Source organism: Nycticebus coucang, chromosome 8 (genome assembly GCF_027406575.1).
Source record: "Nycticebus coucang isolate mNycCou1 chromosome 8, mNycCou1.pri, whole genome shotgun sequence".
Classification (NCBI taxonomy): domain Eukaryota; kingdom Metazoa; phylum Chordata; class Mammalia; order Primates; family Lorisidae; genus Nycticebus; species Nycticebus coucang.
The window spans coordinates 106,346,748-106,416,099 of record NC_069787.1 but is presented as its reverse complement, the minus strand read 5'-3'; the positions used below and the strand labels follow the sequence as shown (position 1 = coordinate 106,416,099).

Here is a 69,352-nt window from a genome sequence, read left to right as displayed (position 1 = left end):
GAATTCCTATAAGACAATATTTGATCTTTTGGAGTGATCCCACAACTCTCTCAAGGAATGATCATTTTTTGCTCTCCATTTGTCTGCTTCTTTGAGTGTTTGGGAATGTTCAAAAGCTTTGTCTTCAGTTTCAGAGATCCTTTCTTCTGCCTAGTCAACTCTGTTAGTGAGGGATTCTACTGTATTTTGGAGCTCTTCAACTAAATTTTTCATTTCCTTGAGCTCTGCTATCTCTTTTCTCATTATGTCCATATCTTTGGTGACTTGGGCTTTGAATTAATTTCTTGAGACAACTTTAGAATTACTCTTTGGAATTTAATTTCTATCTTTTCTTCCATTCTATTTATCTTATTTGCAATCCATATTCTGAATTCTATTTCTGACATTGCTCCCATTTGTCTATGCATGGCATCTTCAATTCTATCTTCTTGTCATTTCTTGGGGGCATTGATCTACTCTGGTTATTCATGCTGCCAGAGTTCTTCTGTTGGGTCTGCACCATGTTTATTTTCCACTGTTTGGTTATTAGAACTGGTAGGGTGAGATTGAAATGGGGTTCCCAGGTAGTAGAGATAGCCCCTTACCAAAGCGCTATTTGTAATTGTGGCTTATCTCCTACAACCTTACAAAGGCCCCTTTCAGAGTTTTAACCAGAGACTCTGAGGACCTACTTGATGAGATAATGCAAGCTATCTCTATTTTGATATCAGCCAACCTCTATCCTATCCTAAGAAACCACAGGATTAGGTTTAAATCTCAGCTGTGAAGAGATACAAACAGCTGTGGCACCCAGCCTCCACCCTTCAGTTCTTTTCTGCTACAAAACTTTGAATGTCAACCTCAGAATGTCCCCAAGTGGACAGTCCCAGACACAGGTTCCAACCAAATTGTCTCAGGCAGTGCAAACCCTGCCCAACAGAGAGGGATTCAAGGGTCTCCAATAGCACAATTGGAGCCAGGGATCCACACTTCTGCCCACTAGACTCAGTCCACACTGTTGTCTGCTTCTCTGCTCACAGCCCCAGCTGAAGCAGGGGCCATACCCCCACCCACCAGTCTCAGTCCACATCCATCTAGCCTCTGCTTGCCAGACCAGTTGGAGTCAGGGGACCACGCCCCTCCCTGCCAGTCTCAGTCCACTGCCTGCCAAGCTTCTGTTTGCAGGCTGTCTTGGAGTCAGGGCACCGGGCACTGCCCTCCCATGGCAGTCCATACACAGCTAGCCTCTGCTTGCCAGGCCAGTTGGAGCCAGGGGACCACACCCTCACCTGCCAGTCTCAGTCCATTGCCTGGCAAGCCTCTGTTCACAGGCTCTGTTAGAGTCAGGGTGTTGCACTCCCTGTATTTCTATTTTTAAACTGTAGGATAATTACCAGTAACCCACCAACTTATTTCCCACCCAAAATATATTAGGCCTGGGGAGTAAATACTTGGCAGAAAATTTTGATTGGAAAGGGTTAAGTCAATTAAAAAGATTAACAATCCAGTTTAAAATCAACAAGGGACATGAAAAGGCAGCTCACAGAAAAGAAAAATAGTTCACAACTATTTAAAAATATGTTCAGTTGTATTTATAACCAAAGAAATTCACATTAAAAACAAAATACACTTTTGTAAACCCATCTGATTGGCAAATAGATTTAAATCATTTTCATAATACTCGTGGTAAACTCATGGTTCACTTAAGAATGTGAAAAAAATACGAACTCTCATACTTTGGGACAACCCACATGAAAACCACTTTGACATTTACATAATGTGCACAAAGATATATGGTCGAGATAAATCAGAGTAGCATTGTTTGTAATTACAATAGAAAAAAAACCCAAGTGACTGACAACTGGGAACTGAGTGGTTAACTGAATCACTATGGTTCTTGTAAGCAGAGTGATGTCACAAAATAGTTAAAATGAGGAAACTCCTTTGTATTGACATGGAAAGTTTTCCAAGATTTATTAAATAAATACAAAATATGGACCTAAGCTTGTTGTATTCTACTGTTTGGATAAAAAGGCAAGGGGGACAAAATATTTTCACATCTGATTTTATGTGTGTAAAGAAATTCTAGAAAGATAACATAAGAAATTAATGTAAATAGTTTCCTGTTTGGTAATAACAGTGGCGGGAACCAATTCACATAGGGGAGCCAAACTTTTCATTATATGTATATCTTTCAAATTGAATTTGAGCTTGAATTTTGAACTATGTAAATGCTACTTATTCAAAACTCCAATAAAATGCTAATAGATAAATAAATAAGAATGAAGTAGGTCATATGTACTGATTTGAAAATATTTCCATGATATGTTGAATGTAATGTCAGATGTTCCTTAGATCTAGTGGAAGTAAAGGTCAGGGAATCATAGTTTCCACTGGGTATGATTGCCAAGGGCATTCTAAGAATCCTTGGAGGAGAGGCAGGGATAGTTCCCCTAGGAAGAGGTAAATTGGATTGACCACTGCCAGCTCACTACCTACTCCTGACTGCTGCAAGAGGGTGAGGAGAGGGCAAGGAAGAAAAAGGGATTGCAAAGGACCCCCTTCTTAGGCCAGAGCAAGTTGATCCCTGTGGCTCTGGAAGAGAAGGTTTGTGACCTGCCTGCTCTCCTGCCCTGACCTTTGGGAACAAAAGTTAAAATGGGACACAATTTACATGAAAAACTAAGCTGAGGGCCAATGCTGTCTGACAGCATCAGTGTGACCTGATGAAAAAGAACCCCCAGACCCTTTCCTGCGGGGGTCTCCAGGTAAAGATAAATCTGATAGCTCAGACCCCAGCCTGACTAGCACTGAAGGGCCCCATATCTTGTCAGCCATGGGGACAGATTTGCCTGACTCCAAAGGCCTTATGGGGGTGTTGGGTTGGCAAGGGCGGGCAACCCTCCTGGTGAAGGGCAGCATGACCAGTGCTCTTTGCCAGCAGCCCAGCATTGACCCAAACACAGGGACATGCTCCCCATTGGCTTCCCTGAGGCTGCTGTGGGCATGAGGATAGCCATGGCTATGGCTATTACTAATACCTGTCCCAGAGGCTTGGGTCTCCCAGGTCCATGGAGCAGCACCTGCAGAATGTGGGGTGTGGGGGTGGGGGAGGATACAACACTGACACTTTCTCTGTCCTTGTATCTTTGCCCACCCTCTGCTGTCTTTACTCTGGAGCCCCACGGGAATTTTGTATTTGCTTGTTTGTTTTCTAGCTTCCCCATGATTTAGTGTGTGTAATGTGTAATGAACCACATTGGTGGTTCTCACACTCCAGTGTGTATCAGAATCACCTGAGGAGATGAAAAATTACACAGAGCCCCAGGATTCCTGAAGTAGCACAGGCCACGGCCTTGCGCTTTTATAAAGTTCACTGGGTGATTCAGACAGGACCAAAGGTGGAGAATCATTGTATTAAACTCCTTTCACACATTATCCAAATTAATCCTCAACACTGCCTTAAGAGATAAATATTATTTTCCTCCACGAGAAAATGAGGACTAATGAGCCTGACAGAAGTTACTGGGTTCAAGTGTACCTTTTACTAGCGGTGTGACCTTTGGGAAGGCACCTAATCTCTCTGAACTTCATCTTCATCATTCTCAAAGTGGAAATTCAGTGACATCCCCCCTTGAATGGTTACTGAGAGAGTTAAATGAACAAGCCAAAGAAGTGCTCTGTATATTCCACAAAGGTCATGATTCTTATTCTAATCATGTATCAAAACACTTATTAGAAATAAAATACTATATAATAAAAACTTTTGAATGAGCACATCTTTATTGATTTTAATGCATCAAATGGCATTTGATAAATGGTGGGAAAGTATATGGATGAATATCTAATTGATTAACTCACCAATGCTTTCATTTAATTTGAATTCATAAAAGAAGGGCTGCTGGTAGGTCATAGTCCTTCTCTCCTCTCATCCCTAGCAAATGCAGAAAATTGGGACTTTCTGTAGCTGAAAGACCCTCCCCAACTCACACTCATGAAAAGCAGTCTTTGTTCCGTAAACATTTGTATATTCCTCTTCTACAATTTTCTAGGCACTGGAGATATTATGATAAAAAAAAAAACAGAAAGTGGTCCCTAATCTCTAGAACAGAGGCAGTAAATAAACAAACTTTGTCTAATCTGGAAAATGTCAGACATTCCTTGGGTCTGATGGAAGTAAGGGTCAGAGAATAGGAGTTTCCATGCAGGGGATTCCCATGGACATTCCAAAGATCCTTGGAGGAGAGTCAGGGACAATCACCTTAGGAAGAGGTGGTTTGGATTGACCCCTGCTGCTCATTTATCTACTTCTGACTATTTTAAGAGGGTGGGGGGAAGGGGAGGAGGACAAGGGGACTGCAAAGGGCCCTTTCCTGGGCCAGAGCAATTTAATCCCTATAGCTCTGGAAAGGATGAAGTTTGTGACCTCCCTGTTCTTCTGCCCTGCTTTCTGGGAGCAAAAGTGAAGAAGGGACATGACTCACATGACAAACAAAAGTTAGGCCCAGCACTACCTGGTGGCTGAAGGAACTCTTAGACCCTCTTCTTCCTGGTGTTTCCAAGTAAAGACAAAGCTGATAGAGCATCTAGTTCTAGCTCTATTAAGCTCATATAGTTGGGTTATATGTGGATATCACAGAGACAATGTCTAAGGGAAGGGAAGAAATGAAACCCTACTTACAAGGTAAGTGATCATCCAGCTGACAGCCCTTTGCCTGCTGAGGAAACTCTTACTCCAAGAGGGAGGAGAAACCAAGTTGGAGCTGAGCAAGCCTGGACAGGCCTGGGACAGGGAGAAGGCATAGAGCTACAGGGAGCCAGTCCAGGAGTTCAGCTGCTAGCAGTCAGATGTTCCTGAGGTCTTCAGGTAAATTCCTGGGGGTCTATCCTATGCTCACTCTTAACTGACTAATTTGTCTTAGAGAAACCTATATCTGCACTTGTTCATGTGGTCTTTGGAAAGGTTCTTATACCTAGAAAGATTGATCATAGCTTATAATTTTTCCCAGTCTTAAGAGTCACCTGAGGTATTCCACAAAGACTTAGGTAATTAAGTTCAAAAGTGGAATTGTCCAAGCAACTGAAAAACTGGAACATCCAGGTAATATAGTTTATTAGTAGGGGTGGATAGAGGCAGGGAGATGGGTGCCTAGGACAGAACTTTTGAAATTGGGACTCTGCTGCCAGTTCTAAGACAGTGGTCTTCCTTAAATGGAAGGGGTAGGGGACAATACCAGCTGAGCTGTTGAGTGGAAATTGCTTTTTTTCATCCACTGTCCCTCACTTCCTCCTAAGCCCCCAGATCTAGGATGGAAACCATGCTGAAGTTGTGTTTTGTTAAGGGCTTACGACAAGTCAAACACTTGCTAGGAATTTGATCTATGGCCCCATATCCAGATACTTTCTTGGAACAAACACATACTATGTGCCAGGGACTCTGCTAAGGGCTTTATGCTTTTTTTTTTTTTTTTCTGATCTCATCTTATTCTTACAATGACTGAAAAAATGAATCTGAGACTCAAAGAAGGTAAGTGTTCAGGGATCACATTGTTAGGAACTGGTGAAACCTGGATTCAAAACTTGGCATGGCTAACTCCAAAATTTGATGACTTGGTTTTTCCTCTCTATTGACTTCCTCTCCTATTTTTGTTACTCTAAAACAGTAGTTCTCAATTTGTGGTCCTGGAGCTGCAACAGCAGAAATATGGAAACTTAGAAATGTAAATCTTGTGCCCAACCCCAGACCCATTAAATCAGAACTTGAGGGGTGGATCCCAATCACCTGTATTGTAGTAAGTCCTCAGGATGAGTCTAATGCTTGTTAGAATTTGAGAATCTCTGTTCTAGAGTTTCCTCTTAATCTTAAAAAAATACTTAAACTTCTATTTCTCATAAATATCCAGTTAATCAGTAATTATAGCCTCCTTAGCACAGGTTTACTTCACATTACCAAGCTAACTTCTTATGTGGGTATCATACAGGATTTCAGTTTGCATTGTTACTAAATCTTTTTCAGATAAACAATTATCACTTATTTTATTCATTTTTATGAAGGTATTATTTACATACAATAAATTTGAAATTGGGCTCTGCTGCCAACTGTAAGATAGTGGCCTTCCTTCAATGAAAGGGGTAGGGGAAAATGCTAGCTGAGTTGTTGAGTGAAAATTGCTTTCTCATCCACTGTGCCTCACTTCCCTGTCCCACTCCCCCATATCTGGGATGGAAAGCATGCTAAAGCCGTGTTTTGTTGAGGGCTTACAACAAGGGTACAGTTTAAGTTTTGACAACTATCATATAACCACCACCCCAACCAAACTATAGAACATTTCCATCACCACCCACAAGAAATTTCCATTATGCTCTTTTCTACCCCCACCTGCTCTACCCATACTCACCAAGCACTGATCTGTTTTAATATCACTGTAGATTGGATATGTTCTTCTCTAGAGTTTTGTGTAAGTGGAACCGTATACTACATGATATTCTGTGTCAAGTTTCTTTCCCTCAGCATAATGTTTATGAGATTCGTCTATGTTGTTGCATATATCAGGACAGTGTTCCTTCTTACTGTTGAGTAGAAATCCATTGTGCAAATATACCACGATTTGTTTATCCATCAACTTGTTGATGGAAGCCCAGTTTGTTTCAAGATTGGGGCTATTATATGAAACTTTTTTAGCTATACTTTCATACTTGAATGACGGTTAGCTGGGTTTACAATTTTTGTTTAAACTTTCCCTTATCATTATATTATTCCATTGTTGTATTCTGTCAGTTATTGAAAAACTTAATGTCAATCGATTATTGCATTGCTCTGTTATAGGTAATTGGGTGGTTGTTTTGTTCTATTGAGAAGATTTTAGAATTTTATTTTGATTTTGGTTTGAATTTTCACTGCATTGTATTCTGCATTACATATACTCTGGGTAATTGCCTTGACTCTTCTATGTTCCATTTCACTAATTCTCTCTCCAGCTACCTTTAATCAGCTGTTGGTGCCATCTATTACCTTTTTAATTTTAGTGACATATTTTCTAATTTCTAGAAACCATTCTGGTTGTTTTTAACCTTTTTAAAAATATATATAACTTTATTTATTTTCCATGGTTTTAAATGGTTTTAAATTTCTTTATTCATTTTAAATGTATTCATGTTGTAGTCTGTACCTGGTCATTGTACTATCTGAAACTCTTGGAAATCCAATTAAACTATATGTTTCTTGGTGAGTTAGTATTGTGCATATCTTACAATCTTAGATTATGAGCTCATACTTGGCATGGCTTTACCACAGAGAATTCTGGTTGGACTGGTTTGAAGTTGTATTCCTTTATAGAGTTTTTACATTTACTTCCTCCTCATAGACAAAAAGCATTACAAGCATAGGACTCTTTTTATTTTAATATCATGGCTAGCAGAAAGTATAAATTCAAACCCAAAGGCAGAGTCAGAACAGAGCAGAACTTTTTTCAACCTATATAAATTTCATCTCAGTTTCAACTTCATGACTTAGACCAGGACCAATGCCTTCTTCCTTAATAGCCATTAAAAGCCAAGCCTCTGGCTTACTGAAATCAGTGACCCCTTTTTTGTCCCCAACCCTTTCCCCTACCAGGCCAGCTTTTCATTGCATTCTTCCAATGGAGGCCTAGGGGGGTACTCTGTTGGGAGCAAGAAAGACTTGTAAAAGACCTGAAATCTGAGCCTACAGGGGAATAACTACTTCTCCAGTCCAGGAGGCAGAATGTTCAGCCTACAGAAGTTTCTGACTAGACCTCAAAAAATGAATTCCCAAGATATCTTACCTGTCCATTCCTCTGCCTTCATTTATATTCAATTTGTGGTAAAGTTATCCCTACTCCTTCCATTTATCCTTCACTGGTCTTTTGACAACAGCTGGGCTGTTATTCTTTCTGTGTTCCTCACTACAGTATATTTATAGAAAAACAAATATACAGTTTATATTCCTCAAACCATACATTGTCAGAGCCATTTACTTAGATCTCACATCACAAGAATATATATATATATATATCAGAGCCCCTGGGTGGCACCATCAAATTGGTCTCGCTTTGGGGACTCATGGCATACCTAGCTCAGCCCACGCCTCCATTCTTCAGAGTGGTTTAGAGGTCCCTACTCAAACCTGACATCTCCAAATGAAATATCAGAGCAATAACCCATTTTCTGACCCACAGAGACAAATGATTTGGAGAACAGCCCTGAATCAAGATCCTTGTCTAAGCACCAGCTATGCCTCTAATAGCTGGTCCAGGTAATCCTCAGCTTGATCCTAGGGCCTTGGAACAGAATCCCACTGCCCCTCTGTCTCTTATATAGCCTCTCTCTATAGACCCAGCTTGCTTTTAGCAGACTCATGTTCTCATAACATGCCTTTCTTATGTAACCCTACTGTTTAGAAGTCCATGCATGGGGTGCCTTCCTTGGTAAGGCTCTCCAGCCAGGCTTTGACTCTCTTTCCAAGTTGAGCTAACCATTGAGGAAAAAGCTTTGGAGCTAGACTAGGTTTGCATTTGAATCCCTGCTCAGTCACTTACAAATTGTTATTAGACATGAGACATAACCTTCATGAGCCTTTCTCATCTATAAAATGGGAATGATTAAACATAATTCATGGAGCTCTTGTAAGATGAAACAAGATGAAGTATATACAGTGCCTGGAACAAAGTAAAGTAGAGCTCAACTGGTGTGAGTTCCACTTTATCAGCTTCACTAGCCTGGCCAGAGTGCCAGCTACAAGGCTGACCAGCTTCAAATTTGAATCCAATGTTCTTGTGACCTATGTACTTGGGTAGTAGACACTGGGTGTTTGTTTTTCACAAGTGTGAATGAAGTATTCTGGTTGAGATCAAGGGCTCAGTAGGAGCCCCACTAGCCCCAGATGACCTGCTTTAGGACTGTGTATATAGTAGAGGTCAATGGGACACGCCTGGTCACACCAGAACTTTGTGACTTGGTTGCTCATAGTCTCTCTGAACCTTGCAAAGGAAAGGAAAGTTCTTTTGAGTTGTGCTTATGACCTTTGAACCTATTATCTTAAGAGCCATAAACCCGGTCCACTGGGCTATAAAAGCAACTCATTCCAACACATTCTTCTTGCAGCCTGCTCCTTGACATCCACCACACACCCACACTGATCTAAAGGCCACCAATATGACAAGGGACCAGAATGGAACATGGGAGATGGAGAGTAATGACAACTTTGAAGGCTACATGAAGGCCCTGGGTAAGGGGAAAGCTGGGGTTGGTCAGGGAAGGATGCACTGGGAGGACTGTGGTCTGGCCCTCTAGATAATGCCACTAGGGGGGTTGACAGATATTTGCACAAATCCTCACTCTTCTTGAACAGCTGCGTAATATCAGGCAAATCATAAAAATTCTCTGAAGCTCTGTTTCCTCATCTGCAAATTGGGAGTAACGATAAATGAGATTTTGTCTAGAATGTCCTTAGCACAGGGCTTGGCCCTCAGAAAACATATACCGAATGAAGGATACCCCACATACCCCCAACCTGGGAGGATAGTGCAGTTGATCACCTGCTTTGTGACCACCATCTTTGGACAATCACTTGGCCCTCATATTACTCACCAATGACCCTGGCATTGCTCTTTTGTCAGCTTGTAATGGGGAAGCAGAAAAGGAGTGGTTAGCAAATCTCTTAGCCCAAGGACAATTAGGCCAGGAGAGGCTTAGTCATATAGCTCAAACAACCCACTGTTTATCCAGCTTCTTCTGAACCGGGCTATAGGTCAAAGGCTACCAATCCCATATGTTCTGAGTTGATGACAGGGTGGGGATCTGGCAGAAAAACTCTCTGTCCAGCCCGTGAGCTTCAGGTAAAACCAGAGTGAGTGGGACAAGTAAGTGGATCAACAGCCAGGGGCTCACAGCTAGGTAGCTCCTGTGCCCCAGCACTGGGCAAGGAGATTTAGCTGCCTGTCCTATGTCATTCCTATAGCAGCTTCTTCATCACCTTTTCCAGCTTTACTGTTCCCCCGATAGAGAGTTACTTCGTGGGACCTTCCCACACACATAGAATGAGAAAAATGGCTGTGGATGGGGTTGGAGGCCCAGTAATGTGGGTATGATGGTGGGAGGTCTTTCCAAGAATGGGGAACATGGGTTTTTCTGGGCAATTAACTCCTAGCTTGAACGTTTCCACCACATCAATGAACAAGGAGGGCTGTGATGTGTTTCACAATTTAAGGAGCGTAGCACTTTCTTCATGTACTTCAGACATGCTTCCAATACTGAACAGCTTTCCTTTTCATTCTGGTCATCAGAAGTTTACCTTGATAGACTTACGAGGAGGAAGGAAGAGCAGAAATTCTCCTATCGGTGCCCAGTGTTCACCCCTGTTACACTTGTTTTTTAGTACCGTGAGTAGCAGTTGAAATGTAATTCTGAATCTACACGTGGGTAAATAGTTTGGAGCATAGCTCAGAACTGTAATTCTTAACCAGACTATACAGATGAGGAAACCAATCCAGAAGGGTCAACATAACTGGGGCTAGGACTTGCTCTGGGATCTTGAACCAGTTTTTTAACCCTTCAGAATCTTGGTTCCCTCATCTCCCAAATAAGGGTAATAGCTCAAGTCTGCCTATCTTTCTAGATAATGTTGAGTACACTTGTAGCTTTGAACAATCAAAAGTACTTTAAGAAGGGGTGTTTGGAAGTTTCAAGGTTTTTGGCATTATGCTGAATAAGCCAGACTCATATAATAAAATTAGAAAGCAACTTTGTGTCTATTGCTGCTTATGCTTAAATAATAAAAAAGTCCTATAGTGACTTTAGGTGTAAAATTCAGCCTCAGTTTAGTTGATAGTTCTGCAGGGCAGGCTCTTAAAGCCCATCTCTCCAGACCTAAGGTGGGAGGCAAGCATTCCTACCACCCTCTTTTCCCTCTAGGAGGTTCGGAGGATGCAGGGTATACCATTGGCTCTCTCCAAGAAATCCTCTAACAACAGCCTTCCTTTGTGCACTTTCATACCAACTTACACCGCAGGTGTGAATGTGTCATTAAGATATCTCTAGCAGATTAGGGTTTGGCTTATCTTTTCTAATTCTCCTTGGTATCAAATACTTGCCATTTCTCAGAGCTTCAGCCAAAACTTCCAATATAACATCATATCACATTAATTTCACCTTACTGAACAAGTTGTTTAACCTCTATGTACTAAGGTCTTTGTAGCATTCACAGTTAGGCTGACACTTTGCTGATGAAGATACCACAGGTCATAGCACTAGCTAAACCTGGAGCGTGGATGTGTTCAGTGCCTGGCTCACCCGGCTGCTGACCACCTACAGTGTCTCAGAGTCTCAGAAATTCACCCAGCTCAAGTCCACGATGCCAAGTGCAGAAGCACCTCAGCCAGAGTCACCTTCTCACTGTTGAAATAAGCAAGATACCCGGTCCCTCTCACCTGCCCATGGGGACATGGGTGGGGTAGGAACTGGCAGTGATTAAAGACAGGTTTCAAGGGGCTCAGAAGCAGGTGAGGTGGGGCAAACCTCTAAATCTAAAAGCAGCCCAATGAGTCTATATAGTTTCCTCCGTTCACAGGCTACAAGGCAGAATTGCTTTCCCAACATTGAGAGCTCATTAAAAGTCATCTTCTTTGTCACTGAGACTCTTGGCATTTGGGAATAGCATGTGTAGAGAATTTTGCAAATCCCAAGATGTGTAAATACTAAGTATGTTATCATTTTGTTTCTAAGAGCCACCAATGTCTTAGGCTTTAAACCCCAGCACCAGGTACTTGGCTTTTTCTGTGGGCCTGATCATTGGCTCAGGAAGAAAAGAGAAAGTCTACTGACAAGTGAGCCTGGGCAGCACACTGGCCTTGTCTCCAGCCCAGTGACTCACGCCACACATGAGCCTTGCCATTTGACTCAGCTGCCAGCCTCAGCAGAGGGACACATTGTGGCAACCTTTGGGTTTGCCTCAAATTATCAGGCACTAAGAGTTCAAAGGGTGAGTGAGCCCGGGGCCAATGGCACCTCCTCTCCTGCCTTCTTTGACAACTGGTGTTTCTTGAGGCCCTAGACTCACTCTTGACAGCAAGGAAAGCAGGTAAAACCTGCAGGTAAAACTCTTTTACCTTGAGGAATGTGTCATGTCACAAAGTCCTCCTTCAGGCCAGAGGAAGTGGGAGGACTGGACTTCATTTTAAAAGGGAGACCAAAGAGGAAAGATATACAGAGAAGCCAGCAATGTGAAGTGACACTGAGTGAAAGTCTGTTAACTCTGCCCAGGGCAGAATCACTGGACCCCTCTACCAAAGCTTTAAAAGGTACCTGTGGAAGCCCAGGAATGTGCCATCTGAAGCAGAATGAACCCTGGTCTTTCTTCTCAAAGAGCACAAATTAGTATAGACAGTGAAGTTACAGTCATATATAAATGGTGTTCCTGTTTTTTATTACAATATGGTAAATCACCCCAAAATGTAGTGGTGTAATCAACCACAGTTGTTTGATTATTCTAGCTCACAGTTCTGGGGATTGATGGGATTCACCCAGGTGGTTCTTGCTCAGTGGCCATCATTTGGTTGCAGTTGGACAGTGGCTGGCTGGAGCCATCTCAAAGGGTTCCTCACTCAAACCAGTGCCTGGCAGTTGGAGCTGGCTGACAGCTGAGGCCGTAAGTGGGGCTGTTGACGCTGCATGTGGTCTCCTGTGTGGCCTGGGTTTCCTCACAGGATGCTGGCTGGCTGTGAGTGAAGAGAGAGGAGACAGAAGCCACATGACCTTTTATGACCCAGGCTCAGAAACCACTAGGCATCCCTTCCTCTGGTCAAAGTATTACAAGCCCACCTATGTTTAAAAGGAAGTGACATGGACCCTACCCCTCAGTGAGCAAATGTCAAAGTCACATTGTATGAACAACATGTAGGGTGAAAGGTATTGTCACAGTCACACTCGTTTAAGAAAATATCTGCCACGGATGGGCCGGGATGATTCTAGTGACCAGAAGTGTGTGCAGGGTAGTGAAGGGAGCTATAGTATGAGTCAGTGACGGCTTCCTGGGTACTTCTGGGTAGGGCTTTGGAGGAATAAGAAGAATATTCCATGCAGAGATGGAGTCAGGCATGGCCCCTTGGGCATGCACAGGCATGACCCGGGAGACCAGAAGGAAGTGTATTGTCAGAGGGTGAAGTGCAAGGAGGGAGAAAAAGAAGAGTCTGGAAAGGTAACAGAATCTTTAAGGCTATGGGCCACGAGTGGACTTTATCTTGCAAGGAGAGGGCTGGGGAGGAATTGTATGGCAGAGGAGGGAGACACTGTTAAAGCTCACTCTGACAGCCAGGGGGTGCATAGACCAGCAGGGACCTTCAGAGGACTGACGAGGTGGTTGCAATGGCCCTGGGAAGGAGGTGAGAACAGTGCTGAGAAAGGGTAGCTGGACAGGGAGATGTCCACCACAGGGAATAGAGTAGATGTGATTACTGGATAGGGATGAACCAGGGAGGAGTGAGTCTAGAAAATAAAATAAAAAAAAAAATCATGTAACTTTAATCAGTGAGATGGGGAAGGCATGTGTCCTAAGATTATTGAGATAATGTTAAATTTAGACCATCTTTTAGGTACTCTTTGTTCCATAAATTGTAACTATTTGGGAATAACCCATTCTTCTCTTAATTCACAAGAGAAGGTGAAAATCATCTTCAATGAAAAACAACTTTTTCATTTAAATTACCATACACAGATTTACATAGTAAAAGAGCAGTGATGACCATAAATAGTTCTAGTGGGTCTCTGGAAAGTTCCACCTGGGAGGTGGGTACCTGAAGGCTGAAGTCAGACAGCTCTCACCTGAGGGGTTTCTGCCAGGAAACAGCTCCCAAATAACTGCAGTGTGCAAAATTCCATCCAGACCATTTAGGATCTCAAAGTCTAGCCTCAGAGATGAGCATGTGCACAAATCATCCTCGCACCATGATAAGTCCTGTGCTAGAGCTTTAAATACTTTATAGCATTTCAATTAATTAAGTTTTCAACATATGCATGAGGATCTGTGAGTTTGTGTTCTAGGCACTGGCAATCCAGTGGGAACAAGGAGACAGGTTCCCTGCTATCATGGAGCTTACATGCTAGTGAGGAGACAGAAGATTTTAGGTAGTGGTAAGTGCTACAAGGAAAATAAGAAAGAATAATGTACGGAGTATGATGAATGGTCAGGGAAGGCCATATGAGGGGGCCACAGTGGAGCTGAGGCCTGAATGCTAGGAAGTATTGCTCTAGGCAGAGGAAAATACCAAGTGCCAAGGCTTTGGGTGTGTTCAAGGACACAAGAAGGCTGGTGCACTGGGAAGGTGTGAACAGGGAGAAGTTAAGGGAGAGGATGAGAGTGGAAAGGTAAGCAGACCACAGGCCACACTGGTCTTATGCCTACAAGACTGAGTTGATCTTTTTTACATTCTTTAAGGGTCACTCTGTCCAGTGTAGAGAATGAATCACAGGAGGGCAGACAGCAAACAGAGAGGCTCACCAGGAGGCTGCCGTGTTGTTTGGGCAGGGCTGATGGTGGCTTGGGCCAGGGCAGTGCCTGGAGTAAAGAGGATGGATTCAGCATATATTTTGGGGATAAAGCTGATGGGACTTACAGATGAATATGGAGGGAGAGGAAATGGAAGAAATGAAGATGAGTCTCAGATGTAGGCCTGAGTACTGGGACCATGGTGATCCTATTGGCTGAAATGGGGAAGACATGAGGAGAGGTGAATTTGGATGGGGGTGGCAGACAGGGGATGCATTAAGAATTCTGTTTTGCATATTTTGGTTTCAGAAACCTATTATACAATCAGATAGAGTATTAAAATTGGCACATTGATTTAAGATCTAGAGCTCAGGGTATGTTACAGATGAACACAGAAAGAATGCTTTCTATTTTATGGGGTGAGGAATCTGAAGCCCAAAGAAGTAGAGAGATTTGCCTGAGGCCACATGTGGCTGGGAAATGGTAGAGCCTGGGCAGGAGCTCTGTCTGTCTGCTTCTAACACCCACAGCCTTCTTTGCAACACTGTTCTAGTCAAGGGTGCTAAACATGGGAGGAGAGATGGAGAAGCTTATTTTGAACAAGTTTGATCAGAATGGGAGCATCCAAAATAGACAGGCAGGACCCTCAGAAATATGGTTAAGAGAGTCACTCGGAGCCCCTAGATAAAAGTGAATGGCTGGCAGGCTGACTGGATAGATGGATGGATAGATGACTAAATAAATGTCTGATGGCCTAAGGATGAACTGGTTTCACAAAATTTGGATTCCTACTGGTGCTCACATGTCAATGAAGTTATACACATTTGCAAAGTCTCTACTTGAGCCGCATGGTACCTGGTTGTACTTTCAAAGGGGAAAGTGCTGACAAGTAGAAAAAGCCCAGGTGGTGATGAGTGCAGGCCCCTCCTATGGCTCTCCCCTTGCAAGTGTTGGCCACACCTCAACCACCCCAGCCCTATCCCTATGATGAGAACCAGCACAGGGAGCAGGGAGGCTCCCAGGGTCTCCAGCCTCCAGAGTCCAGGAGAGAGAGGAGGAGGAGGCAGGCAGGGAGCCAGTCTAATTCCTCTCTAAATGTGTTCTCTGGAAGAGGAAATGGCATGGAAAAAAAGAAGATTGCTCTTCCACTCTGCTTCTCTCAATTGCCTGAGAGTGTCGATGATTTGAGAATTAAGGAGTCCAGATTCCAAGCCCATCAAAGCTGCACTTTGAATCGTTCTCGGATTTCATATGATGAATACATGTGCCTTTCTACTCTTTAATTTACTAAGAGCCCCTGCCCTTTTAGCCTGCAACTTTAGCTTTTTTCACAAGCACATTACAAAGCATTTTAATGTGGAGTAGCATACTCATATTTCAACTTTATGACTTGCATTGTTCAAAATGCAGTTATGAAAAGTATGCTTTAATAAAGTCACTTCGGTGTTTTTTTTTTCTTCTGCAGTGGCAATAAGCCATATATATTATTCAGAAATAGCTTGCCTTTGGACCTTTCCTTCTGAGATAGAAATTCATTTCACTTGGCTATAAATCAGACTCAGAGATATCTTTAATCCAGAAAAGCAGATAAAACATACTTGATAACCCTGGTGTTAAAATGCCATATCAGCAAAATAATTTTGTCTGCAAAGTACAAAGAGGAAATGTTTTTGTAATATGTGTGTGTGTGTGTATTCCACAGCTGCAGTTAAACCCTTTTGATTAGAAATATCACGAATCCACCAACAGAACATTTGGCTTCTTTCTCTGGGGTGGAGCAGAGGTGACATGATTTACTGGACTGTGCAAACGCTAAATGGTGGCCAAGAGGCCAAGCCATTTTTCAATCCAGAGGAGAAGTGATGCTTGATTCCATTTGCATGGTCTTCTAATAAGATCCCCCCCGGCACTGGTCAGAAAGATTAACTAGGGATGGGGTTTCCAGAACAAACCAATCCTCTCAGCAATAGGCATTTTTTTTAGCCATGATCCAGCTCCCTAAGCAACCAGGGACAAGCAGCAGTTTTTATTAGGGAGGGTGTTAGCTGTGAACGACAAATAGGGTATGTTTGTAGAGAAACTGTCAGAAGCTCTATCCTAAATGGGGGACTTTGAATCCACCACTTCAATTCTCCGGGCCTTAGTTCCCACATCAAAAGAGGGAAAGTAGACTTACTCTTAGAGGAAGACTTCCATTCTAAATTTCTCTTTAATTTCCAATTCTTTCTTGGTAGTTTTGACTGGAACCCTCCCCTTTGTTTCAACTGGTTAAGAAATGAATGACCTCGGGTTTTTCTTTTCCCATCTTCCAACTATGGTTTCATCAGTGTGGACCTGAGCACAGAGGGCTAGAACAAGGGCTAAAGTTGTTTCTCCTCATCACCAAACTACAGAGAGACGAAGCTGATTCACACAGAGAAATGTTTCACAGGGCCAGATAAAAGGCCACATGGCAGACGAAGACCATGAGCATAAGGGAGCATAGGAGCCACATCCCCACTGCTCCTGTAGAGTCCAGGCCCCTTGACCTACATGGAGTGCAGACAGCTGCGGAGATGCAAAAATCTGACCTGAAAATTTCACTGAGAGCTGAATGCTGACCTGGTCCTATTTGATCCAAACACACAAGGCCAAAGGCAGGGGCGAGTGTTTGCTGAGTACCCACACGCTCCTTGCTGCTACCCTGTTTCCCCGAAAATAAGACAGTGTCTTATATTAAGGCGTGCTCCCAAAGATGCGCTAGGTCTTATTTTCAGGGGATGTCTTATCTTTCCTGTAAGTAGGTCTTATTTTCGGAGGATGTCTTATTTTCGGGGAAACGGGGTATGTAAAGCATTTTACCTTTTATTTTTTTTTAATTTTATTAATTTTATTTTTTTAGAGACAGTCTCACTTTGTTGCCCTCGGTAGTGTGCTATGGCATCACAGCTCACAGCAACCTCCAGGCGATTCTCTTGCTTCAGCCTCCCAAGTAGCTAGGACTACAGGTGCCCGCCACAATGCCCAGCTATTTTTTTGTTGCAGTCTGGCCAGGCACCTTCGGTATATGGGGCTGGCGCCCTACTCACTGAACCACAGACACTGCCCTGTACCATTGTTTTTACTAAATTCACACCATAAATAGTCCTATGAAAGAGAGCTTTTCCTTGTTTTCCCAGAAAAGGAAGGAGACTTCTCCAAGGTCACCTATCTGGTAAATAAGAGACAGGATTATACCCAGCTCTGCCCCTAAGCTTTGCTCTTTTTTACCAGTGTTTCCAAACTTTAGCAATCATGGAATCACTCAAAAGACATGTAAGAATGAGCAGGGCCTGCCCTGCAGAGCTCCTATTTAATAGGTCTGGGGTGGGACCCAGAATTTTCATCTCTAACAGGTTCTCACTTGCTGAATGAGATACTACCCCAGGAACCTCACTTTGAGAACCACTCTTCTGGACCATGCTGCCCCCATTACCCAATGTATCATATTTCTTAAACACCTACCATGTGCCTAGCCCTGGATCTGAAAAAGTCATGGGAACATGCTAAGTACCATCAAGGACAGGAAAAACTGTGTGGCCTGGATAGCAGTGAGGAAGCAGGCGAGTAAGAGCAAAAGGTTACCTGGGCTTGGTGGCTCCTGCCTGTAATCCCAGCACTCTGGGAGGCTGAGGTGGATGGATTGCTTGAGCTCGGCAAAAGGATCTCTTGAGCCAAAGAATTTGAGGTTGCTGTGAGCTATGATGCCATGGTACTCTACCCAGGGCAACAGAGCCAGGCTCTGTCTCAAAAAGAAAAAAGATCTTGCCTCAGCTTCCCCAGTAACTGGGACTACAGGCACCCACCACCACATCCAGCTAGTTTTTCTATTTTTAGTAGAGACAAAGTCTCACTCTTGCTCAGGCTAGTCTTGAACTCCTGAGTTCAAGCAATCTACCTGCCTTGGGGGCCTTCAACTCCTGAGCTCAAGGAATCCATTCCCAGAGTGCTAGGATTACAGGCTTGAGCCACCACACCTGGTCCAAGAGTATCTCTGGAGCCCAGCGGTCTGATGTTGCTATGAGACAGCACTCTATCCAAGGGGACAGAGTAAGACTCTGCCTCAAATAAATAAAGAAATAAAGCAAAAGCAAGGATGGGGCTGGGACTTATAAGATCTGGGGAGCTGGGAGGACAGCAGCAGGGATTCAGGGAGGAAGTAGTCACTGAGTATTTGGGAAAATGCAAAGGACACTGAAGGAACTGCCTGTGGGATCAGGGGGTATAATGATGATGACAAAGATGATGGCAGCATTGTCTACAAAGCCATTACCCCAGGCTGCCAGGCACCGCAACGTTCTTCATGAACACTATCAAATTTAATCCTCACATCAAGCTGACGTGCTTCATAATAGCTCCACTTAAAGCCACACCGTCTGCTGCTTATAGATCTGGCACGGAAGCTCGACACGCAGACGTCACTTGACTGGCCAAACCTCATCTCTGGGGAAGCAGCAGAGAAATATGAGTTGGGAAGTGACATGTCAGCTTCTTGCCAGCTCCTCTGCCTGCCACAAGGACTTACTTATATTGACTCAAATGTGGAGGACATTCTTCAGTGGCTTTTAGCAATTTTAAGGAAGGATTCATTTTTAGGACAGAAATGTTTGACCACATGGTTCTGTCTAAATAGGCAAGCAGTTGCCTTAAAGAGAGAAAAATTAAATAGACATTTCCATGCTTGCAGGGCCCAGGTGGCTGAGATAAATGCCTCAGAAAAGTTTTCCATATCATGGTGTGTGGAACACCTGCTAGCAGGACGTCCCAGCACAGAGGCCGCCTAAGATTCTGAAAGGCTGCATCCTCTGTCCCACCCTACACCTTGAAGTTACAAAGCATCTTTCTATTAAAGGTTCTTTGAAATTCGCCAGTGCAGAACTGAGCTTCTCTTCATTTTAATACCTCATTTACCAAACTCGTTTTTCTGGGGGCCCATCTTTTTTTTTTTTATTGTTGGGGATTCATTGAGGGTACAATAAGCCAGGTTATACTCGATTGCGTTTGTTAGGTAAAGTCCCTCTTGCAATCATGTCTTGCCCCCAGAAGGTGTGGCACACACCAAGGCCCCGCCCACCTCCCTCCTTCCCTCTTTCTGCTTGGGGGCCCATCTTTTTATCCACTAAACGTTGCACAGAGTTGAGCCTCATCCACCCTCGCAAACTAAGTGGGAAATTCTGGACACTGTGAATGCTGGCCAAGAAAACTAGTGGAGCTCACAGCACCCAGGCAGCCGAGAGAGCCCCCCTCTGGCCCTATATCCCAGGGCTCACAGGCTGCGTGGTTTTGACATGATCATAAACAATTCTGTAAGCCACGGAGCTGAAGGATGTAGGGGACGGCGTGAGATTGCTCCAGTTCTGACTTACTACATAGCCCTGGCCTAGAAAACCATTGCTGGGGGTGGGCAGTATGCAACAGCCCTGGGAAACAAACTGCCTCAAACAGGGGCAATTCAGCCAGCTGGGTCCAAAAGCCCCCGTGTCTCCGAGGGAAATTTAACAACAGTCAGCAGTGACTAGTATCTTGGGAAGCCATAGAAAATGCCACATGGGGTGGCCTCACTAGCCATCCAGAACTCATGGGGCACGGCACTGGCCCTGGGAACAGACTATCCTGGCTCAGCTACCACCTTGATGGCTTCCTCACTGTATAATCCAGAGCAAGTGACATAACTTCTCTGAGGCCGTTTCCTCATTGGTAAAATGGAGCTAGTACAACATTTATCCTGTGGGTGTGGTTAGAGAACAAAGTGAGCAAAGTTTCCCAAGGAAGGTTCCACCATGGGGCACCATTCCTGGCTGTCCAGAGTGACTTAATTACCACCCCAAATATTACCAAGAGTCCACACAGCATGGCCCACAGATTTACCTTACCAAAAAGTCCACTTGCTGTGTTCTCCCATAAAATTAATTTTCTCTTTAACTTTCCTGGCTCTCACCTTGATCACCCAAACTCAAAAACCACTGTTTCCTCCTCTCAACTTGATCTCTCTCTACACCCATCAAATTACCTAGCTTCTGGGATTGCTGTTTCAGCTACATGTGTAGACAGGTCACCTAGGTTTTCACTTCTTCATTTCTGACATGACAAATGGGTGTTTAAACAGTGGCTTTCAAATTTTACTCCTTGGAAGTCTTTCTCCAAATAGCTTCCTAGGACAGAGTCCAAAATCTAAAATCACTGGGCTCTATAATCTAGAGATGCTTATGTCTAAAAACTGCAGTTTTTGCATCTTCCTGGGTGATTCTGAAGGGTAGCTAGCTTTGAGACCTACTGGTGAATTCTCAGACATGGAAGATACTCAACAATGTTGAGCATGACAGGCCAGCAAGGCACTGGCATTCACGCACCAGCTCACACCAACTTGAACCTATTTCTCTTTTTTACTTAGAAGATAGCTATATAATCCTTTTACTTGCTGGACCAGCTAATGTTATTTACAATCATTCCCTCAGGCTCCAATCTGACTTTATACAATTTGGGGTCCAAAAGATCGGGGCCCTTTTCTATGCAGACATGATTCTCTATTGTGGGTTTCCAGCTATGACTAACCTGCTGGCCCAAAGTAAGTGCAAGTGGCCAACTAGGCTTCTCCTTGGCCCTTTGGAAGAAGGGGAGCATTAGCGATAAAAAGAGGAATTCAAAAGGAAATGGGTCCAAAAGGAAATGGGGAAAGGGTGAGGGAAGTAGTAGTCGGCTACCATGGTACTGGCAGCAGAGGTATTAATTCTGCAAATTGACAGGACCTTCCTGAACTGCTGATACCTGCTAGTCTTTCTCTTGGGCCCAATATAGTGTTTATACCACATCAGACAGTGAAGTGTAGTCACCTACCTACACAGAGATGGGGCTGGAATTCTCAGACAAATAGCACTCAATAAATTTGAATTGTTTGTACTCTTGAGTTCATTACTACTCTTTTTAATAGAATCAGATTAGATTTTAATAGAATCAGAATAGATTTTAATACAATCACTCTTAGCGTTTGTGAAAACCTTCTAAGTCAGTGGTTCTCAACCTGTGGGTCGCAACCCTTTTGTAACAATGAAAATACGTCCTGCATATCAGGTATTTACATTATGATTCATAACAGTAGCAAAATTACAGTTATAAAGTAGCAACAAAAATAATTTTATGGTTTGGGGTCACCACAACATGAGGAACTGTATTAATGGGTCACGGCATTAGGAAGGTTGAGAACCACTGTGTGAATTTTCTGGGGGAAAAATACATATTTAGATTGGAGCTAAAGGATATGATTTAACTAAAGACCAAGAGCTTGATGATGTTCATTGCAAGGATAGAAAATTAGCAGTCCTGAATTACCCTCTGTTTCTTGTGCTATACCACTGAACAACAACTTTTTGTCTTGGGTGACAATTATGTTCATCCAGAACTTAGCAAGTAGGTGGGCTCAGCACTTAGGTTCTTGTTGTAACACACAAAGCTTAGGAAATTAAACACACCCTTGGTTTTCTTGAAAGTTTTCATAATAAAAACACAAATAAGTATTAACTTGCCTTTAAGAATAACAGAAGAAAATTTCTGATCGTATGTTTATTGCCTAGAATATACATGAAACTATACTAGGGCTTCACAGCCTAGCTAACTAAGTAAGCCTCCAATCTCCTTTAAAAGTGGAAGTTTATAACTCCCTGCTGTGGACATACAAAAATTTTCATCTTTATCCAGGATTATGACTGGTGGTTTTCAAAGTCTTTTTTTCTTTTAAACCATGAGATCTTTTTGTTCAGCAAACTCTTAAGAGGAAGCCCAATGTGTCAAACAGAGCAGAGCTGCTGTGATGGAAGGGTGTGATGCCTGTGAGCAAGGCTGCTGTGATGGAAGGGTGCAGGGTGTTGGGGAGCAGCAGCTCAGGGCTAAGCCCTGCCTGCTCCATCTCCCTCCCATCAGGACTCTGAAAGAGGTGTGGAGAAACTCCTGGGTTTCCCAGTATTGTACTGAAATGTCCAACTTGGCCACATGTAAGACAACTCTGTTTTCCACTTAAGCAAAGAAAAATGGCCTGTCTATGATCTGTGTCCGGTCCTGAATGTTTGGCCTTGTTAAAGAAATGAATGAGGCTGGCTGAGTACATCATAACCTACACAATTCCCTTTGCCAACAGATATTGATTTTGCCACCCGCAAGATTGCAGTACGTCTGAATCAGACGAAGATCATTGATCAAGATGGTGATAACTTCAAGACAAAAACCAACAGCACGTTCCGTAACTATGCCTTGGATTTCACTGTTGGGGTGGAGTTTGATGAGTACACAAAGGGCCTGGACAGCCGGACTCTTAAGGTATTGATCTGCCTGGGGTTTATCATCCTACACTCTGTGTAGGGGCTGGTTATTTGGCTCGTGATGAAAAAAACGACAAAAACAACCTAGAAAGAATCAGGAAAGGGAGGCCAGAATAAACTTAACAATGCTGGCAAGAAGCAAGTATTAAAAGTTTAGTAGGAAGGGTCAGGATAAAGAGGGATTAACATCCCAACCTCTCTCCAGGATGTAAGGCAGGGGCCTGTGGGTCACAGATGGACATGAACTCGGCAGGCAAAGGGAACAGAGTGAGGTGGGATGTCACAGGGAGTAACAATGACTATGGTCAGCTGGATAGTACAGCTTCATGTAAGGGGCAGCTCCAGCCAGCTCCAGCCAGGCACTGCCATGCAGCAATAAAGCCTCACGGTGCCACATTGGTTTTTAAGAGACATTGAGTAATCAGACATTTTTATATAAAATATATTAATTTTAGATGATCTGACTGATTCAATTTTTTTTAGAAAAGTATGATGTCAATCAAACAAAAAAAAATCAATAGACTAAATGAAGACAGGATCTATCCAGTCCTAGTAACCTGGAGAAGTCTCTGGCAAATTCCTGGCTTCTGTCCTAGCATCACTTTAACTTACGAGATGCAATCTAGGACATCCTCCATGCACCAGGATGCAGGGCTACAGCTATTTGAACTATTTGAACATAGGTAGGACCCAGAAAGTAAGCAGAAGACAACTCTGAGCAGGGAATAGGGAATTATCTCAAAGCCCAAAAACTTGAGTCTGCAGAAGAGGCAGGGAGAAGTGGGGTGGTGCTGGGGCAAGCAGGGCTCATAGCACTGGTACCCCATCCCCAGCACAGTGACCTACCTCATGCTCACATGTATGCTCAAGTGTGCCTGCCTTTGGCCTTCTAAATCAAATTATGCCTGATCAGTCCCCACCAAACAAGAATAGGAGAAATCCAATCTCAACTGTATTTTAGGATTCCATCATAAAGAACCTCTGGGATACACAGCCCAAGAGACTTGGAAGGGTTCTGGCTTATCATGGTTGCCACTCACAGTTTACTGTCCATGCCCATGAGGTCTATATGAGGGTGGGAAGTTTGAATATTCACCAGATCCTTTCCCAGTGGGCCAAATCAGCCACTGAACATCTGTCCCAGCTCCCACGTTGAGGGAGGGCAGAGCTGAGTACTCTTTCCCAAGGTATCCATGCTCTCGCCCCCTGTAAAGGGCCAGTTCCTAGGGTTTCAGGGTGCCAAAAAGAAGCAAGACCCTCCACCCTGCCCCACCCCTCTCACTGCAAGCCCCCATCTTCCCAGGGTCAGGCCACCACTCTCAAACTCTTACCTTGTACTTCCAGGAGCTCTTTCAAAGTCAGAGGCCTTAACTCTCCCTCAAAGCAAAGGGCACAAGCTCTGGTTCCTGTTCTGGGGTGGAGAGGAAAAGCTGTCATAATTCTTTGCTTATGACTATAAAGCCAAGAAAACAGACATTTTATATCTCACTCAAGTAGTCCTTTGGCACTGATAACCTCAGCCATTAAATTAAGGTTGGATTACATTTTGTGTTCCTTGCTAAAAAAAGTAGGGAAATGAAAAGTACTTTGGAAATTTTCCTATCAGAGCAATCTTGGCATGAGATTGCTTCCAGGCCGTGGAATGTCCACTTAGAGATCTCCTCCCTGAGGGATCCACATGCCTTTTCTGAGCCTCTGAACCACGTGGCTATAAGGCAAATTCATGAGACACCAGAATTGCTAGGAAAATTTGTCTTGCAATTTTTGCATCACTCCACTGTTCCAACCAAATTGATGCAAAATGATTCATTTTCCCTCACCTTTCAGTTTTGGGTGTGGGCTCTTGAAAAATAGGTAATAGAAACAAAAAAAAATAAAAATAAAAAAAGAGCTCTTGCTCTTCCTGAAATAAATCATGCCCTTCCAGCCCTTCCTAACCCTGAAAGTCTCCAACTGTCGACAGCACACTACCAGCCCTCTGCCTCTTCAACTTCCATCCTCCTTGCTCTCTCCAGGATGAGCAGTCAGCCCTTCAGAGAGACATAATCCTCTTTCTCACAGATTGTCTCCTCTTTGCCTGAAGCAGAAAGCTAGAGCAAATAAACACACACACACATACACATACACACACAACTGGTGGGGAGTGAGAAGTACCCAGGACAGCTTGCTCAGCCTTCAACAAAGTGCCTTTCCCACAAGAATCACAGTGTAGGGCAGGTGCCCTGGGGACTGCCCACCTCCTGTCACCTGACTGGAACCCTTCAGCTGGAAGAGGACCCCAGGGAATGGCACTGCCCACAGTGTGCCTGCATGCACACATCTGTGAGTGTGTGTACTCTGTGTAAGTGTGTGTGCTCTGTGCCCCTCATGCTATTTTTCTCCAGGGCTCCACTTCTCAACTCCTTGGTCACCCTCGAGAACCACTGAGCAGTTTGGAGGACAGGTGCACATACTGCCCTTTAGTGCCCAGTTCTCTGCCAGGCCAGAGCAAAAGCAACAAAACCACTTTGATCATGGGGTCTGCTCTTCTCTGAAGGGCCTGGGTAGCCCTGTCTTCTTTTCTGTTGGTCATATATATTCCTAACTGTCTAACATGACTTGTTTCCAAGAGGGTTTAAGGCATGTTTCAAAATTACACAAGATAGCCCAAAATAAAACAAAATGAAAGAGAAGTGATAGTCACGTAATGGAATATGGAGTTTCCTGCAGCTGGAAGAATGGATGAAGCACTGACTTGAGCTACAACATGGACAAACTTGGGAAACATGTTAAGTGAGAGAACAGCACACAAAAGGCCTCTTATTGTGCAATTTACATGAAATGTCCAGAAGAGGCAAATTCATAGAGACAACCCTCCGCTACCCCCAGGGGTGGGGAGCGGGCAAGAGACAGAGGAAATGGGTAGTGACTGCTCACAGGTACAAAGTTCCTTTGGGAGAATGATGCAAATCCCCTGAATTCATGTAATAGTGATGCTTTAGTGCACAACCTTTTGTACTAAAAACTATTGAATTGTATACATTAAAAGAGTGAGTTTTATGGTTTGTGAAATATATCTCAATAATAAAATAAGTAATTGAAATTGGAAACAGAAAGCAGAGGCAAAGAAAAGCAGGCACAGACATGATAGGGCTAATATAACACTGCTGTGATGCCTGGAGAACCCTGGGACTGCCCCAGGAGCTGGGCAGGCAGAGGAGGAATCTGCTGCCTCCAGCAGGCAGTGCTGGAGATGGAAGACTGCATCCCTGAGAGCAGGTGTGCGGATGAGTTAAGGACATTAATCAACTTTCTGAATTTAAAGAGCTGCTATTTTCCTTTTTTAAAAAGACCATATTGGGGGGGGCAGAGACAAGATGGCTGACTGAAGCCAGCTTTTGACAGAGGCTCCCATCCAGAAGGAGAGTTAAAGGACAGGAATTTCGCTAGTAATCTGGTGGATTAGAGCTGCACCAAGAGAGAAGGTTGAAGAACATACATCAAACCCACTGAGGCGAGCTGCGACCCCAAGGATACAAACAAAAGGTACAAAATCCATCACCAAGTGGACAGGAGTCCCCTCCCCCATGAGAATGGCTCGGAGTGCCCCACAAACAAACAAGCAGAGTTCAAAGGTCCTCCCACTATACTCCATGGAAGAGACCTTCTACAAACTGGACCTGCCTCCCCTACTAGGGTGCCATGGTGCTCTCCTGCCAGGCAAAAAATGTGTAAAACTGTATATATTCTCTACCTGAAATTCTAACCTCCCAGCACTCCCCTCTACTCTCACTCTGAGGTCTTGAGGCCTGTCCCCCAGGAGTCCAGATTCTTGGGTGATTTCTCGAGGGGTGTGGACAGGGCCTGGACTGCAGCTGGTCAGTGCTGATTCTTCTGTAGGGAGTGAGGAGAGGACAGTCAGATGAGAGGGAACCATGCTGGAGTGGCAGTGCCCTGAGGCACAGAGCAGCAGCTGTTTTTGGCAACAATAGGGCTCACCCCTGGATATTCTGAAGTCACACCCCCTGTCTCTCTGGGCAACCAGAGGAGGCCAGGTACCTTCTCAGGTGGTAACCACCATGGAACAGATCTGGGATGGAAACACAGGCCCTGTGAGTAAAGGGTTTGCCTGAGGTGGTACCAGCCTCCATGGAGCGCAGGAACTAAAAAACACACTGCGCAGAGGTGGGAGATTCCCAGGGTGGGGCTGATCCAGAAGACTGCTTTACTGAGCCTAAGATGCACCCAGCCCCCAGGGGACCATCAGCTTAAACAAAGGAGGGTAGGCAGAGGCCGGATTTGACAGGTAACCGTGCTGTGAATACAAAGAGCTGAGACCATACAGCAGCACAGACAGGGCCTGAGGTGCAGGTTCTGGGAACTCAAAACAGCTTCTCTTCTGCAGGGGAATTTAGCAGGGACAGAAACAAATTCCTGTAAAGTTGTTCTGTTCTGTAAGTAACATCAATCAGGGGTGGGGCTAGAACTGAGTGAACACTCCCGAGACTCCATCAAGTGCCCAAGGTTGTCAGGCCTCACCTACGCCTGGCTGAGCAGACATAGATTTCCTTGTGATTCAGGCAGGTGCAAACCCCTGGAGTACCTGCTCATTGGAGGCAACTGGGTGTCAGCCCTGCAGGGTTGTCAGTGACTGGGTGTGACAGAGGTACAAGGTGGGGAAGGAGGCATCAACCTTCCCAGACTAATCTATTTGTTGGGCGGGGCCTCCTGACTTCATGGAACACTGGAGCAGTCATATTTGAGTTGTCAGCAGACCCCTGCAATCTAATTGCCAGAGACCTTTTAAACTCTCCCACCTGAGACAGGTGCTGACTGAGACAACTGATTTGGACATTTTGAACTGAGCCAATCGCCCGAGGACTATCCAAGTGGTGCCCTGGGTGTGTGGTTGTAGGAAGGTTTGATTTTCCTTTTCCAATTGTTGCCTGTGGGGGCGGGGTAACTTAATTGCTGATATTTCTCCACAGCTGAGACTTCAACACAGAGTAACTATTTCATTAGGGTCAGACAGAGACCAGCTGAAAACAAGACAGAGCCACTTAGCCCCACCCCACCAAACGGGTCCCCAGTTGGGTCCTCGACAAAGCTCCAGGGGAAAAGTCAAACGGTGTAAAATAATCATGAGGTGGAATCAGTGGAAAAACTCTGATAACATGAATAACCAGAATAGATCAACCCCTCCAAGGAAAGATATGGCAAATGTAACTGAAGATCCCATTCACAAACAACTGGCCGAGATGTCAAAAATCGAATTCAGAATTTGGATTGCAAACAAAATTAATAGAATGGAGGAAAATTTGGAATTAGAAGTTCAAGGAGCAATTCAAAAGTCGGAATTAGAAATTCGAGGAGAAATTCAAAAGTTGTCTCAAGAGTTCAACGAATTTAAAGACAAAGATTTTGACACACTGAAGCAAGAATTTGCAGCCTTCAAATCTGAAAAATACAGTAGAATCCCTCAGTGACAGAGTGGAGCAAGCAGAAGAAAGGATTTCTGACATTGAAGACAAAGCTTTTGAATGCTCCCAAACTGTCAGAGAGGAAGAGAAATGGAGAGTAAAAATGGATCATTCTCTCAGAGAGCTCTGGGATAATTCAAAGGAGGCTAATATCTACCTCATTGGAATCCCTGAAAGTGATGAAGTGGCTTCACAAGGCACAAAGGCCATTCTCCATGCAATTATGAAAGAGAATTTTCCAGACATGACAAGAGATTCTGAAATTCAGATAGCAGACAGTTTCAGAACCCCAGCATGACTCAACCCAAATAAGACATCCCCCAAGCATACCATAAGTAACTTCACTAAAGTTGACATGAAGAAGAAAATTCTGAAAGCAGCCAGACATAAGAAATCCATTACCTACAAAGAGAAGAATATTAGAATGACGGCTGATCTATCTGCTGAAACTTTTCAAGCCCAAAGAGAGTGGTCATCGACTTTTAATCTCCTAAAACAAAATAACTTTCAACCCCGGATACTGTATCCAGTTAAACTGAGTTTCATTTATGATGGAGAAATTAAAAACGTTAATGACATTCATATGTTGAAGAAATTTGCCATAACCAACCCAGCTCTTCAGGATATTCTCAGACCTATCCTCCATAATGACCAACCCAATCTTCTACCACAAAAGTAAACTCACTTAGAAACTTTTGATCAAACTCCAACTTCCACAGTAGCGAAAGGACTAAAAACATGCACTGGTTTCAAAAACTCAATACCCAAAATTTTACCAGACTTATCAATATTCTCCATTAATGTTAACAGCCTAAACTGTCCACTAAAGAGGCACAGGTTGGCTGACTGGATACAAAAACTCAGGCCAGATATTTGCTGCATACAAGAATCACATCATACCTTAAAATATAAATATAGACTTAGGGTGAAAGGATGATCATCCATATTTCAGGCAAATGGTAATCAGAAAAAAGCAGGTGTTGCAATTCTATTTGAAGATACAATAGGCTTTAAACCAACAAAAGTATGGAAAGATAAGAATGGTCACTTCATATTTGTTAAGGGTAATACTCAATATGATGAGATTTCAATTATTAATATTTATGCACCCGACCAGAATGTGCCTCAATTTATAAGAGAAACTCTAACAGACATGAGCAACTTGATTTCCTCCTGCCCCATAATAGTCAGCGATTTCAACACTCCTTTGGCAGTGTTGGATAGATCCTCCAATAAGAAGCTGAGGAAAGAAATTTTAGATTTAAACCTACCCATCCAACATTTGGATTTAGCAGACATCTATAGAACATTTCATCCCAAAAAAACTAAATACACATACTTCTCATCAGCCCACAGAACATACCCCAAAATCAATCACATCTTAGGTCACAAGTCTAACCTCAGTAAATTTAAAGGAATAGAAATTATTCCTTGCATCTTCTCGGACCACCATGGAATAAAAGTTGAACTCAGTAACAACAGGAATCTGCATACTCATACAAAAACATGGAAGTTAAATAACCTTATTCTGAATGATAGCTGGGTCAGAGATGAGATGAAGAAGGAAACTGCCAAATTATTGGAACAAAACGACAATGAAGACATGAATTATCAGAACCTCTGGGATACTGCAAAGGCAGTCCTAAGAGAGAAATTTATAGCACTGCAAGCCTTTGTCAAGAGAACGGAATGAGAGGAAGTTAACAACTTAATGGATCTCAAACAACTGGAAAAGGAAGAATATTCCAATCCCAAACCCAGTAGAAGAAAATAAATAACCAAACTTAGAGCAGACTTAAATGAAATTGAAAACAAAAGAATTATACAACAGATCAATAAATCAAAAAGTTGGTTTTTTGAAAAGGTCAACAAAATAGATAAACCTTTGGCTAACCTAACCAGGAAAAAAAGAGTAAAATCTCTAATTTCATCAATCAGAAATGACAAAGACTAAATAACCACAGACTCCTCAGAAATTCAAAAAATCCTTAATGAATATTACAAGAAACTTTATTCTCAGAAATATGAAAATCAGAAGGAAATTGACCAATAGTTGGAAGTATGTCACCTTCCAAGACTTAGCCAGAATCAAGTGGAAATGTTGAATAGGCCAATATCAAGTTCTGAAATAGCATCAACCATACAAAATCCCTCTAAAAAGAAAAGCCCAGGACCAGATGGCTTTACGTCAGAATTCTACCAAACCTTTAAAGAGGAACTAGTACCTATATTACTCAACCTGTTCCAAAATATAGAAAAAGAAGGAAGACAACCCAACACGTTCTATGAAGCAAACATCACCCTGATCCCCAAACCAGTAAAAGACCCAACAAGAAAAGAAAATTATAGACCAATATCACTAATGAACATAGATGCAAAAATATTCAACAAGATCCTAACAAACAGAATCCAGCAACACATCAAACAAATTATACACCATGACCAAGTTGGTTTTATCCCAGGCTGGTTCAATATACGTAAATCTATAAGTATAATTCAGCACATAAACAAATTAAAAAACAAAGACCATATGATTCTTTCAATTGATACAGAAAAGATTTTGAAAATATCCAGCATCCCTTCATGATCAGAACACTTAAGAAAATTGGTATAGAAGGGACATTTCTTAAACTGACAGAGGCCGTCTACAGCAAACACACAGCCAATATCCTATTGAATGGAGTTAAATTGAAATCATTTCCACTCAGATCAGGAACCAGACAAGGCTTCCCATTGTCTCCACTACTCTTTAACATTGTAATGGAAGATTTAGCCATCACAATTAGGGAAGAAAAGGCAATCAAGGGTATCCATATAGAATCAGAAGAGATCAAACTTTTGCTCTTCGCAGATGATATGATTGTATATCTGGAAAATACCAGGGATTCTACTACTAAACTCTTAGAAGTGATCAAGGAATATAGCAGTGTCTCAGGTTATAAAATCAACATTCATAAATCAGTAGCCTTTATATATATCAACAATAGTCAAGCTGAAAAAAACAGTTAAAGACTCTATTCCATTTGCAGTAGTGCCAAAGAAGATGAAATATTTGGGAGTTTATCTAACAAAGGATGTGAAAGATCTCTATAAAGAGAACTATGAAACTCTAAGAAAAGAAATAGCTGAGAATGTTAACAAATGGAAAAACATACCATGCTCATGGCTGGGAAGAATCAACATTGTTAAAATGTCCATACTACCCAAAGCAATATACAATTTTAATGCAATCCCTATTAAAGCTCCACTGTTATGCTTTAAAGATATTGAAAAAATAATACTTCATTTTATATGGAATCAGAAAAAACCTCAAATAGCCAAGACATTACTCAGAAATAAAAACAAAGCAGGAGGAATCACACTACAGGACCTCACACTATACTATCGATAGTGATCAGAACAGCGTGGGATTGGCACAAAAACAGAGAGGTAGATGTATGGAACAGAATAGAGAACCAAGAAATTAACCCAGCTACTTACCGTTATTTGATCTTTGACAAGCTAATTAAAAACATTCAGTGGGGAAAAGATTCCCTATTTAACAAATGGTGCTGGGTGAACTGGCTGGCAACCTGTAGAAGACTGACACCGGACCCACCTTTCACCATTAACTAAGATAGACTCTCACTGGATTAAAGATTTAAACTTAAGACATGAAACTATAAAAATACTAGAAGAGAGTGCAGGGAAAACCCTTGAAGAAATCGGTCTGGGCGAGTATTTTGTGAGGAGGACCCCCCCAGGCAATTGAAGCAGCTTCAAACATACACTACTGGGACCTGATCAAACTAAAAAGCTTCTGCACAGCTAAGAACACAGTAAGTAAAGCAAGCAAACAGCCCTCAGAATGGGAGGTTATGCAGGTTATGTCTCTGACAAAAGTTTAATAACCAGAATCCACAGAGAACTCAAACGTATAAGCAAGAAAAGAACAAGTGATCCCATCGCAGGCTGGGCAAGGGACTTGAAGAGAAACTTCTCTGAAGAAGACAGACGCATGGCCTACAGACAGATGAAAAAATGCTCATCATCCTTAATCATCAGAGAAATGCAAATCAAAACTACTTTGAGATATCATCTAACTCCAGTAAGATTAGCCTACATCACAAAATCCCAAGACCAGAGATGTTGGCGTGGATGTGGAGAAAAGGGAACACTTCTACACTGCTGGTGGGAATGCAAATTAGTACATTCCTTTGGAAAGATGTTGGAGAACACTTAGAGACTAAAAATAGATCTGCCATTCAATCGTATAATTCCTCTACTAGGTATATACCCAGAAGACCAAAAATCACATTATAACAAAGATATTTGTACCAGAATATTTATTGCAGCCCAATTCATTATTGATCAGTCATGGAAAAAGCTCAAGTGCCCATCAATCCACGAATGGATTAATAAATTGTGGTATATGTACAACCATGGAATATTATCAGCCTTAAAGAAAGATGGAGACCTTATCTCTTTCATGTTTACATGGATGGAGCTGGAACATATTCTTCTTAGTAAAGTATCTCAAGAATGGAAGAAAAAGTATCCAATGTACTCAGCCTTACTATGAAACTAATTTATGACTTTCATATGAAAGCTATAACCCAGTTATAACCTATGAATATGGGGAAGGGGCAGAGGGAGGGGAGGGAGGGGGGAGGATGGGCAGAGGGAGGGTGATTGGTGGGATTACACCTGCAGTGCATCTTACAAGGGTACATTTGAAACTTAGTAAATGTAGAATATAAATGTCTTAACACAATAACTAAGAAAATGCCGGAAGGCTATGTTAACCAGTGTGATGAAAATGTGTCAAACGATCTATAAAACCAGTACCCCATGATCGCACTAATGTACACAGCTATGATTTAATTAAAAAAAAAAAAACATATTGGGGAGGGCAGCGCCTGTGGCTCACAGGGGTAGGGCGCTAGCCCCATATGCCGGAGGTGGCGAGTTGAAACCAAGCCCCAGCCAAAAAATGCAAAAAAAAAACTATGTTGGGGAGTGATTTAAATTTACAGAAAAGTTATAAGAATATAACAAAGAACACTGTACACGTTTTACCAAGGTTTACCTATTGTGACATTTTACCAAGGCTTAGCTATCCTAACATTTTGCCCTGTTCGCTCCAACACTTACACATGCTTTCTCTTTAACATACAGATATTTTGTTTCTGAAAAGCCGATGTATTATTCAGTATGTATGTCCTAAGAATTAGGAAATTCTCTTCTACAACCACAGTATGGGTATGAACTTCTATAAATTTAACATAGATATAGAACCTATATCTAATTTACACACAAAGGGCTGTTTTTAATGATGTTAACTTCAGACGCTGTGATAGGAGAAATCATTGTGGAGGCTCAGCTTCCTTCTTTATTTCTGTGGACAACTATCTACCCTCAGAAACTACTCCTTTTCATCCCCTCACTCAGAACGAAAGGCTTTCCTTGCTTGCATCTGTTTGGTCAACCTCAGGATCTTTTAAGGAAATTAAATCTCTTCCTAAAAATCTCCTCTGATACAAGAATGAAGGGCACCAATGAAACGCAAATTGATTTGTGGAATTGTTGTTCATTTAACCATTCTCTCCTTTCTATTTCTCATTGTCTGTTTTATGAATGTGTAGGAGTAAGTCTATAATACACATATTGTAAATAAACCATGATTTATTGGTAACCAATTTACTTACAGGGTCAGAATAACTTTTAATGTTGCCATCCAATATGAGTTATTTAAATAAAATTTTAGGACAGGGCCCTAACACTAACAGTTTTCTCCTTCCTTCCACAAAATATGCTAAGTCCCTACCACATGTCAGGTCTGAGTCAGGAGCTAGAGATATAATGATGAATCAGACATCCCAAGCCACATGGGGAAGACAGACAAGTAGATGGGCAGTGACCACACAGCCTCCGTGTTCATGTATGTGTGTGCCCTCTGGTGGGGCAATGGAAACCAAGGCAAGGAGGCAGTGGAGAGAGTCATTCAGCAATGTCGGTCACTGTGCTGACACTGGTGTTGCAGAAATGGACAGCAGGTCTACCCTCTTCTTTCATTGTTTATTGAAGGAGACTGACATTAATTCAACTAACATGTATTAGGTGCCGATTATGTGCAAAGCAATCCAGATTGGGGAGAACAGAAGACATGAGTCCTTTCGAATCTTTCTCATCTACTTGGGAGGTAGCTCAGAATCCTCCCAAGAGCGACAATGGACAACAGCAAAGGTATATTCAAGACAACTTCTCCCTCCCAGAAAAGCAAGGCGAGGAAAGCGACCTGTGAACTGAGCTTCTCTAACACTTCAAAGATGTGAGGGTTTTGATGGCCGTGAGGGAGGAGGAGACTTTTTTATAAAACTTGTAAAATTTTATTTTTAAATTAGCTTTGGGAATATTAATATAGGCAGATGGTTAAAAAAAATTTCAAACAGTAAAACATAAAATTTTCTTCCCATCCTAGCCCCCAGGCTCTCAGTTCCCTCCTGAGAGACAATTACTATTAAGCGTTTCTTTTACCTCCTTCCAGGAACATGTACAAATATAGGAACACATAGACACCCCCTCCCTGTTTATGCACATAGCTCTGCGCCTTGCTTTTTCGACTTACACAATACACTATGGCTGAATTCTTTCGATGACTGCATAGCAGGGGTAAACCACACCATATTTAACTAACCACCCACTGACAGAATTTATGAGCCTTCCAGTCCTTTGCAGTAACAAACAATGCTGTGATGCATTGGGGAGAAAAATGAGGAGGAATAAAATTGTACATAAAATACACAATATGGTCAAGGTCAAATATTCTTTTAGAAATAGATAGATTTAACAATCTGTAGGAAACAGATTGTTAGCAAAATTCAGACCCAAATGTGCAAGGACAGTGGAAAAAGACCAGTTTATTACCCACTGGGATTACAAGATACAGAGGGAAGTCAATGCCTGAACCTTAGCATAATATTGTTCATAGGGGCGTAATATGCTTTGCAAGTGCTTGGAGGAAAATCAACTAGCATCAGGGGCATCCCCGGGGAAGAACAGCAGAGACACAAAGCTGTTCCCTGGATGGGAATGGCATAGTCATCTCAGAAGGTGCACGTGCGAGCCTCATTTAGACAAAGAAGTTGTCCCTGCAGGACCTCTTGGGCGTGGTACAGATTATATCCAGGGAGGCAGAAGGGGAGGCAAAAGTGGGGAAGAAAAGGAGGGGGAGTCAGGGAGTTAAATGATTTGTAAATACAAGGGTTTGCCTGCTTTGGGGGTTCGGAAAGCTATGCCTTCTCCAACCTGCTGGCTGTCTCAGCCCAGTTATTCACCACAAATTGTGCTGCTGCCTGTTAGTAAGCAGCTGTTACTGCTGCCTGGAGGAAACCAAGGACCAGGAGAAGGTCCACCCTCCTGGTTCTGGGTGACAAGCCCTGGCACTGGAGCCTGCTGGATGACCCCCAGCTTGTTAGGAAGCTCCCCTGCCTTTCTTACATCCTACATGGGAGACTCCTCACAATGCGATTGTTGTACGAAAAGTTTCAGACATAGAATTTCTAGCTCAACAAGTATATGCAATTTTATATTCTGCAAGGTAATATAACATTTCCCTCCAAAGTGATTCATACTGATTTATATTACCCCCCTCCCCCACCACATCTCCTCCAATTCAGTATATTGCCAAACTCTTGGATCTTTGGCCATATGATATAATGAATTATATCTGAAAAACAAAGTCCTAATTTGCATTTCTCTTATTACGAGAGAGGCTGAGTATCTTTTCTTATGTTTAAAAGCAATCTGCTAGGGTTTGGGATTTTTTTCCCTTATAAGCTGTTGGCTCATGTCTTTTGTTAACATGAACTATTAAGTTAATGATCTTTTTCTTATTGATTTATAGGAGCCCTTTATATATGTGCATACATAACACAATCAGGTCTTTGCTGTTAAGTTACAGTTTTACCCCAGTCTGTTGTTTTTCTGTAGACTTTGAGCTATATTTCCTTTCCAGAAATTTTATGTTGTTATATAGTCAAATTTATCACCTTTCCTCCCACTGATCTGAAGTGCTGTCTTTACCCTATGGAAAAATAGAAGAGTGGAATTCCTTCAAAAGAGAACAGAGGAAGCTACAATTCTAGTTTGGCTGGAATGAAGGGAGCATGTAGAAAATAAGACTGGAAAGGTCTTGGCCCCATGAGACGGAGGGCTCTGCAGGAGCCAGGAATGGCTGCAGGAATTGTGGCTGCAGGTTTACATTTGTTTGTCCCTTGAAGACCATATGTTTGATCTTCCTGGGAATCTGTCGTTGCAGACACTGGTCGTCTGGGAAGGTGATGTCCTTGTGTGTGTGCAAAAGGGGGAGAAGGAGAACCGCGGCTGGAGGCAGTGGGTTGAGGGGGACAAGCTGTACCTGGTAAGTCCTGGGCTCTGCCCAGCCACCTTCCACTCTGCTGACACAAACTATGCTGCTCACCTAGCTGGGACCTTTGACAAGAAAAATGGCCTCGAGTTTCTCCCCGGAGGTCCAGCCAAATGTGTGTGGACATACAGACAGAAAGCCATTCCCATCTGGCTCAGGAAACTCCAGGAAGAAGTCTATATATATGGCTGTTTCTGTGAATGGCTGCAATTAAAAAGAAAGTTCAAAATGCTGAGTTAGGAAGCCCAGGTCCAAGGAGAAATTCAGGGAACCTGTTAAAGACCAGCTGGGGAGAAATGTGAGCCTTCGAATTTAGGTGCCCTGGAGAAGAGTGAGCAACCAGGCCTTCTCACAATTATGGGGGTGTGCAAGGGAAGTGGGGGGAAAAAGGGGCTGCTGGGAACTGCCTCAGGCATTGACCTCAGTCCGTGAGCTATGCCTGCCTGCCCCCCAAATATTTTATGTTAATTTTGTACTAGAACAGAGCAGTCGAAACAATGGTGGATATCCTTAAATAATTTATATCTGTCTAGACAGCTTAATTTTTCATTCTTCAATCTTCAAGGTAATTTATGAATCCAGCGCTCAAATGGTGAAAAATCTTTCACCCCTTCATGCATTCAGTCATTCCCTTGTAAATGAGTCTCTTTCAATCAATAGGTCTGCATTCATCCATTCATCCCTTTATTCACCTGTGGAGTCAGGCAGGCGCCTGGCTCCAATGTCAGTATTCCCGTTGCCAAAGTGCCCTTCAGAGCCAGCCTTGCTTCACCTAAGATCTTTATTTTGGAGGCAATGTCAGTTGATGATATATGGGAGGCATTCGCCATGTTTTTCATTGATGATTTTCCCTACCTGCTCTGAGTTGGATGATGGATTTTTTTCATTGCAATGCAATCCCCAATGATCCCTGTGGCTGAGACAATGGATCCATCATGAGCTGCACGAGTGTGGTGGTTGTCCCCATACTCATATTTTTTTCTGCTCCTTCAAGGGTCAGTGAGGGTCACAAAGGGACTGGGGCTCCCTCTACCTGCCTGAAAAACAGCACCTGTGGCTGCACAGGTAGGCCTGGGGGAGCCCTTCTGCAGGTCACACCAGCTATTACAAGTGCCTCCACTGCCCATATTCTAATTACCAGAGGGCAGAAAGCGCACAGACTGGGGACAGCTCCCCAGCCAGCATCCTCCAGGGCCTTACCTGTCAAACACTTCACAGTAGCTCCTTCCCTTACCTCATGGCTTTGCTACCTTTTAAAAATTAGGTGATGTTGCTTTAATCATAGGAGTAGGAGAAATCCCACCCAAGAAGGTAATTTATTTTCTTTGCGTTTTTCATTTTTACAGTTGTTCAAGCTCAATTCAAGTGTCAAAATCAAATTGCTCCTACCTGCAGGGCATGCCAGCTGATGGGTCTGTGAGATGCCCTTTGCCCAGAATGACTAAGTGTCTTTTTTTATTCCAACCTCCCATCCCCAGACACCAAGAGGGCTGGAGGCCAGGCAGAGGAAGCTCTGGCTTGTTGCCCCTCATCCACTTTCTGACATTGCAGGAGCTGACCTGTGGCGACCAGGTGTGCCGTCAAGTGTTCAAAAAGAAGTGATGGCCACATGGAAGGACTGCTGCGCCTGTGCTCCCCACTTCCCTCACAGAGCTCTCTGCTGGCTTGGAGAAGCAGCCGTGATGACCTCCCGACAGAGCCCCATTAAGTCATATAGACGGGTTTTAACAGAATGGGTGTGTAACAGTGGCAGACTGTATTTTACTGTATTATTTCTCCTTTAAAGCCTAGCATTAAACAGAAAAACAAGAATTACTCCCATACTTTGGAATTTTTTCTATCTGCCTCCCTTTATTTCTAGAGCAATCAGAAGAGATGACCACCAGCTTGGGTTTGTGCGCGGCTTTGCTGTTGTTTTGTTGTTGTTTGTCAAATTTTTTCATTTCATTTTCTTTTTTCTTTTTTTTTTTTTTGTTTGTTTGTTTGTTGCAGCTATGGAGAGGGGGCTATTTTACCTAGAAGCATTCTCTGGCAAACACAGCTTTGTCTACTGAGTCCTGAACATCCTTCATTTGAGATTTGTTCCTGTGAACAGCACCTATTTCTCAAAAATTCTATTTCAAGTGCATATGCCTTCTAGTTTGCACTTTGCCCTGAACAACCTGAGCAGAGCTACCCTCAAAAGCTTCAGCAGATCTGCAGTGTCAGCTGCTCTTGGCCCAGGCCAGCCCTCTGCCCTTCAGCTCTGTGCTACAGAGAGTCATGAGCACATGTCACTGCCCCATGCAGGATGCTGCAGGCTCTGAGTCCAGGAAGCCTGAGTTTAAGTCTACCACTCTACTTAGATGGGTGACCATGAGCCTATCATTTGGCCTCTCTGTCCTCATTTTTTTTCTCCTATAAAATAGAGAAAAGATAAAATGATCATCTCTTCCACTGGGTCACTATGATGATTAAGCAATTTAATACCCACAAAGTGCTTGGAACAGGTCCTTGTAGATGGTGAGGGCTCAGTCCCTGTAAACTCTAGGCCTTATGCTAAATTACTCCCTCCACAATCTCAGGGGTCCAGGTGAGCGGATGCTAAGTAGCAATAGGTCAGTACCTCCGTGACCTCCTGCTGCTTTCAGAACCTTATGTTTATTACTCTGAGCAGAAGCGTGTTTTGTTGCTGAATACACAAATGAAAAGATGTACCTGCAAGGGCACACTAGTCAATGGGGATGGATTTGTGGTGGTTCATTCACAGGGTCCTGAGTCCATAGGTCAAAGCCATCTCCCTCATCCCTCTGCAGAGAGCCTGGCATCCCACCATTAGGCAAGAATGCCCTTTGAAAAGCAGGCACATCCCACGAGGGTAGCACATCGTGTTAGCTTCATGTGTGATTTGAATGATCAGATCTTTCCATTGACCCAGAGCATCCTAAGTGAGATTGGGGGGATGGCTAGAAAGGCTGCACTCTGACTATGCAGCCCAGGACCTGCCTTGGCTCAAGCTCTCTGACCAAGGAGCCATGCCATGGGCCTCCTGGCAAGCTGTGCTCCCAAACAACTATGCCACATTATAGCAGCAAGGAAGCCGGGGAAGTGCCTCGTAGAGCCTCATGCCAGCTGGGGGACTAATGACACGGGTCCTTTGTCCCACTTTTCCAGAGCTTGCTCAGGAGCCCATGCTTCCCCCTGACCCCTAGTCTCACTTTTGCTCTCCACAGCCTCAGTGACACTCTCCTTTGCCCCTCAAAAAACCCTACCAAATGTGGTACCTGAAGCCCACGTGGAACTGTGAGATGCTCTGCACAGGGAAGGGGTTAGTATTTATTAGTGACTCCTGATCCTGGGTTCTAGAAGGCATTAGTCCTCCAAGATTTCATGAAAAGGTTCATAGTCAAATTAACTTTAGAAATTCGGAAAATTATATCCCCTTCCTAGAATTTCAAAATGAGAATTAACATTTTTTTTTTTTTTTTTAGAGACACAGTCTCACTTTATCGCGCTCGGTAGAGTGCTGTGGCATCACAGCTCACAGCAACCTCCAACTCCTGGGCTTAGGCGATTCTCTTGCCTCAGCCTCCCGAGTAGCTGGGACTACAGGCACCCACCACAACACCCAGCTATTTTTTTGTTGCAGTTTGGCCAAGTCCGGGTTCAAACACGCCACCCTCAGTATATGGTGTCAGCGCCCTACCCACTGAGCCACAGGCACCACCCGAGAATTAACATTTTTAAAGGTCTAAAATAACTTGCAGCAAACATCCCAGCCATGGAGTCCCTTTCAATAAATGGAGTTTGACTCCACAGCACGGTTGAAGCACTGCACCCATTCCCTACGTGTGCGTACCACTTTTTCAATTACGGAAAATAAACAACATGCCTGTAATTTAAAACTCTCATTTTCCAAGTGGGATAGTCTCAGTATTTTTTTTTTCCACAAATGAAAAGTAACTAAATGAATTAATGTGAAAGACTGATAATGGCTGTATTCATTCTACTAATAATTCTTGTTCAAAAAAGATGCATCAAAACCCAAAGTGATTAAATCTGAGGTTCCACTTCAAAGCCAGGGTAGTGACTTGGGCCAGGGCTTCCCTTCTGTTTCTCACTGTGGACAATCATCACCTACCTCATATTTCTGTTTCCTTAACCTGTTTCAAACCAAACCACGGCAGGAATGCTTCACTCCCATAACCAGAAGCTTAGGTGGGAATAGAACGGAAAGGATAACCTTTTAATATCCATGTGGGGCTTATACCCGGGGCAAGGGCAGGCTGGTGGAAAGGCCTCTCAGAAGCTCAGAATCCAGCTCCCAGGGGTATCATGAGAAAAGTTGGACTTAGCTATCAGGCAAGGGGTAGCTGTTCTTGCAAATTAAAGAAAACCTGTGCCAGTAAAGTTCAATCTCCCAATAGGCAGCACTGCAGGGTGGTTCTAGCTGTGTGACTATGTGGCACTTACTTCCCCTCTCTGGACCTCTATGGTCTCATCTATAAAATAAGGACTGTAGAATCTGCTGCATAGAGTGTAGTAGGAATTGTATAAGATCCTAGCACATTGCTTGAAACAACAGTCAATTCTGTTTCTCTATTTCTTCTCTCAAACACACACACGCACACACACATACATATAGGAGGAAGTGGTGAGTCCCTTCTTGAAAACACCTTGATTTCTAAAAGCTTTAATACTGTGATCCCTTAATATGGTCGCTTTCAAACCTGAAGCTAAACAGAATGACTTACTAAAAACCCTGTTGTCTTCCCACTCACCAATTCTGGTTCTGGAATCAGGGACAGGGATCAAGAATCTGTACAATTTCGAGTGCCCCAGGTGAGTCCCTGCAGGTGCCTCACGAGCAGACTGATGAATCCTGCCTTGGTCATTTAAAGCATGATCATTTTAAAATGTGTGTTCCGCTGCTCCTTCATGGAAGGGCCTCACTTCCAGCTCTCTCTGCAAGGCTCTGAGCTTTCTCTTTGCTCTTCCCGAGTAGAACCTCTCTCTGTTACCCTGACGCTCGTGCTTTTTCTTTCTGGTCATGGTGCCCATGCAGCTCCAGTTTCATTCCTGTTTCTCGCTCTGCTGAGTAATTGATCCAGGTCAACTGGGTTTGGGGAACTGGGGCCCTGACCCCCAGCAATTAATATGAAACAAAAATGCAAAATGTGTTAATATGGTTCCTCATGTTTCCATATATACATGGGATGTGTGCCTGGAGGAACGAGCAAATCTTAGAGGAGGCTCTGGGCTGTGTGAAGCAGATTAAAGCGCTTTCTCCCTGGAAAAAAATAAATAAATAAATAAAATGTGTGTTCCCTTAGTAAATGTGGAATGTAAATGTCTTAGAACAATAACTAAGAAAATGCCAGGAAGGCTATGTTAACCAGTGTGATGAAAATGTGTCAAACGGTCTATGAAACCAGTATATGGTGCCCCATGATCACATTAATGTACACAGCTATGATTTGATAAAAAATAAAATACAATAAAATGTGTGTTCCCCCACATATGCATACCCACACTCTCAAACAAAAGCCCAAGTCCATCTGCACGGGTGAGTAAAGTGAGAGTCACTCACGTATCTTTTTGCTGATGCAGTATCAGGGTCTCTACCCACGTCCAGTGAGTCCTGTAAGAGAAGTGATGTTGCCCTCTCTGTGGTAGCTCTGTGGTGTGGGAGGTGGTGGGACAGGGCAGAGTGGAGAAGAAACTAACATAAGCAGAAAAAGGCAAAAAGGGTGGAGAGGGGTGGGCATGTGACTGCAGGCCCGTGGTGGAAGAGGGGAGGACCAGGGCTGTCATCACAGACTAGGGTGGGTTGTGAACACCTCGCTTGGCCTTAGCGCACCATGGGAGCCACTGCAGGCTTCTGAGCACCGAGTGATATGATATGGGATATTGGGCTCAGAAAACAACACCCCAAAGTATGCTGCTTTGGCATGCTAAGAACTTAGAACTAAAGAACATAAGAAGGCCTCAAAAGCAGCCTGAGAATCAAGATTTCATGGGCCTTCTCCTGTCCTCCTGTCTCTCACCCCTCATCCTTCCCCAAAGCAAGTCATAGAGGGGATTCCTCTATGACAGAATTCCTCTTCTCCTAAACAGGTCATGGAAACGAGAGCCCCCTTCCTCCAAAGCCTAGAAATATTGCTCTCGCTGCCTCTGTATTTCTGTCTAGGAGCTAACTTAGTCTAGTTTGACATTAGGTCATAAGACTTTCATTCCAGAAGGATTCCACCCCATGTCTGGGAGGAGAAAATGCTACAAACTAGTGGCCCAGAGGAAGCAGAGCCAACAGTCTCAGCTGGGTTGCCCCTCTCGGTCTAGTACCATCAGATTATACCCTTTTGTCCAATCACATTTCTGCACAGCTGTCCATTCTTCATCAAACCTAAACATGGAAAGTTTCCTTTCAGTCTTCATGTCTGAAGGCTCCCATAGCACAGAAAATCTTGATTAAATTAGTTCATTATGCTTTCCTCCTGTCTTTTGTTCTAGGAGTGTTGCATCTTTCTGTCCCAACAGGGACATGGAGCAGGAAAGCACTCCAGCCATTGCTGGCAGGCCAGATGAGGGCAGGGAGAGGGACCCAAGCTCAAGTGGTTCAGGGGTGAAGCTTTGAGGGACCCATATGAGGATCAGAGATTGGTCACAGGAAGGAAGAGAAGAACAAGAGAGGTGGCCAGAGGAGCTGCTGCCTGGACAACAAGCACACTGAACTCACAGGAGATGAGGATATCAAAATGGCTGTGGGTTTAGGGAAGGGAGAGAAGGATGGTGCTCGACACAGCTCAGCAGTGGCAGGGGAGAGGGGGATGCCAGAGAGGACGATCACGGGCTTGGGTTAGGCCTTTCCATGTGAGGTGACAGAACAAAGATCACAAAGGTCAGTGTGTCCTGTCCCCCTCCACCACTATGCTCCAACGACTAACCCTTTCCTGCTCCAGGAGCCTGCCAGCCCCTGCCAGCTGCAGAGGGAGGGAGGCCTGGGTCAAGGCCAGGGCCAGGGCCACAGCTGAAGGAGCAGTCAGGCTGCTGGGGCCCGTCTTGAAGCTGGGAAATGACAACACCACCAGGGGTAAGGGAAGTAACAGGGAAAGTGGGGGAGAATGGGAGAGTAGAGAAAGAAGGAAGAAAGAGAACAGAGAGGGGGAGGAAGAGGAGGAGGAGACAGAGACAGAGAAGGGAGGAAAGGAAGGGCAGAGGGAAAGGCAGGGAAGTGTAAGAGGAGAAGGAAGAAAAGGAGGGGAGAGGAAGGGCAGAGGGAAGAGGAAGAAGAGAGAGGAGAAGAGGGGAGGGCAGAGGACGGGGCTAATGGGAGAGAGGAGAGGAGTGAATGGGGCGGGGAGAGAAAGGGGAATAGGTGAGAGGAAGGGACGGGGCGAGGGGGAGAGCAGAGAGGACAGGGGATGGGAGATGCCTGGACACACAGGCCGGGTACACAGCCCACAGCCAGAACAACAGCAAGGACAACAGATCCCAGGGTTTTCTTTAGTTGTTGTTTTCTCCAAAACACAGGAAGATTCATTTAAAAACAACTAGGCAATTAAGGCAGAGCTAGTGTACCCACAGGAGGCTTGGTTGGGGCCCTTAACTGGTGATGGGCTCAACCCTTTGTTAAGCATCTCCTCTGTCCTTATGAGAGCTCTTTCCACGACTATGAAGTAGGTGGACATTTTACAGATGAGCAAACTGAGGCTCAGACCAACTCAAACACTCATGCAGGATTCCGTATCTAGTAAGTAGCAGAGGCAGACTTTGAACCCAGGCATCTCTGTCCAGGATCCAAAGCCTTCCACATAGGCAGCAGCCCCTGACTGGGCACAGGGCAGAACTTCCAGAGCAAGCTCTAAACCCCTAGCTTCTCCAGAGATTTCCAATCCCTTCCTTCCCAATCCTTTGAAATCGAGCTTTATTTTTCTTAAATTAGCATTCTCTTAAAGTCTCCTTCAAGACTCATACCACTGCAGATGGTTCTCACTGAAGCGACTCATTTGCACTTTCTCTGCTGGAGGGTATAGGTCCTGCATCCCTCCCAAGGTGCAGAGCCCAACAGAGCTAATGGACAGAGCTGGCCTCCCAGAGCCAATTCTTCCATGTGAACCTGCTCTTTTCATTTGTGATTAAAAGGGCAGGGGTTGGACATATTTAATTTTGGCTCACTGATTACACTTGTTATGCAGATGGATACAATTAGAAGCTGGGGCTTGAGAAAATGAAATACAAATAAACAGAATTTTCAAGAACTTTAAAGATTTAGCCATGAATGTGCTAGGGCTAGCTCTCACTTTCATTACTCATGTTTCTGAATTGCTGAAGTTATAGAGGAAAGCCTATAAAAGGTGAACAAAATCCCACATTTTTTGGAATATTACAGTGGAACATGGACTCAGCCAAAGAGACCTTCCTGAGAGCTGTGTCAGAGGTGCTATGCCAGATGCTAGGGACCCAAAACATATCAGTCTTAGTTCTGAAAGGTAAGAAGACTTGTCTAACAAGAGAAACCATGCCAGCCATTTCACATGGAGGACATTTAGAACAGGGAATTGGTTACACAGAAGATGGAAAAGTTAGAACCAACCATTTCTTTCTTTCTTTTTTTTTAACCAGGAATCAAGGGCCAGAGGGAGGAAGGTGGTGTTATCAGAGCCCAGAAGCCAGAGTGCCAAGCAGGGCTGGACTGCAGAGAGAGGCTGTCAGAGGAGACACAGCCACCACCAAAAACCATGTCCAAAACAGAAGAGAGAGGATGAAGACAGAGACACACTGGCTTCCCGTCTCTTCCCACTTTGCCATCACCCATCAATGTTCCCATTGGTAGAAACCAGCTAGAAGCCTGCCACTGCTGCTACAGGAGCCTGGGAAACGTGGGCCACACAGTGCAGGGCAGAACGGGGGGCGGGAGGGTCAGATAAAAGATGGGCATGGAGGGGCACACAGGCAAGTGGCCCCAGCCCCTGCCCTCGAGGAGCTCTCAGTGGTCCCAGCAAGGAAGCATGAGGGGGAGCCTGCAGGGGGAGCCCAGAGGAGAGGCTGGCAGCCAAGCCTGGGGTGGGAAGGCTTCCAATCAGCACTGTTACTTCTCTCTGGTTTTGAAGAGTGAATGTGATTTGGAGAGGCCATCTCGGAAGTGAAGGGAAGAGGGGAGGGGACCATCCTGAGCTAACACTGCCCCCCTGCCCCCTGTAGTATGGCAGGCTCATGCACCTCGATGCTCCTAATCCTTAACACAACCTCACACTGTATAGTTGCTCTCATTCTACAAAGGAGGAAACTGAGGCTTATCAGGGCACACCTGATAAACATGCCCAGGTGACAGCCAGGGCATAAGGGCCAGGAGTTGGCATGCAGTTTCCCAGAGCCCTGTCTCTCACTGTCCTCCCCTGGTGGGAGGGGCTGCCTTACCGTCCACACCCATCAGTCTTCAGGCAAATGTGACCTTTTCCAAATGCAGACAAACCTTAATCCAAATCTTAAAAGACAATGAAGTTAATAAAAGAAAGCACTAGTGAATTGGAATAAAACAAGACTCTTTTATTAGCCTAATTACTTTTAACTCCTATTAAGCGTTTAAAAGCTCAATGGAAATGTTTTCTTTTATTAAAGTTCATTGTTTAAAGCTTAAAAAGCAATATTTTAAGACTTCTCCAGAGTCCAAGTTCTTGGCCTAACCACAAAACAGCAGGTTTGGTTAGCCTGCCACTGGGCAAGGCGGTGGACTCAGACAGAGGCTGCATATGCTTAGGGGAGAGCTCGAGCATGTGGTGGTCTGAACCTGCACTGCTCAGCACTTCTCACACTGGCAATCATTTAATGATCTGTGCCTATTGTTTTTCTGTTTTGTTTTGTTTCTGAGACTGAGTCTTTCTCTATTGCCCTGTGTTGAGTGCCATGGCATCATCGCAGCTCACAGCAACCTCAAACTCTCAGGCTCAAGAGATCCTCCTGCCTCAGCCTCCTGAGTAGCTGGGACTACAGGTGCCTGCCACAATGCCCGGCTAGTTTTTCTTTCTATTTTTAGTAGAGATGGAATCTCGCTCTTTCTCAGGCTGGTTTTGAACTCCTAACCTCAAGCAATCCACCCACCCCTCGGCCTCCCAGAATGCTAGGATTACAAGTGCGAGCCACCAAGCTAGGCCCTGTACCTATTACTAATTGCTGTTCCCATCCTCCTGTGTCAGAAACTGCACAAGGGCCAAAGCAGTTCTGTTTGTGTCCTGTTCTCCGTTGCATCGGATGCCAGCTGTCCTTTGCCTGTCGGCATCACTCCCAGCCAGCCAGCCAGCCAGCCAGTATTCACGGAGCACATATCAGTGCCTGTGCCTATGATAGATGCCAGACATTTCTTAAATTGACCTAATCATTTAGGGAGCATTTATTGATCATCTGATATAAGGAAATAGGTAAGTTAAGCAGATGTGTTCCCTTTCATCACAGATTTTATTTCTAAGCCTCACAGCCTTGCAAGGCAGATATCATTGTCCTCGTTTTATAAATGAGGTGACTGAGGCTCAAACATGATGAGCAGAATGTTCAAAAGTACCCCCCTAAGAACGGGGGGCTCTTTATCCCTGCCCAGCACTGCCTCTCCTCCTTGATGTGAGGGAAGGCAGGCAGAGGGAGAACCTGCAAATTAACTGGAGAAATTGGAAGAGCCTGTTGGCTTTATGTGTTTCTTGTAATAATAAATAAATGTTCCTCGTAATGCACTACCCACAGACAAATGAGATCCTATCTGTAAGCTCTTAACACACTGTCTGACAAGTAACAAGCACACAGTAAAGACTGGCTAGAACAATAGTGTATTATTACTTTCTTGTTTTAAAACGAAATGGGACCATATTACTCTGGTCCCCTTTAGTGCAATGGTTCTTAAGCAGGGTCAGTTTTGCCCCACAGAGGACATTCAGCAATGTCCAAGGACATTTTTGGCTGTCATAACTGGGAGTGGGGTGCTGCTGGCATCTGGTGGGTAAAGGCCAGGATGCTGCTGACCACCCTACAACACACAGGACAGCCCCACAGTAAAGAATGTCATTTGGGAATGACACTAGGGCAGAGGACGATAAACTGTTCTAGTGAGGACTTTTCCAGCATTGCTAATTATTTGTTTATAACATTATTTTCAGTAGATACAGAGTGGTTGATCACACGGCTGATGACTTCCTGGAATATATTGGAAAAAAAGAACTTGCGTTTTCTTACCCCAACCATAGGATTAATGTGCTTTACCCCAACTTCAGAGACTTCAGAATAGTTGCAGTTGCCTATAGATTCTATCACAGAGTCGCTTTGGGGTATTGCCCTGGTTTGGATCATCCCACCCTTCCTGGGTCTGGCTGACTCCCTCAGGGAACTGGAGGACTTGGATGTAAACTGCTTCCCTACAGAAAGAGTCAGAGTTCCAAAGATGGAGTTACAATTGTAAAGAATCACTGTCTCAAAGTTCTTTCTCTCCCTTATCACAGGCCTGGAGGCCCCATTTTAGCCCCGTTACAACCTTGGGGAATGTTAATGCACTTCTAGCTAATGAGAGCCCTGGAAGTCAATGCTATGTGACATGACCCCAACCAGATCTGTCCTATTCCAAGTTTTTTTCAGGAATACGGAACAATGGCCTTGTCAGAAATGTCAGGATAATTAGAAAAAATAGTGTTGCTTTCTTTAATCAGAGTGAAGTTCTGGGGGCTGCAAAGGCATCAGCTTGGAAGCAACTTCATTTTCTCTAAAACACGAGGCTTTAAAATACCCACAAGGGCCAAGACTCTGGTCCCTGGTACTTTACCTTAGCCGGAAGTGGGGGTCCCTAGTTTACTGTATGGCAGTTATACTTCAATAAAGCTTTTATTTACTTATTTTTTATTTTTAAGTCAACAATCTATGATGGGAATCTGGTTATCTCTGGCTTTACGAGTAAGGAGTTCAGTAACTTACAGAGCTGGAGCCAGAAGAGGCCTCAGAGGTCCTCTGACACTCCTCCTCCGTGTTAGAGGCCAGAGAAGATCTCTTAGCGACAGAGGAAGCTGGGACCCAAGTTCAGATTTTCCTGACTTGCTCTCCGGAGGTCTTCTCAATTACGGTGAGGTCTAAGGAAAATAGCTTCCTCACTGAACACCACACTGCCCCTCACATGCTCTGATTTCCAAATGGGGAGACACTGAAAGTACACCATCCAGTTGGGGTGACTAAAAGGACCCTCTTACATTTATGAGGTGTCTTTTGTTCTTTGTGACACTTTCATACTTATCTTGTGTAATCTTTAAAAGAGCCAGGAAGAAAACGTAATATCAAAATCCCATTGGCTAAGGAAACTGAGGCACAAAGAGGTTACGTGATTTTTCGCAGCCCATGTAGCTAACAGCAGAGCTCGCACTTTACCACCCTCTCCTAGCCTTTGTCCCAGAGTTTCCCCCACTCTTTGGGGATTCATATTTATTTCCTGGAATTCCAAAAGAGGGAAGAAACCTCAGGGTGCCCCAAAATCCCCAGTGGGGCCCATTTACATTTTGGAAACTTCCTTTGAAAAGAGAGAGAAGGAGCCCTGGAAGAGAGAGAGAAACTCAGGCAGACCCTGGTGTTGCCTGGAGGGCATCTCAGTGTTCAGAGGTGCCTCCTTGTCAAGGCCAGGAGGGTAGAATAGACATTCCTTGGTTCAGATTCTCCCATTAAAATAGGAAGATGATAGAGGAAAAGGCCACATCCCCCTCCTCTGCCCGCCTCCAGGAACAAACGTTAAGCCCATCAGCCAAATAGAGGACTTTTCCCTTGGCTATTTTAAAAGCCAGCTCATCCGAAGTCCTATTTCCAGTCCTTTATTTCAGACCAGACATACAGGAAAACTATTGGAAGGGACTGCATCTTCCAATGGGCAAATTAATGTGTTTGCCCTAAAGGAGTTTCCACTCCTGGAGCTATCCCCTGGGCCAATGTGCCTGGATCTGCTCACGTGGGCTTCTCTGCCACGCTGCCTTCAGGGGGAGCTGCCCCAGCCTTTGCACAAGGAAGTCCTTCCTCTCTCCTTCCTCCTCATGCTGGGAGGACTTTGCTTGTCACACTTCTGGTAGGAGGACTTTGCCATTGATTGGTATCAGTGAAGAGACTTGAGACAAAACGTTTCACAGAGGTAGAAAGAGAAAACAGCAAAGCAGGGGCTGTGGGAGGGTGTGTGAATGGTGGCAGGGAAGGCCAGGAGTCAGTGAGTGCCTGGCTGGCTGGCTGGCTCACAGCTGGGTGTGGGAGCAGGAGGGGATTCAAGCTCCAAGATCCTAAGATGTTTGTGTTGTGGGGTTGTCCCTGAGTTAATAGTTATCAACGCAGCAGGGGTGAGAGCTCTCCCCTTCAGTTCCTGCCAGACCAGATTCCAAGGACCTTTGATAAGCCAGCCTCATAGAGAAAAGAAAAAAATTAAATAAAAATTAAAAAGGCAAAAAAAAAAAAAAACAGTTATCAACCACCTACAGGCCTCCCTGTTACCATCTGGGTCTCCCTAGGATACTAGACCACAGACAAGCTCTGAGTGGGCAGGGAGTTAAGCTCTGTTGCTGCTGTTTCTCCACTTCACCTTGAGCCACTTTCCTAACCTCTCTGAGCACTTTTCTGTCAAGTGGGTAAACTAATCCTTGTCCACCTCACAAAGTTGCCATGGGTCTCTTCAAGCAGCTGGAGGGTGTTATAGCCCTGAAAATCAGGGAGTGCTTACTGTGTGCCAGAGGGAGGAATGTTATTCCTTAGGAGAGTTTGAAAGATTGCTGCCACCCAACCCACACTTCTCTACCACTCCTTTTCCAATAGAACAGGCGTCCTCAAACTGCAGCCCGCAGGCCACATGAAGCGATGTGAATTGTATTTGTTCCTATTTTGTTTTTTTACTTCAAAATAAGATATGTGTAGTGTGCATAGGAATTTGTTCATAGTTGGGTTTTTTTTAACTATAGTCCGGCCCTCCAACGGTCTGAAGGACAGTGTATTGGCCTCCTGTTTAAAAAGTTTGAAGATACCTGCAATAGAACCTCAGATTTGTTCTGGGGTCTATACATCTCCAGAGTAGAATCTCATGCATGGTCCAGGGTTCCCTAAATTGTTCCAGACAGGCCGAAGAGAAGGACATTTCATGGCTGGAGAGATGGCTCTGTGCTCTTCCCTTGCACTCACAAGAAGGCAAGCATTTGATCCCTGGCAGCGGTCCTGAGACTCTGAAGAAGAGTATTAAAGGAGGACGTCCACTGTGAGGACAGCAGAGCTGAGACACAGGGGAGTCAGCATTCTTGACGACATCATCGGGGCACCAACAGTCCCTAACCTACAGCCTGCCTTACGTCTGGACTTCTAGAGTCATGATAAAACAAATATTCCTATTTTTTGAGTCCATTTGAATTGGAATTTCTGTTACTTACAACCCAAAGCATCTTCACCATCCATGGTCAGCGCTTCTTTCACAAGCCAGACCCTGAAGAGGTAGGAGATGCTGGTGGAGTCTGCCACCTTCTCCACACACACTAGGAGGCAAGGCAGCCACCTAGTCAGACGGGGGAGGCCTCCAGGATCAGTGGTCACCCTTAGGTCCAGCAGCCAGCACTCCCTTCCTCTCAGCCTGCCTCGGACCCTGAAATGCTTGCCCAGATCTGTGTTTCCATTCTGTTCCTGAGTCTTCCCTAGACCTGATTAAACCCTGGACCTTGATCCTTGCAGGTCCTCAGTTGGATGTGTCTCCTTGTCCCAGGCCCCAGGTTTATATTAAGGGACTTTCTGGTCATGCAAGAGGCCCCAGCTGTACCCTATGATCAGGGGCAGCACTAAAGAGTTTCAGGTAGTACAGGAAACGTGCATGAGAGCTATGTTATTAGAAAAAGACCCACTGGAGGCCATGTGGAGGGTGAATTATCAACTGGGCCCCATTAACTGGTGTCCCCCTTCCAGGCCCCAGGTCTGCATGCTGGGCTGGAGGGCTGGCAGGTCCTCTCTAGGAGTCCCCGCTTTAACACCAAGTCACCTTTTGAAAGGACTAACACATTAGTAGTAATAAAGGCTACCATTTTTTAGTATTACCATGTATCAGGTGCAGAGCTGGGCCTCTCACATGCATTTGGTTATTTAGTCCTATAGTAACTAGGTGGGGTGGGACCATTTTTATCCCCATTTTACAGACTACGGTCCTGGGTGCTCAGAGCACTCATGTAACTTGTCCCATTTCTCCCAGCTACAAAGCAGCAGAGCCTACAGTGAACCCAGATCTGAAAGCCCCCTGGCTCTTAAGCAAGGCCTGCTTAACATCCTGCAATATGACCCCCCTGCACACCCCATTTCCTAGTGCAGGGAGCAGAAGTGCCATACCATGTCAGATAAGCCTGCACTTGCCAAGCATCCACTGGGTGCAGAGCCCTCTCCAGGCTCTGGGATGTGTCCCGGAGGAGGCCCAGCACCCTCTGAAATCCCCACTCTCCTCAGCCCCTCCTTCCTGAGCTGCAGGATGTGAACGCAATGCACATGGGAATCGTGGGCTCCACTGTACTCAGGCTGGTGTGCTCGTTATGGGTGGGCGGTGGGTGGGCATGCTGAGAGGAGGGAACACTGCCAGAGGAAACTGAGGTTCTTATATGTCCTAAAGATGGGGGATGTGGGGGCCAGCAGCTCAGCCCATGAGACCAGGCACTTGAAAATAAAGAGGAGGAAGAAGAGTTTTTAGGTTCTGTCACCCTCCCAGTTTTCTGAATGCCAGGAGGAAGTGTTGGCACGAACCCAGCAGGCCTCAATCAGTAATGCTGCTGACTCTCGGGAACCTGCCATTTTGTTCCTATTCACTTGTCTTTCATTTCTGCCATACACCACTCTGCTTTGAAAAGGGACCTTTAGCTGATTGCACAACAACCCTGCTCAGGCAAGCTTCCCAGGCCAGCCAAGCCTCTCCCCTGAAGGTTTTCCTCCATGCAATGGCCGAGGTCGGCCATCTTCAAGCCTGGGAAATCACTGGAAAGAGAGCCCGGCTGCACCCCAGCTCCAGGACAACCCTTCCCCTCCCTGGTTACAACTTGGTTAATTAAGAAAGCCAGCTCGGATTTGGTATGGACACTATTGTTCCCACCTCTCAAAAGCAATGGGCACCACTCTAAAAACCAGTTGACATGGTGACTGAGCCAGGACAATGCTTTTGAAATGAGCAATTTAATTGAGAACGATCAGTGCATTGCTAACTGAATGTCACATTCCTGGAATTGTGAGGACAGCCAATTGGGCAATTGTTAGAACGCTTTTTGTTCTCACTCCACTTAATGGGTGTATGCACCAACACACACACACACACACACACACACACACACACACACACGCAATCACTTGCGTGATTGGGCCAAGTTACTAATTCCATGGTTACCAATAACCTAAATTATGAACAGATTGGCCTCAATGCCCGAGTTTTTGGTGGTTGTTTCTTCACTGGCATCATCACTTCCTAAGGTGTTCAACCCGAGACAGAGGCCCTTGAAGCTTCCTCATTCCCCTCCTTTCAGAACATGTTGATGAGGGTCAGGACATTGTCAAACCTGGGCCCACATTCTCACCCCAACAGAGTGTGAACGTGCCTGATCAGGGTACTCTGACCTGGAGAAATTGGCATGGCCTTTCTTCATTTTTTTTTTTTAAAGACAGAGTTTTACTTCATCGCCCTCGGTAGAGTGCTGTTGCGTCACAGCTCACAACAACCTCCAACTCCTGGGCTTAGGTGATTCTCTTGCCTCAGCCTCCTGAGTAGCTGGGCCTACAGGTGCCCACCACGATGCCCGGCTATTTTTTATTGCAGTTTGCCCGAGACCAGGTTCGAACCCACCACCCTCCGTATATGGGGCCAGCACTCTACCCACAGGCGCAGCCCCTTTCTTTATTTTTTGAAGCTCCTGGCCTAAGCACATGTCTGTGGTCACTTATGCATACACCTTTTCTCACATTCAAAAACACAAATGTCAGCTGAGGGAGAATTGCCTGGACTATGTAAAATGTTTATTTGCCCTGATGTCATCCTGAGTCCCATGGCCACATGCTTGGCACCTAAATGGGAATCCAGCTATTTGCATTCATTGCTTTGGTAAACTAGTTGCCACAAAGTATTTTTTGTTTTAAACATCCTTTCCAAGACTCTAATATGATGAGCAATTGCTTTTTGCTGGGTTTGTATGTTAAACTTTAGGCAAAATGTTTCCACTGTACCCTAGGACACACTATCCTTCCAAAAAGAGCATGCAGGACTGGTTAACTCAGCTTCACTATTCTTTAAAATCCAAATTGTTGCCCTGAATAAACTGTCAGTAATCACATGTGCTCAACTTGTGTTTCAGCCCAGGGCAGCAGGCTGGCTCTTGCTGTTTAATTGAGCTGAAATCCAGAGATGAAAAGCTGGGAACCAAGAGTCCATCACCCTGTGGGAGTAATGGGAACCCCATTTCCATCTCAGATGACAGAGGCCATCCTGATCTTTAATTGCTGATTGTGAGCATTCTGAGTCCAAAGCATTCCCTTTTGTTCTGATTTTCTGACAACTGTTTAATCATGTTCTATTCATAGAAATTACAGTAGAATTCTCGTTTCTCACATATCAAATGAGATAACGCATGGGGAAATCAAATTCTGGAAACAAATAATCAAAGTATAAGACACCCACCAGGAGTAAAATCCTGAAGTGTGTCGACAGCTTGGTTTGTGGGATAGATTGGGGAACAGGGAGGGTATTAATCCTGCCACAAACATTTCCAAATACATTTGCCCTCAACCAAAGGTCCAATCATCAATAAGATGAAAGTCTAATTTTAACAGCAGAATGGAAAGACTTTGAGGTAGGGAACTGTTATTATTTTTCACGTGTTATTTTATCTGATCCCTACAATAGCCCTATAACGTGTGTTCATTAACTCCATTTTACAGACAGGGGAAATGAGACTAGGGAGACCGAGCTTACCTGGCTAATATGTGGCTGTGTGCTTACTCTTCCCAGTCCCACTCTGCTTCTCAAAACTATTCAACTGGCATCACTCCAGTGTTCCAGCAGCTACCTGCCCCATGGCCCTTGGCAAATCAGGACAAACAGCTATTGCTGAGACTTCCTGAGGGTTCAGGGCTATAGAACTGTCCTAAGTTCAGGCACGGTGTTTGTCCACTCAATGAAAAAAGACCCAACTGTCTTTTCCCCTGGTCTTCCTGGTCTTCTGCATCCCAAGTGCTTCAGGTACCTTGAAAGTCTTCTGGCTCAAGGAAGGCAGAGGAGGGGTACAAGTTCCACCCACCCCCCTTTTTAAGTTAAGGTTCTTTCTTTCTCTCTCTCTCTCTCTCTCTCTCTCTTTCTTTCTTTCTTTTTTGCAGTTTTTGGCCGGGGTTGGGTTTGAACCCGCCACCTCCGGCATATGGGGCCAGCACCCTACTCCTCTGAGCTAAAGGCGCCGCCCAAGGCTTTTTATTTTCTAATAAAAACTATACAATTTGATGTAAAAGAAAAAAAAAACACAATATAAGGAAGTGCAGACAAGGGCAAAAGTTTAGAAATTCCCTCATTCACAGACAACCATTGACAACATCTTGGAAAACACCCTGCTTAGCCAGCACTTTTCTAAACACAAACACATGGTCCTAGGTACACAGATCAGCATCAAAAGGGTTGTACTTTTCTAAACATGCTGTTAAATAACCTAATTATTCTCACTTAGAAATAGAAAATGCAGACCTAAATATTTTAGGTCTGCATTTATTTAGATTTTATTAAAGTCCATATCCCTCTTTATGAATTTCTACCATTCACTGAACCAATCCCTGACTATATAAATCATTTTGTTAACGATTATACACAGCAGTAGAGCAGATACTCTTGAATATATAGTTTATGTTTGTTTCTTTCACTTCTGTATCTCCCTAACCACTAATTCCCCAAAGTAGAGTTAATCAAAGGTCCAAGACCCTTTCTTTCTCTTTCATCACTATAAAAATCTGCACAAAAACAGCTGCCTCAGAATTCTCAGAGAGAATTTTCTTTCACTCCTTAGGTTTTCTTCCCAAGCAGAATTCTTCTTCTTCTTGTTTTTTTTTTTTTGCAGTTTTTGGCCTGGGCTGGGTTTGAACCTGCCACCTCCAGCATATGGGGCTGGTGCCCTACTCCTTTGAGCCACAGGCGCCACCCCAGGCAGAATTCTTCATCTATCCTTCATTCTACATATTGCTTCCAGTCATACTTGTGATAAATTCCTTTTTATTTTGATCATTCTAATGTAGGTGGCTCTGAAAAAACTTTATGGACACCTTCCCACTGTACCCGAAGCCTGTTTGTCTTCTGCAAGTTCTGGAGGCTGAACTAGAACTTGTTTGTATGCTGAGGGCACAGAAGGGAGGAGATGAGCACATTTGTAAGTAGCATGAGGCCTGAAGGACTTTGGCTCTCTCTCTACTGAGATTTTATTAAAGTCCACAGGCAACTGCCTCCCAGCCATTAGAATGGTACCCACTTTCAGGAAAGGACCCAGGGAATGGTGAGTCCTATGTTCATAAAGTTCATTACCTGATGGCAACTGTAGTGGTCATGGTGATTTATTCCTGAGACTGTTCTAGAGTAGTTCTTTTGTTTTTTCATTTTCTACACAATGCCTCTTCATTACCTCAGTCTAAGGCTGCCAGATATAACCAAAATAGTAGTAATAATGATAAATAATAAAGCCAGTACTCCCAGTTAAATTTGAATTTAAGATAGACAACACTTTTGAGTATAAATATGTCCCAAATATTGCATAAGGCATCCACTAAAGAATTATAGTTCATCTAAAATTAAAATTTTAACTAGGTGTCCTGTATTTAAGCCGGCAGTCTTACCTTAGTCCCTTTCTCTCCAAATTGGGATATGGCCGTGTGAATTCTCTGAATTTTTGTCACTCCCCTCCTTCCATCAGAGTGCACATCAAGCCAGACTTCTCTGTTTCATTCTTGGACCACCACTTTTGGACTTCATGGCATAAAGTTACACCCCTTTCCTTGTTGCCTGCTGTGGGTGGAGGGAAGAGATGGTTTTAAATTTTAATTTTTTTCCACAAAGTATTCCAGAAAGACAAGTTTATGATGCGATTTCATTCTCTATCCAAAGCTTGGGAGCTTCATTCTTTATTAGAGCCTTTTGAAAGTGTAAAAGGGGATCTAATCCATAACCCCTAACAGATCTCCTTGGAAAGCTATTTTATCTTCTTCCTAAATCTCTTGTGCCCCACTTTGTTTAAAGCCCCTCACTAGCCAAAGGCCCTCAAAATTCTCTCTGTCCTGGCCTTCTCCGCATTTGCCCTCATCTCCTCCCTTCTTTCTCTCAACTCTAGTCTACAGACCGACCTCCCCCGCAGAAGCTTCCTTCTTTGTTCCCTTCTCTCTTGCCTTCTCCACCCAATTAGTTCCACAGAAATAAACTTATACTGTCATGTGGAGGAATTGAGGTAGGAATAGAACTGAAGCAGGTGGAAAATTGGTGTGTCTTGTCTTTAGGAGGCTGGAAGAGAGGGAATATTTTTAAAACTTCCATGCTAATAATGGATACCTCATCTCATAGATCAGTGGTAGCCTTCACAGTTGAGGGGTTTGGAGAACTTAAGGGATTTGCACAAGGTTACATAGCTAGTCTAGAATACAGCTTAAACCCAGATCTCTGGATCCCAAAGCCTGGTAACTTTCTATTTCCTGATACTCTTTCTTTCATATTCTAGGTGTACGTTGTAATAGAGATCATAGTATAATGTTCATTACCTGATGGCAAATGTGGTGGTCATTGTAACTGATTTACCAACATCTAATTTACCTCTGTGTTATTAATTGGCTGGGGGTACCAGAATGAAGTACCACAAAGTGGGTCACTTGAACAATAGAAATGTACCGTCTTGCAGTTCTAAAGAAGAGAAGTCCAAGATGGGGGTGTGGGTGGGATTGGCTTCTTACAAAAGCAGTAAAGGTAAACATCTGGCCCAGGCCGCTCTCCCAGTCTTTGGTATTCCTCAGCTTCTGCTACATCACCCCAACCTCTGCCTTCATGTTCACATGTTGTTAGCCCATTTTGAGCCTGTATTTCTCCTCTGTGTGAGAACACCAGTCAGAGCACATTAGGGCCCCACCATACTTCTCTATGACCTCAACTTAACTAATTGTATCTACAATAACCCAATTTCAAAATAAGTTACATTCTGAGGTTCTAGGGGTTAGGACTTCAACATAAGAATTTTGATGGAAGGGACAAGACCCATAACGACCCCAAGAGACTGGTAGAAGCCACTCATGTTCTTTCCTTCTTCCTGGTCACTGGTTTATAAGTGGGCATGTAATTTGGGAATAGCCAATGAGACTTGAAGGAAAGCCTTCCAGAATCTCGTATGAAAAGATTCCTGGTCCCTAAAGAATCACAAAAATACGTTTCTTCCTCAAAGCATTGTCAAGTCTGGGCGTGATATATTATATGGAACTACTACAGTCACAGTGCCCCATCCTGGGGATAAACCAACATAGAGAAGCACACAGAACAGAAAGAATTCCAGAGCAGGTAAGTACCCCAATGAACTCTTCCAGATACACCCATCTGTTGGATGTTTACCATGAACTAATGCATTTTCCTATTTCTTGAGCCACTTTTAGTCAGAATCTTCTAGGTGTACTATCAGCTACAAAAGTATCCTGACACCAAATAAAAAGGAACCACCAAGTAGATATGGTGTAAATATGATTCAAAATTCATTCAGCTCATCAGCTTTAAAATGGTACAAATCATGGTGACAAATTTACTTAGAGAAATTTGTATTATTTCAAATTCGGTACATAAAGTAAGACCAATTAATATATCATACGACACCATTTAAATCTTCTTGGCTCAAAACTGCAAAAAAAAAATATAAACTATGATTGTTTTCAAACTTGAGTGTGCATCAGAATCAACTAGAGGGCTTATTGAAACAGATTACTAAGCCTCACTCGCAGTTTTTGAGTGAGCCTGTATTTCTCCTCTGTGTAAGAGGAGTTTATGATTTAGAGCAGTTTATGATTTAGACTCACTCGCAGTTTATGATTTAGAGCAGGGGTCCTCAAACTTTTTAAACAGGGGGCCAGTTCACTGTCCCTCAGACCGTTGGAGGGCCGGACTATAGTTTAAAAAAAAAAAACTATGAACAAATTCCTATGCACACTGCACATATCTTATTTTGAAGTAAAAAAAACAAAACAGGAACAGATACAATATTTAAAATGAAGAAGTTAAATTAACAAACTTACCAGTATTTCAATGGGAACTATGGGCCTGCTTTTGGCTAATGAGATGGTCAATGTCCAGTTCCATATTTCTCACTGCTAGGCGTAACAAGTGATGCAAGTGTGCATCAGTTAGTCCCCAGACTGAGAGGATGAGTCGAGGGACAGAAGGAGGGGAGTCGGAGTGTGCGGCGCACATTCCACACATGCGCACTGCAGCCCGGAACAGTCTGCTGCTAAACAGGACAGGCAGCGGTGGCAAAAACACAGCGGGCCAGATAAATGTCCTCAGCGGGCCGCATATGGCCTGCGGGCCGTAGTTTGAGGACCCCTGATATAGAGGATCTGAGGTGAAGCCCGAGAATTTACATTTCTAACCAGTCTCGGACACTGCCAGTCAGCATACCACTCTGAGAACTACGGCTCTAGTAAAATAAACCTTGGTGTATCCATAACAGTCTGCTATATGTGGTCCTTTCCTGTGTGTGGGTCTTAAAAAAAAAAACAGTAAAAGTAATCACATTTATGTAGTGTCCACCAGGCACAGACCACTGCCCTGGATGTTTTGGGTTTGGTTACTTCCCACAGTGACTCCTTCCAGGGTGTCTACCAACCTCATTATTCACATGGGGATACTAAGCCACGTAGAAGCTAAGTTACTTATCTAAAGGCAAAAACTGGACCCAGGCCACTGTGACTACGTGGTCTTTCTACAAAATATGTGCCCCATCAGAAACAAAATTCTAGTCTAACTGGAACAGGGGGCTGATACAGCAAAGACCATTCAGAAGTTACTGAGTATAAAAGCTTGAAGAAAAAAGGTGTCTCTGAATGAAACCAATCCCCCCGACCCCCAGCCTGGAGTGGCAAATGGCTCAACTCTGGCTCTTTTCTCTGAGGCTGCTCAGCTGCCTGCTTCAAGGCTCTGCCTTGGAGGCTGCTCACAGGGTCCACAGTGGTGCCATCCTCCCCACTCCTTCCTCTTGCTACACTGCTGCCTGAGTAGGGGAGTGGAGGTGGTACCTCATTGCTCACTGTCGAGACCAGATACCTCCTTCCTAGAGACCAGCAGGGAGGACAGGAGGAAATCTGGGAAGCAGACCTTGTTGGTATCTGCTTAGTCCCAGAATATGAGATACTCCTTGAACAGGTGGTTTATTCCTGTTTGGAATGTCTTAACCATCACAAGGAATACAGATAAAGAAGCAACCAAGTCCACTCTGGAATTCCCATGCAGCAAAACATGCCCAAATAGGCAGCTCCCCCAAGGAGGCAGCTGAGGAGTTAGATCCTTTTTTTTTTTCATTGCTTTGGTATTTAAGCCTGACAGAAATCACAGGGCATTGTTCTTTGAAAACAAGAAATTCAAGAAGATGGGATGGAGCCAAGTGTCATTATTCATTGGAAACGACTGATAAATCTGATGTGCCAGGGAGAGCAGAGGTTGGTACCTCTGGTTTAGAGCACTCAGGAATTAGGTCCTGATAAATGACTTTTCTTTGAAAAAAGACAGTGCCTCCACCCTCCACACAACACTTTTCTGGGTAGGGGGTGATCAGGGGGTGAGGGGACAGGAGCTGCCTTGACTTCATCATCCTTCTCCAGGCAGACTCCTTCAAAAGGCCTTCTTTCACTCTGGACCACAGACTGAGGTCCTAGGCAGTGGTTCTCAACCTACAGGAACTGTATTAAAGGGCCACAGCGTTAGGAAGGTTGAGAACCACCATCCTAGAGGATCTTACTCCTTCCTTAGGCCTTCACATGGAACTGCTTCTTGAGTTCTGCTGGTTTTTCATTCCTGAACTAGAATCCTAGAGGGAAGGACCTGAAATTGGTACCCAGGAAACTCATCTGACCCAAGCTCTTCATTTTAGAGAAGACACCCAGAGAATGAAGTGGACTTGCCCGAGGTCACATGGGATGTTAGGGGCTAACTATACCCAAGGAAGACCCACTGAGGGCTGGGGCTGGGAAGAGGGAAGGAAATTAATCTTCACTTTGGTTCCTAGTGTAACCTCAGCTCACCTCTCACTCTCCTGAGGGGTAGATTTTTATTCCTTTCTTACCAATGAGAAAACTGAAGCCCACACTGGTTAAGTGACTTGCCCAACAGCATACAGTTTATACCTGGCACAGCCAGGATAAAAAAGGCAGATCTAATTCCCTTGATGTTCACACCTCCTTCTCCAGCCAACCCCCAGCCCTACCCACCATGATGTCAAGCCAGAGTACCCAAACCAAACTCCTAACAGGTGCCCCACCCTATGGGTCTCTACAAGTCAGGCCACCTATACTTCACCACTAGATTGTTTTTCACGGAATACCCTTATTTAAAGTTGCAGAATGTCATACTATGTATAAGTGGAATCATGTAATAGGTAGACTTTTGCATCTGAGAGCCATCCATGATTTTGTACATTCATTCCCTTTTTGCTTGTTTGTTTGTTTTACTGAATAGCATCGCTTTGCACAGACATACTAAGGTTTGTTCATCCACTCACCAGCTGCTAGGCATTTGGGTTGCTTCAAAGTTTTGGTTATTATTAATAAAGCTCCTATAAACATTCACATGTAACTCTCTGTGTGGACATATATTTTCACTTCTCTTGGGTAAATACCTAGGAAATACATTAAACTTCTTAAGAAACTGCCAAACTGTTTACCAAAGTGGCCTTACTATTTTGCATTCCTGCTAGCAGTGTTTGAATGTTCCGGTTACTCCTTCTCTTTGGCAACACTTGATATTATCTTTTTAATTTTAGTCACCAAGTGGATGTGTCATGGTATTTCATGGCAGTTTTAACTGCCATGATGTTGAGCACCTTTTTATATATTTATTTGCCATTTATATATTTATTTGCCTCACTTATTCGTTAGTGAGGCAAATAAATATATAAATATATAAATCTTTTATCCATGCTTTTATTGGGTTTTTATCTTCTTATTATTGACTCACAATAATTATTTCAGATATTCCAGATATAAGCTCTTTGTTGAATAATATGTTTTACTAACATTTTCTACCACTCTGGGGCTTGCCTTTTTATTTTCTTAATAATAACTTTTTTGAAGACACTGTCTTTTGATGAAGTCCAATTTAATTGAAATTTTTCTTTGATACCTCATGTGTTTTGTGTCTTAAATAAGAAATCTTGGCCTAAACTAAGATCACTAAGACTTTTTCTTCTCTTTTCTTCTATAAGTTTTATAGTTGGCTCGTATATTTAGGCCTATAATCTCTTTTTGTATATGGTTTGACAAAAACATCAAGGTTTATGTTTTTTGCATAAATATATCCAATTGCCAACACTTCTTTTTTTTTTAAGGCTTTTGATGTACTTTTTTAAAAAGTGAAGTCATGCCAAAATAGAATGTTAAAATCTTGTGGCATATTTTAAATGTTCACACTTACTAAGTTAATTCTCTCAACCCAAAAGGTATGAAGGTACAGTGATTATATGCATAATCTCACTTGCTAAAATTATTTCGAGATTTCTAGAGACAGACCCAACCTTTGGTCCATCCTTCATGATTACCAAATCTGCTTCCTTGAGGCAACTCTCCGCATTCCCCGTAGGGGCTGAATTGCCTGTAGGAGCTCATGAGATAGTCCTAGGTACCAACACAACAGCTACTGTTTGTGGTGGGCCTACTGCTTTCTGTGTAGGTATTACATATATAAATATCATATAACATGTACAAATGTTATATGACATTGGATTCTTGCAACAAATAACGTTAATTCATTTCACAGCTGAGGAAACTAGATCCAGAAGTTTTAAGTTCCTTTCACAAAGTCACTACATAATGGAATGGCAAAGGAGCTGGCGTTTGAGCCCAGCTATGCAGACACCAGAGATCTACTCTACACACCTGGTGGTCTCTCCACAGACCCAGGCTTGATACTGGTGACACTGCTAATGTGAGCTCCCAAGCCCCTCGTCATGTGACCTTGTCAGCTGGATGAAACTGACCTTTGTCATTTCTATGGAAATTTCTATGGAAGGAGGTATTTTCTCAGTGAATGGAGAATATGAAAAAGATTATAGAAATAATTTTTCCTCAGGAACACAATTTCCTCAGAAATAATTTTTCCTCATTTCCCCAATGAATGGAGAATATGAAACAGATTATAGAAATAAATTTTCCTTTATATTTTTAAAGATTTCAAACACATGGAATGCTAAAAGAGGAATAGTGTTATATCATGCACCTAGATTAAGATTAATGTTAATGTTTTTCCACATTTATTGTACTCTATAGACTGCAAAGTTTTCAGAATTATTTCGAGAATAAGTTGTGGACAGCCCTTCACCAGGCATCTTCTAAAAACAAGGATATCCTATAGAACGTTAATACCATGATCATACCTTAAATTTTTAATCATTTCATAGTGTCTAGCATCCAAATTCAAATCTCCTAATTGTTTCCTAAATTATTTTTATAGCTTTTTTAAAAAATCATAATCCTATCAAGGACTGACACATCGTATTTGGTTATTGTGTCTATTTAGCCTCTTTTAATTTACAACTTTTGTTTTATGTTTTCATGACATGGACTTTTTAAACAGGATGGGGCAATTATCTTGTAAATAGTCTACATTCTGGAAATGCCCCATTGTTTCCTAGCCTCCCAGTGACCAGCTGAGCCTGGGGAAGTAGAGGTGGGACAGATATGTGAATTCATCATGAACAAAAGCTGTGATATATGAACAGGCAGAATGCTGCTTAGCGGGGAGCTGGACAGGCGCTCTGAAAATGTGGCTTCTAAGCTCAACTACCACCTCAGGGTTGTGTGCCTTTTTGGACTTCCCCCACCCTCCATGTGTAAAGGGAGACTTGCCCAGGTAATCTACATGGCTAGCAAGGACTCAAAAAAAAAAAAATGGAGACACGTGAAAAAACAGAAAGGTGAACTTGAAAGTAATCTCACTGGTCAAAACTGGCACAAATGGAGAAATAAGTAAATAAATGAATTTATTGAAATATATGAATTATAACCCATAAAATAAGTATCCATGATTCCTTACAGATACAATTTAAAAATTGCGTAAGTAAATGGGAAAGAAAGAGTAGCTCTTACTTACAGAAGAACTCAATGAATAAATGTACACAAAATGAGAAATTTTTTAAATGTTTTAAAATTAAAAAAAAGCAAATACCACAGTAAGTTATTACAGTCAAAATCTACCAATAGATACTCAAATTAGTATGAGAAAGTTTGTAGAGAAACCAAATAGTTGCATAGTCTCAAAGTATCTCCTTCAAGATATTTACTACTTATAAAAGGAAAAATGGTCATTTTACAGCAGAGAAAGCCAGTAGACACCACCTTAACCAAATGATCAAGGTTAATTATCAGCAGTGATAAGACATGTTGACATCCCGTACCACCCGATAGCTAGGCTGGGAAGGTCACATCACTGCGGTATGCCTGCCAAACTGCATACCCTCAATCCAATCGTGACGAAACATTAGACAAACCCCAAGTGACAGTGATCCGGCAATGTAACTGACAATATTCTTTACAGGAGGCAAGGTCACGAAAGACAAGGAAAGACTGAGGAACCACTGCAGATTGGAGGAGACTAAGGGGATGCGATCACTAAATGCAATGTGAGAGCCGCACCGGTGGAAGAACTGGTAAAGCTCAAACTAGGCCTGTTGTTTAATTAAATATCTAACAGCATTAATAATAACACTAATAGTACCAACGTTCTGTCATTTTATGGCTTTGATCACTGTACTATGGTTATGTATGATGTTACCTTAACATTCAGTGAAGCCAAGCAATGGGCTTATGAATACTTTCTGGATTTTTTTGGTAACTTTTCTATAAGCCAGAATTTGTTTTAAAATGTAAAAAAATACGTCTGTGTATGTAAGCGAAGTTGAGCATTCCCTAGCCAGTGTGGTCTGAGGATCAGTGGTGGGAGTCCCCTGCCATCAACATTTTCCCCTTCAGCCTGTCAAGATGTGTGAAATGCCACCATTCAAGACGTATTACTTTCAACTAAGGTTTTATGTTTCCAAAGGTCCAAATACTCATGAAACAGTTATTTGCTGAGCACTTTCTATATTCAGGTACCTGCTGGGTACTAGGGGTAGGGAGTGGATAAGACAGACAAGACTCTCATGTTCAGCATCCCTGAAGCTGATATATAGCATCTTAGTGTGATGCTAGATTAGTAAAATCACTCCATTTCCTACAGTAGCCACACACCAGGGTCCTAAGGAGATGTAAATTTGAGTAAGTAACAGGGAAAGGCAAGTTTAGAGCACACAGCAGGTGCCATTTAGAGAAGGCAGGCCTGCACAGGGGCTTCTGGAAGATCCAAGAACTGGGCATGACACTGAGACAGACAGGACGAGGAACTGCGCGGTACTACAGCACCGCCCCTGGAGTGAAGCCCAGCCTGAAGGTCTGAACTGAACCGCAAGTGGTAACAATAGCCAACACCTGGAAAGCTTTGGCTGTGTGGCTGGTATTACATGTGTGATAACTCACTGGACTCTCACAGCAACCCTGTGGGGTGAGATACCATTGTTATCCCCTTTTACAGACAAAGGAACTGAGGTACAGAGGGTTCAAAGTTGCACAGCTGGTATGTGGTGGAGTTGGACTTCGGACCTACAGAATCTGTGCACCTAACACCCAGGCTCTGCTGCCTTTTCCAAAGCTGAGTGACAACACCTTGACACAGGGGAAGAAAGAGAATGACACAGAATCAAGACCAAGACCTCATCTCTGAGTCTAAAAAAGTGAGAAAAAAAAACCCCACCCCTACTTCTGTGTTGGGCACAATACCCTGATACCCAGTGCTTTCCTTATATTAGTCACATAAAATTCCTATTTCTGAGGTGCTATCATTCTCATTTTATAGATGAGGAGCCTTGGAGAGGTTAAGTATTTTGCCCAAGCTCACATAGTCCTGGGAATAGGTAAAGCCAACTGATGTGTGAAAAGCCCGAGACTTGGTTGCTCCCCTGGCCCACTAACACCAAATGAGCACGTCTTTTCTTTCTCTCTCTCTCTTTCTCTCTCCCTCTCTCTCTCCACCCACTCCCATCACTCTCCCTCTCCCTCTCTCCCTTTCCCCCTCCTCTCACATACTAAAGTTGATTATTTAATGCTCACAATAATAGATCTTGAGGATGGCACTTTGCAGCCCTCAGCTTTAAACAGTACCTGTTTAAATACATTTAATCTGATGAATATTTTGAGGTAATTAATCTCCACAGCGTGAGAGAACGCTCAGGTTTCCCAGCACATCATAATACATCTGAATCAGCTGAGGAATGATTTGCATACTCTGCAGTGGGCTGAGAAAGAAAGGTTCACTTAAAGACGTTAGAGCTTGACTCCTTGTTGTTAACTAGCAAAAATGCAGCTGAAGAGAAGAATTAAGGCACCGCCTAGTGGTTAGCGGTATTTAAGCAAGGAGAGGATATGGCTAACAACTATAGGGCAAAATGACTAATTGGGGTTGAGGGGAGTGTTTTATTTATGATTTTTGAAAGGAGTGCCCTGAAAATAGGAACACGCAGACACACAGACACACGCACACACTTCACATAAGTTTTGCGTATCAAATACTTATCACCATGGCACACAGCATCTGTGTCCTATGCTGTTTTTTTATGAGTGTGGGGTATTTGAGCTTGGTGTTAAAAGTTGGTTAGGATCCAGGTGGGCTGCAGGAGCAGGTGGTGCTTTCCTGGGAGGAGGCTCTCCCAGTGAAGTAGCCTCAAGACACAGGCTGAGAACCCGGAGCCCTGAAGACTTCCTGACTGGCTTGCGGGCGACACTCAGGCAAGGCTTCCTTCCCACTTTGCATCTTGGTCTCCCCAAGAGCAAATTTAGGTGGTTGGCCCTTCTAAAATCTATTCTAGTCTAAAATTATATATTCCATATGTCTGGAAATATAAACCAAGTCACAGTTCATAAAGGACTATAGGGAGGGAGTTTCATTGGTGGTAGAGTGGATGATCTATTTCGAACTAATCATCATCCAGAGAAAGAAGCGGCAGTTCTTCCCATCCACACTTACAAACACCCTCAAGTGTCCCCTTTGTGGTTAACAGCAGCACGACATCTGGTATGCACTGAAGAACCAAAGACATGCAGGTCCATTACTGAGATGATGGTCCTAGCAGCTGATATAAAGATGTTTTTCCTGGCATCATGATTTGTTGCATTACATTGGTCACTGTGTAATAGAAAAAACACACCACAGTGTCAGTGGGAACCCAACTTAACAAATAGAGGCAGTTGGTGTACTTTCCCAGGAATGGTTTGAAATTTCCTGAGTGTATATTCCCACTTTTATCCCCAGACCTTGGAATATAGTGTTCCTGCTCAGAACAAACATATACACTCATATTCGTGCACACACGCCTATGCACATATACCTTTATTTGTAACATTCACTGTTATTTGATGCTTACCAGTAGGTATGAATTGTAGGCAACAGCTCAAGAATCCAAGAAATTTCACCCTTGTTTTTCTCTAGCACTAGATAGATTTTAGTATGAGCCCCTATTTTGCTAGGTGGGCAGCCAATTTGGAAGGTTTCCCCATACTCCTGATTACAACTAGATTCTGGGGGAAACTTATGTAATGTCTTTGAAGTTTCCAATCCCTGCTGGCTGGGAGGTCCCCTGACTTATCTATGCAGGGAGCTAACTGTGGAGATGCCCCTTATGCCTAGCTCATGAACTTTCTTAGTGACCACCATGCCAATCTCTGGCACACAGGAAATTATTCTACCAAGACCCATCATGCCATTTATGATGCCCTTCCACCCCCAAACACCCTTCACAGGTATCTCCATCTCTCTCAGGGTAATTTCAATCCTGGTGGACCTTTATCCAGAAAGGAGACATAGGTTCCTTTGGCACTTTGGTTCCACAAAGCTATTTTGTACATCCATAGTCTTTCTCCAGGGATACATCGAAAAGCTCAAAGAGGGAGGAATCTTGTTTTATAGGATCCAATGGCAGCCGTGCCCATCCTTCCCTACCTCTCCTTTCTCTAGCAATCCTTTCTGAATTTCAGATGCTGGAAGCTTTCAGATGGCTTCACCATGCAAGAGCTCAGTCCAATTAGGAGAATAACCTGGGAAAGTCTATAATAATGGACATTCAATAAAATAACTGATCTTTAGAGGTGTCAAGGTCATGAAAGAGGAACAACTGGAGATTGTTAGAGAAAAAGAAGAAATAACAATTGAACCCGATGTGAGATCCTGGAACAAAAACAAACAAAAAAAATTAGTGGAAAAACGGGTGAAGTTTGAATGGAGTCTTGAACTTGGTTAATGGTATTATACCAATGTTAATCTCCCAGTTCTGATTGTTGCACAATGTTTATACAGATGTTAACAATTGGGAATGTATAATAAAGGGTATGTGAAAATCTTAATATTTTATAATTTTTCTCTAAAAGTAGTTCAAAATATAAAGTTAAAGATGCTTGCTCAAACTTCCAGAGTAGTATAATAGTTCACAATTATTATAAAGTACAAAGTACTGATTTTTTAATTAAACTTTTTATTTTGAAGTAATTTTAAATTTACATGCAGTTACAAAAAAATAACAGAGATCCTATATGCCCTTTGCCAGTTTCCAATAACAATAACATCTTGTACCTAGGATACTGGTTTTGATAAAGTCAAAACACAAACCTCTACCATCTCCACAATAATCCCTGTCACTCACTGCCTCCTCAAGCTCTGGCACCTATTACTCTGTTTGACATTTCTGTAATCTAGGCATTTTTATCCATACATTCTATACGAAATCATACAGTGCGTAACTTCATGAAATTGGCTCTCTTTTTCACTCAGCAAATTCTCTGGTGATTCACCCAGGTCATCACATGCATCAGAAGTTCATACCCTTGTATTGCTGAGTAGCATTCCATGGTATGGATGGTGCACAGATTTTTTTAACCATTTATCTATTAAAAGGCTTCTGGATTATTTCTAGTTCTTTGATATTATGGGTGAACATAGTTTCATTTCTCTATTTAGAAGCCCAGAAGTACAATTGCTAGGTTTTATGGTAGCCGCATGCTTAATTTTTAGGAAACTGCCAAGCTGTTTCCCACAGTGGCCTTACCATTTCGCTTTACCACCAGCAATGTACTCACAGGACTGATCCACTTTCTCTCCCTTGGTCAGCATTTTAGCTTCTGATCAGTGTGTAGTGATACCTTATCCTAGCTCCTGAACTAGTGACCAATCTCTGGCACACAAGAAATTATATTTTATCACTACACACTGATTTCCCTAATGTTTAATAATATTGAATATCTTCTCAAGAGCTTATTTGCCTTCTGTACATTCTCTTCAGCATACTGTCTCTTCCTGTCTTTTGCCCAATTTATCATTAGATTGTTTTATTGGAGAGTTTTGAACATTAATTATATATTCCAGTTGCTAGTTCTTTCTCAGCTATAT

The 69,352-nt window shown here is 43.4% G+C and overlaps 1 protein-coding gene across 1 annotated transcript; it reads left to right on the top strand.

Annotated features, from left to right (window-relative positions):
- The first annotated feature begins 9,092 nt into the window (after window positions 1-9,092).
- Window positions 9,093-38,495, top strand: RBP2 (retinol binding protein 2). The gene is made up of 4 exons (XM_053600710.1): window positions 9,093-9,226; window positions 22,626-22,804; window positions 36,565-36,666; window positions 38,224-38,495. Exons 1-4 carry the CDS (start codon window positions 9,154-9,156, stop codon window positions 38,272-38,274), a joined length of 405 nt encoding a protein of 134 aa, XP_053456685.1. The 5' UTR covers window positions 9,093-9,153; the 3' UTR covers window positions 38,275-38,495.
- The last annotated feature ends 30,857 nt before the right edge of the window (window positions 38,496-69,352 follow it).

Bases quoted from the DNA above. Each gene is read 5' to 3' on its own strand.
- RBP2 (XM_053600710.1), top strand. From the start codon at position 9,154: ATGACAAGGGACCAGAATGGAACATGGGAGATGGAGAGTAATGACAAC. The intron at 22,805-36,564 runs GTATTGATCTGC...CTGTCGTTGCAG, and splicing joins TGGACAGCCGGACTCTTAAG to ACACTGGTCGTCTGGGAAGG. The intron at 36,667-38,223 runs GTAAGTCCTGGG...CTGACATTGCAG, and splicing joins AGGGGGACAAGCTGTACCTG to GAGCTGACCTGTGGCGACCA.